The sequence below is a fragment of the Carlito syrichta genome, unplaced genomic scaffold (assembly GCF_000164805.1).
Source record: "Carlito syrichta isolate Samal-C Ts95f unplaced genomic scaffold, Tarsius_syrichta-2.0.1 Scaffold309831, whole genome shotgun sequence".
NCBI classification, from domain to species: Eukaryota; Metazoa; Chordata; class Mammalia; order Primates; family Tarsiidae; genus Carlito; species Carlito syrichta.
The window spans coordinates 1,831-73,919 of NW_007253927.1; the positions used below are offsets into that span (position 1 = coordinate 1,831).

At 43.3% G+C, this 72,089-nt stretch overlaps 5 long non-coding RNA genes across 7 annotated transcripts; all 5 read right to left on the reverse strand.

Moving 5' to 3' along the window:
• Positions 1-11,225: 11,225 nt before the first annotated feature.
• On the reverse strand, positions 11,226-15,560 carry LOC103270425. The gene is made up of 3 exons (XR_504963.1): positions 15,231-15,560; positions 13,689-13,897; positions 11,226-11,289 (listed from the first exon to the last, which is right to left on the reverse strand). It is a non-coding gene; the product is annotated as an uncharacterized LOC103270425 (long non-coding RNA).
• A 5,214-nt stretch (positions 15,561-20,774) lies between these two features.
• On the reverse strand, positions 20,775-24,250 carry LOC103270426. The gene is made up of 4 exons (XR_504964.1): positions 24,142-24,250; positions 22,162-22,293; positions 21,533-21,609; positions 20,775-21,166 (listed from the first exon to the last, which is right to left on the reverse strand). It is a non-coding gene; the product is annotated as an uncharacterized LOC103270426 (long non-coding RNA).
• Positions 24,251-28,546: 4,296 nt separating this feature from the next.
• Positions 28,547-45,361, reverse strand: LOC103270427. 2 transcript variants are annotated; one of them, XR_504965.1, is made up of 6 exons: positions 45,031-45,361; positions 42,435-42,576; positions 41,878-42,069; positions 40,380-40,586; positions 37,198-37,405; positions 28,547-29,001 (listed from the first exon to the last, which is right to left on the reverse strand). It is a non-coding gene; the product is annotated as an uncharacterized LOC103270427 (long non-coding RNA). The 2 variants fall into 2 exon arrangements; XR_504966.1 differs by lacking the exon at positions 37,198-37,405.
• A 2,352-nt stretch (positions 45,362-47,713) lies between these two features.
• On the reverse strand, positions 47,714-49,812 carry LOC103270428. The gene is made up of 3 exons (XR_504967.1): positions 49,207-49,812; positions 48,205-48,356; positions 47,714-47,877 (listed from the first exon to the last, which is right to left on the reverse strand). It is a non-coding gene; the product is annotated as an uncharacterized LOC103270428 (long non-coding RNA).
• Positions 49,813-57,270: 7,458 nt separating this feature from the next.
• On the reverse strand, positions 57,271-68,177 carry LOC103270429. 2 transcript variants are annotated; one of them, XR_504969.1, is made up of 6 exons: positions 67,474-68,177; positions 65,934-66,142; positions 63,319-63,528; positions 58,917-59,126; positions 58,086-58,200; positions 57,271-57,722 (listed from the first exon to the last, which is right to left on the reverse strand). It is a non-coding gene; the product is annotated as an uncharacterized LOC103270429 (long non-coding RNA). The 2 variants fall into 2 exon arrangements; XR_504968.2 differs by lacking the exons at positions 57,271-57,722; positions 58,086-58,200; positions 58,917-59,126 and adding an exon at positions 62,581-62,954.
• Between the last annotated feature and the right edge of the window lie 3,912 nt (positions 68,178-72,089).

The following is a 72,089-nucleotide window of genomic DNA, read 5'->3' on the forward strand; positions in this document are numbered from 1 at the left end:
GTGTATTCACCCTCCATTTGAAAATGAAACATGGACCTCCTAGAACAGCATGCCAAGAGAAACTCAAGGCACTCTTTTTTCCTTTCTCAAGCATGCGTTGAAAGAAAAACTACATGCATTGCTGAAGGTCCAGCTTGCCTCACCCACCAAGAACACCTCCTTGAATGATGACTCTCGCTGACTGGTGAACCATTGGTCATGACAACCAAACGAGGTCCTGCACTCCTTTATGACACTACATGCCATGCAGTCCTTCTCAGCAGATTTTCATCCTGAAAGACAAAAAGTGTGATGTGGTGATCAGCCAGGCATGCTGAAATGGCCAGGAACGCTGATGAGGATTAAAGTTTAAGGATAACATGGGAAAATGATGCAGTAGCATATCCACATGCTCCACATGATGGCCTCCGGTATGACAAGTCCTCCAGCAACAAACTAGATCATACCAAAGGGACCATCATCATTGCTCCCATGTTGGATTACACAAGTGGGCCTCAGCGTCATGCCATTGTACTTGATATTTGAGTCATCACCGCTCCTCAAGGCAATATAAAGTACTCATCATTGACCCAACAAAAGTATCTACCAATTCCATATATGCGGCAAGGACAGTCATATGCTCACCACAAGTGAAGCAGGAACAGCACATGGGAGAATAATTCAATTCCAGAGGATCACTGGCCATCCATCTTGTTACAACCCTTTGTTTAAGAGATAGCAGCTTATTTCCAGGCCAGTTTCTGGCAGAAGAGGAGTTAAAAACGGTGTGTCCAAATGGAAACGGAAACTTCCACTGGGAGGCCTCTTCCCACAGACCTTTCTTCCGAGTACATCCTGACGAGACAATACATATCAGTTGGACATCTTTTTTTCTGACACAGTTGGAGATCCCCATGGATCACGTGCCAAAGAACACACCACACACAGAGTTCGGTGTGGTACATATGAGATTCATGTCCTCCCATATCTCAAGAGGTCTACCGTGTAATAATTTGGTTGCCTGTGTCATATTTGGGATGTTTGTGTGTACCCTGCTGCTTTTATCCAGTGAGTATTCACCGCTTGTCCTTTCAAGTGTGTTGATGAATTGAAAAGTGGATACCAGATCTACTTTGTTTTTGTCTCCGCTCAATATGACTAGAACCCACTCTCCTTGTTTGTGTCACCGTTCCACATTACCTGATTCCTGAGAAGATGTACAACTAAGGCATCATCTGGCAGAAGTTGAGCGAAAGAATCTTTAGCATATATTCAGGGCCTGCCTCTCGACATTTGTCACACCCTCGGCAAAATCTTCTTCTCCTTCAGTGCTGAGGAGACCACGGACATCATCAAACACCAGGCTTACTGTGTCTGTGGACATTCATTGCTCTATTCTTGTATATGTCTGAAGAGAAAAGGTCCTCATATTGGTTCTGAATTCCTTTTGCCTCGAAAACTGAGAGTCCCATGTCTAAGCGGGCCCCATGACCTTTTGAAATATGGTCATTCATACCAACCCCAGTCATACGCTGACAGCATGGTGCGGGCCATCCATCCAGCGTGGGCAGAAGATTTCACTGAGAGACACAAACAGAGATTTTGTGGTAGGGAAGGTGTGCTTCATGTGCCCGGTTATTGTGGCAGGGGTGAAGACATTACAATCGAATTTGCCTATTTCATGGAGAACTGCTTCCTTGGTGTGGAGTCCCCCTGGATAGCCTATCCACCTTAGAGTGCTCCCCAACTAGAGCAATGTCAGCACCATCCTCCCTCTCGTGCCACCATGCACTCCTGTCACCTACGAAGGGCTTCAGCATAACTCTATTGTGCAAGACTTTTCAGGCAACACCTCGGTAGAGACAAGACCAAGATTTCATCAAGGACCCAGATCAGCATCCTCCTGTGCTGTCTCCTTTTGAGAGAGGCCGCTAGGCTCATCAGAAGGAACCGAATGAGACCAGATTATTGGAGAAGATTTTACCTCGTGAGGACATGAGGCCAAGCACCTGGATAATGGATTTCATCCAGAAAATAGCAGTTATTCCCAAGGACTGCCCTGAAGAAGGGATTCCCGGGAAAAAGAGGAGGACAGCTTGAGTGTACAAGCTGTCTAATATCTCCCTAATGTTGCTGACTCAAACAATCGGTTCATCCACATAATGATGAAATTAGATACCTATTCATGTGTAATCCGTCCAGTAGGCTGAGACAGAAGTTCCTCCATGAATGGAGTCAAGTGCAGACAGGGACCTTCTGATACAGCTTGGACATGCCTCCCTTGGTATCTCAGGTGGGAAAGAGTTCCACCTTCTCAAAGGTGGATTGCCGTAACAAAGCTTGCTTATGGGGCATGTTGCGAGATTTAGCCTGTGTGTTTTCATGGCTTGAGTTCTGAAGAAAGTCGGTGGTAGGAAAAATGTTGGACAGTAATTTTTGAGTGGTGTGACCCTCACATCAAAAGACAAGAGAATTCTCTGTGCTCTGTGCCACCATTCAATCCTATCGAAGTTTTCCCAAGGGACCCAGCAGAGGACATGTCCATTCACAACCTGAGCCACAAATGCATTGATCATTATTAAACAAGAATGAATCTCTCTCTCCTTAGAGCAGGACCAAAGTGTATTGACCCTCACTTTGTAAAACAAGCATGGGGCTCCTAGAAGAGCATGCCAAGAGAAACTCAAGGTGCCGCTTACTCCGGTTTCACCCATGACTTGAGAGAAAACTGCATGCATTGCTGACGGTCCACCTTGCCTCCCAGACCAAGAACACCTCCTTGCATGATTACCCTCGGTGACTGATAAACCATTTCTCATGACACCCAATGGAAGCCATGCACTCCTGTATGACGGTGCATTCCATGCAGCCGTTATGAGCAGAATTTTACTCTGAAAGCAAAATGTGTGATGTGGTGGGCCACAAGGATTGCTAAAATGGCCAGGACCTGGCATGAGGATTAAAGTATAAAGATAACATGGGGAATTTTATGGAGTAGCATATCCACATGCTCCACCAGATGGCCTCCCGTACATCAAGTCCTCCAGCACCAAACTAAATCGTACCGAAGGGACCGTCATCATTTTCCCCACGTTGGATTAATCAACTGTCTTCAAGGCTGGGCCTCAGCGTCATGCCATTGTACTTGATATTTAAGTCATCACCGCTCCTCAGGGCAATATAAAGTACTCATCATTGGCCCAATAAAAGTATCTGCCAATTCCGTATATGTAGCAAGGACAGTCATATGCTCACCACAAGTCAACCAGGAACAGCGTTTGGGAGAATGTGTCAATTCCAGAGCATCCGCGGCCATTCTCATCATTACAGACGTTTGTTTTTGGGATAGCAGCTTATTTCCAGGCCACTTTCTGGTAGAAGAGGAGTCCAAAATGCGTGTCCGAAAGGAAACTGATACTTCAACTGGGAGGCCACTTCCCACAGACCTTTATTCGAAATACATCCTGATGAGACAATACGTATCAGTTGGCACCTGTTTTCTGGCAAAGTGTGCGATCCCCATGGATCAGGACCCAAAGAACACAGCATACCCAGGGTTCAGGGTGGTCCATATTGGATGCGTGTCCTCTGAAATCTCAAGCTATCAAGCGGTCTACAGTGTAATAACTGGGTTTAATGGCCAATATTTGGAATGCTTTTGTCTAGCCTGCTGCTTTCAGTCAGTGTGTTTTCGCCGCTTGAGCTTTCTAGACTCTTGATGAATTCACAAGTGGATATCGTATCTACTTCTTATAATGTTTTCCCTGTGAATGTGACTGGAGCCCACTCTCCTTGTTTGCATCACCCTTCCACATTCCCTGATTCCTCAGAAGATGTGCCACTAAGGCGTGAGTTGTGCACAAGTTGAGCGAAAGAATGCTTTAGTATGTATTCATGGCCTGCCTCTCCAGTTTGTCACATGCTCGACAAAGTCCTCTTCTCCCTGAGTTGAGAGGAGACCATGGACATCATCAAACACCAGTCTTAGGGCATCCTTGGACCCTCATTGCTCCAGTCTCATACTGGTTTCAAAAGGAAAGGGACTCATATGGTTCAGAATTGCTTTTGCCTCCACAACTCAGGATACTATGACTAAGTGGCCCAAGGAACTTATGAATTGTGGTCATGAATCCCAATCCCAGTCATGCTCTGTCAGAGCATGGTGCGTGCCATCCATCCAGCGTGGGCAGCATATTTCACTGAGAGATACACATAGAGAATTTGTGGCATGGAATGCATGGTTAAGGTGCCCAGCTTTTGTGAAAGGTGTGAAGACGTTACAATCGAATTTGCCTATTTCATGGAGTACTGCTTCCTCTGGGTGGAGTTCCCCTGGATATCCCAAACACCTTAGGGTGCCACACAACTAAGCAATGTCAGTAGAATACTCCCTCTCACGTCACTATGCACACCTGTCCCCTAAAAACGTCCTCACCACAATTCTATTGCACAAGACTTTTAAGACAACACCTCACTTGAGTCAAGACAAAGATTTCATCATTGACCCAGCTTAACACCCTCCTTTGCTGCATCCATCTGAAAGAGGCCCATGGGCTCCTCAGAAGTAAATGAATGCCAAGAGATTACTGGAGACTATTTGACTTTGTGAGGACATGAGGCCAGGCACCTGGATGACATCCTTAGTGCAGTATCTAACAGTTATTCTTAAGGACTTCTCTGAAGAAGGGATCCCTGTGAAAAACTGGAGGACCGCTTGGGCGATGAAGCTTTTGAATATCCCCCTAATTTTGCTGTCTCATACAATCGGTTCATTCACATAATGATGATATTACATACCTACTCGTGGGGAATCCATCCAGTAGGCTGAGACAGAAGTTCTTTCATGAATGGAGTCACATCCAGACAGGATACTTATCATACAGTTTGGATATGCCTCACTTACTATCTCAGGTGATAATGAGTTCCTCCTTCTCAGAGATGGGTTTCCGTAGCAAAGCTTAGTTATGGGGCATTTTGCAAGGTATTTCACCCGTGTGTTCTCATATTATCAGTCGTGAGGAAACGTAGCGATATGAAAAATGTAGGGCAGTAATTTTTGAGTTGTTTGCCCCCTCATGTCAAGAATCCAGTGTATTCTGTTTCCTCTGTGGCACCATTGAAACCTCTCTAAGTTTCCAGAAGGCTCTCAGCAGAGGACATGGCCATTCATATCGTAAATCACAGATACACTGATTATTTTTAAAGAAGCATGAATCTCTCTTTCCTTAGAGCAGGACAAAAGTGTATTCACACTCCATTTGAATATGAAACATGGGGCTCCTAGAAGAGCATGCCAAGAGAAACTCAAGGCACTGTTTTTTCCTTTCTCAAGCATGCGTTGAGAGAAGACCTACATGCATTGCTGAATGTCCATTTTGCCTCACCCACCAAGAACACCTGGTGAATAATGACTCTCGCTGACTGTTAAACCATTGGTCATGACAACCGAACGAGATCCTGCACTCCTTTACGACGGTGCATGCCATGCAGTCCTTCTCAGCCTATTTTCCCCCTGAAAGACAAAACGTGTGATGTGGTGATCAGCCAGTGATGACAAAATAGCCAGGAACGCTGATGAGGATTAAAGTTTAAGGATAACATGGGGAATATGATGCAGTAGCATATCCTCCTGCTCCACTTGATCGCCTCCGGTCTGACAAGTCCTCCAGCACCAAACTAGATCGTACCAAAGGGACCATCATCATTTCTCCCATGTTGGATAACACAAGTGTATTCTAGGCTTTGCCTCAGCGTCATGCCATTGTACTTGATATTTGAGTCATCACCGCTCCTCAAGGCAATATAAAGTACTCATCATTGACCCAACAAAAGTATCTACCAATTCCATATATGCGGCAAGGACAGTCATATGCTCACCACAAGTGAAGCAGGAACAGCACATGGGAGAATATTTCAATTCCAGAGGATCAGTGGCCATCCATCTTGTTACAACCCTTTGTTTAAGAGATAGCAGCTTATTTCCAGGCCAGTTTCTGGCAGAAGAGGAGTTAAAAACGGTGTGTCCAAATGGAAACGGAAATTTCCACTGGGAGGCCTCTTCCCACAGACCTTTCTTCCGAGTACATCCTGACGAGATAATACATATCAGTTGGACATCTTTTTTTCTGGCACACTTGGAGATACCCATGGATCACGAGCCAAAGAACACAGCTCACCCAGGGTTCGGAGTGGTACATAAGGGATCCGTGTCCTCCTATATCTCAAGAGGTCTACCGTGTAATAATTTGGTTACCTGTGTAATATTTGGGATGTTTGTGTGTACCCTGCTGCTTTTATTCAGTGAGTATTCACCACTTGACCTTTCAAGTGTGTTGATGAATTGAAAAGTGGATATCAGATCTACTTTGTTTTTGTCTCCGCTCAATATCACTGGAGCCCACTCTCCTTGTTTGTGTCACCGTTCCACATTACCTGATTCCAGAGAAATGTGCAGCTAGGCATCATCTGGCAGAAGTTGAGCGAAAGAATCTTTTAGCAAATATTCACGGCCTTCCTCTCTACATTTGTCATACCCTCGGCAAAATCTACTTCTCCTTGAGTGCAGAGGAGACTACGGACATCATCAAACACCAGGCTTAGTGTGTCTGTGGACATTCATTGCTCTATTCTTGTATATGTCTGAAGAGAAAAGGTCCTCATATTGGTTCTGAATTCCTTTTGCCTCCAAAACCGAGAGTCCCATGTCTAAGCGGGCCCCATGACCTTTTGAAATATGGTCATTCATACCAACCCAGTCATACGCTGACAGCATGGTGCGGGCCATCCATCCAGCGTGGGCAGAAGATTTCACTGAGAGACACAAACAGAGATTTTGTGGTAGGGAAGGTGTGCTTCATGTGCCCTGCTTTTGTGGCAGGGGTGAAGACATTACAATCGAATTTGCCTATTTCATGGAGAAGTGCTTCCTTGGTGTGGAGTCCCCCTGGATAGCCTATCCACCTTAGAGTGCTCCACAACTAGAGTAATGTCAGGACCATCTTCAATCTCGTGCCAGTATGCACTCCTGTCACCTACGAAGGGCTTCAGCATAACTCTATTGTGCAACATTTTTCAGGCTACACCTCGGTAGAGACAAGACCAAGATTTCATCAAGGACCCATATAATCATCCTCCTGTGCTGCCTCCTTTTGAGAGAGGCCGCTAGGCTCATCAGAAGGAACCGAATGATACCAGATTAGTGGAGACGATTTTGCCTCGTGAGTACATGAGGCCAAGCACCTGGATAACGGATTTCATTCAGAAATAGCAGTTATTCCCAAGGACTGCCCTGAAGAAGGGATTCCCGGGAAAAAGAGGAGGACAGCTTGAGTGAACAAGCTGTCTTATATCTCCCTAATTTTGCTGACTCAAACAATCGGTTCATCCACATAATGATGAAATTAGATACCTATTCATGTGTAATCCGTCCAGTAGGCTGAGACAGAAGTTCCTCCATGAATGGAGTCAAGTGCAGACAGGGTCTCTCTGATACAGCTTGGTCCTGCCTCCCTTGGTATCTCAGGTGGGAAAGAGTTCCACCTTCTCAAAAGTGGATTGCCGTAACAAAGCTTGCTTATGGGGCATGTTGCCAGAGATTTAGCCTGTGTGTTTTCATGGCTTGAGTTCTGAAGAAAGTCGGTGGTAGGAAAAATGTTGGACAGTAATTTTTGAGTGGTGTGCCCCTCACATCAAAAGACAAGAGAATTCTCTGTGCTCTGTGCCACCATTCAATCCTATCGAAGTTTTCCCAAGGGACCCAGCAGAGGACATGTCCATTCACAACCTGAGCCACAAATGCATTGATCATTATTAAACAAGCATGAATCTCTCTCTCCTTAGAGCAGGACCAAAGTGTATTGAACCTCACTTTGAAAAACAAGCATGGGGCTCCTAGAAGAGCATGCCAAGAGAAACTCAAGGTGCCGCTTACTCCCGTTTCACCCATGACTTGAGAGAAAACTGCATGCATTGCTGACGGTCCACCTTGCCTCCCAGACCAAGACCACCTCCTTTCATGATGACCCTCGGTGACTGATAAACCATTTCTCATGACACCCAATGGAAGCCATGCACTCCTGTATGACGGTGCATTCCATGCAGCCGTTCCGAGCAGAATTTTACTCTGAAAGCAAAAAGTGTGATGTGGTGGGCCACAAGGATTGCTAAAATGGCCAGGACCTGGCATGAGGATTAAAGTACAAAGATAACATGGGGAATTTTAAGGAGTAGCATATCCACATGCTCCACCAGATGACCTCCCGTACGTCAAGTCCTCCAGCACCAAACTAAATCGTACCGAAGGGACCATCATCATTTTTCCCAAGTTGGATTACTCAACTGTCTTCAAGGCTGGGTTTCAGCGTCATGCCATTGTACTTGATATTTAAGTCATCACCGCTCCTCAGGGTAATATAAAGTACTCATCATTGGCCCAAAAAAAGTATCTGCCAATTCCGTATATGTAGCAAGGACAGTCATATGCTCACCACAAGTTAACCAGGAACAGCGTTTGGGAGAATGTTTCAATTCCAAAGGCTCCGCGGCCATTCAAGTCATTACAGCCGTTTGTTTTGGGATAGCAGCTTATTTCCAGGCCACTTTCTGGCAGAAGAGGTGTGCAAAATGCGTGTCCGAAAGGAAACTGATACTTCAACTGGGAGGCCACTTCCCACAGACCTTTATTCGAAATACATCCTGATGAGACAATACGTATCAGTTGGCACCTGTTTTCTGGCAAAGTGTGCGATCCCCGTGGATCAGGACCCAAAGAACACATCATACCCAGGGTTCAGGGTGGTCCATATTGGATGCGTGTCCTCTGAAATCTCAAGCTATCAAGCGGTGTACAGTGTAATAACTGGGTTTAATGGCCAATATTTGGAATGCTTTTGTCTAGCCTGCTGCTTTCAGTCAGTGCGTTTTCGCCGCTTGAGCTTTCTAGACTCTTGATGAATTCACAAGTGGATATCGTATCTACTTCTTATAATGTTTTCCCTGTGAATGTGACTGGAGCCCACTCTCCTTGTTTGCATCACCCTTCCACATTCCCTGATTCCTCAGAAGATGTGCCACTAAGGCGTGAGTAGTGCATAAGTTGAGCGAAAGAATGCTTTAGTATGTATTCATGGCCTGCCTCTCCAGTTTGTCACATGCTCGACAATGTACTCTTCTCCCTGAGTTGACAGGAGACCATGGACACCATCAAACACCAGTCTTAGGGCATTCTTGCACCCTCGTTGCTCCAGTCTCATACTGGTTTCAAAAGGAAAGGGACTCATACGGTTCAGAATTGCTTTCTAATCCACAACTCAGGTTACCGTGCGTAATTGTCCCAAGGACCTTATGAACTGTGGACATGAATCCCAATCCCAGTCATGCTCTGTCAGAGCATGGTCGTGCCATCCATCCAGCGTGGGCAGAATATTTCACTGAGAGATAGACATAGAGAATTTGTGGCATTGAATGCATTGTTAAAGTGCACAGCTTTTGTGAAAGGTGTGAAGACATTGCAATCAAATTTGCCTATTTCATGGAGTACTGCTTCCTCTGGGTGGAGGTTCCCTGGATAGCCCGAACGCCTTAGGGTGCCACACAACTAAGCAATGTCAGTACAATACTCCTTCTCACATCAGTATGCACACCTGTCCCCTAAGAAGGTCCTCACCATAATTCTATTGCACAAGACTTTTAAGACAACACCTCACTTGAGTCAAGACAAGGATTTCATCATTGACCCAGCTTAATACCCTCCTTTGCTTCATCCATCTGAAAGAGGCACATGGGCACCTCAGAAGTAACCGAATGCCAAGAGATTACTGGAGACTATTTGACTTTGTGAAGACATGAGGCCAGGCACCTGGATGACATCCTTAGTCCAGTATCTAACAGTTATTCTTAAGGACTTCCCTGACGAAGGGATCCCTGTGAAAATGTGGAGGACAGCTTGGTTGGCGAAGCTTTCTAATTTCCCCCTAATTTTGCTGTCTCATACAATTGGTTCATCCACATAATGATGATATTACGTACCTATTCATGGGACATCCGTCCAGTAGGTTGAGAATGAAGTTCTTCCATGAATGGAGTCACGTCCAGACAGGGTACTTATCATACAGTTTGGACATGCCTCCCTTACTATCTCAGGATATAAAGACTTCCTCCTTCTCAGAGATGGATTTGCATAGCAAAGCTTGGTTATGGAGCATTTTGACAGCGATTTCACCCGTGTGTTCTCATATCTTCAGTCGTGAAGAAACGTGGTGGTATCAAAAATGTAGGCCAGTAAATTTTGAGTTGTTTGTCCCCTCATGTCAGGAATCCAGTGGATTCTGTTTCCTCTGTGCCACCATTCAAACCCCTCTAAGTTTCCAGAAGGGGCCCAGCAGAGGACATGACCATTCAAACCGTAAAACACAGATACGCTGATTACTTTTAAAGAAGCATGAATCTCTGTTTCCTTAAGCAGGATAAAAGTGTATTCACCCTCCATTTGAAAATGAAACATGGACCTCCTGGAACAGCATGCCAAGAGAAACTCAAGGCACTCTTTTTTCCTTTCTCAAGCATGCGTTGAAAGAAAAACTACATGCATTGCTGAAGGTCCAGCTTGCCTCACCCACCAAGAACACCTCCTTGAATGATGACTCTCGCTGACTGGTGAACCATTGGTCATGACAACCAAACGAGGTCCTGCACTCCTTTATGACACTACATGCCATGCAGTCCTTCTCAGCAGATTTTCATCCTGAAAGACAAAAAGTGTGATGTGGTGATCAGCCAGGCATGCTGAAATGGCCAGGAACGCTGATGAGGATTAAAGTTTAAGGATAACATGGGGAATATGATGCAGTAGCATATCCACATGCTCCACTTGATGGCCTCCGGTAGGACAAGTCCTCCAGCACCAAACTAGATCATACCAAAGGGACCATCATCATTGCTCCCATGTTGGATTACACAAGTTTTGCTGGGCCTCAGCGTCATGCCATTGTACTTGATATTTGAGTCATCACCGCTCCTCAAGGCAATATAAAGTACTCATCATTGACCCAACAAAAGTATCTACCAATTCTATATATGCGGCAAGGACAGTCATATGCTCACCACAAGTGAAGCAGGAACAGCACATGGGAGAATATTTCAATTCCAGAGGATCAGTGGCCATCCATCTTGTTACAACCCTTTGTTTAAGAGATAGCAGCTTATTTCCAGGCCAGTTTCTGGCAGAAGAGGAGTTAAAAACGGTGTATCCAAATGGAAACGGAAATTTCCACTGGGAGGCCTCTTCCCACAGACCTTTCTTCCGAGTACATCCTGACGAGACAATACATATCAGTTGGACATCTTTTTTTCTGGCACAGTTGGAGATACCCATGGATCACGAGCCAAAGAACACAGCACATCCATTGTTCGGAGTGGTACATACGGGATCCGTGTCATCCCATATCTCAGGAGGTCTACCGTTTAATAATTTGGTTGCCTATGTAATATTTGGGATGTTTGTGTGTACCCTGCTGCTTTTATCCAGTGAGTATTCACCGCTTGACCTTTCAAGTGTGTTGATGAATTGACAAGTGGATATCAGATGTACTTTGTTTTTGTTTCCGTTCAATATGACTAGAGCCCACTCTCCTTGTTTGTGTCACAGTTCCACATTACCTGATTCCTGAGAAGATGTGCAACTAAGGCATCATCTGGCAGAAGTTGAGCGAAAGAAACTTTTAGCATATATTCACGGCCTGCCTCTCTACATTTGTCACACCCTCGGCAAAATCTTCTTCTCCTTGAGTGCAGAGGAGACCACGGACATCATCAAACACCAGGCTTAGTGTGTCTGTGGATATTCATTGCTCTATTCTTGTATATGTCTGAAGAGAAAAGGTCCTCATAATGGTTCTGAATTCCTTTTGCCTCTAAAACTGAGAGTCCCATGTCTAAGCGGGCCCAATGACCTTTTGAAATATGGTCATTCATACCAACCCCGGTCATACGCTGACAGCATGGTGCGGGCCATTCATCCAGCGTGGGCAGAATAATTCACTGAGAGACACAAACAGAGATTTTGTGGTAGGGAAGGTGTGCTTCATGTGCCCGGCTTTTGGGGCAGGGGTGAAGACATTACAATCGAATTTGCCTATTACATGGAGAACTGCTTCCTTGGTGTGGAGTCCCCCTGGATAGCCTATCCACCTTAGAGTGCTCCACAACTAGAGCAGTGTCAGCACCATCCTCCCTTTCGTGCCACCATGCACTCCTGTCACCTACGAAGGGCTTCAGCATAACTCTATTGTGCAAGACTTTTCAGGCAACACCTCGGTAGAGACAAGACCAACATTTCATCAAGGACCCAGATAAGCATCCTCCTGTGCTGCCTCCTTTTGAGAGAGGCCACTAGACTCTTCAGAAGGAACCGAATGAGACCACATTAGTGGAGACGATTTTACGTCGTGAGTACATGAGGCCAAGCACCTTGATAACGAATTTCGTCCAGAAAATAGCAGTTATTCCCAAGGACTGCCCTGAAGAAGGGATTCCCGGGAAAAAGAGGAGGACAGCTTGAGTGAACAAGCTGTCTAATATCTCCCTAATTTTGCTGACTCAAACAATCGGTTCATCCACATAATGATGAAATTAGATACCTATTCATGGGTAATCCGTCCAGTAGGCTGAGACAGAAGTTCCTCCATGAATGGATTCAAATGCAGACAGGGTCCTTCTGATACATCTTGGTCCTGCCTCCCTTGGTATCTCAGGTGGGAAAGAGTTCCACCTTCTCAAAGGTGAATTGCCGTAATAAAGCTTGCTTATGGGGCATTTTGCCAGATATTTAGCCTGTGTGCTTTCATTGCTTGAGCATGAAGAAATTCGGTGGTAAGAAAAATGTTAGGCAGTAATTTTTGAGTGGTGTGCCCCTCACATCAAAAGACAAGAGATTTATCTGTGCTCTGTGCCACCATTCAATCCTATCGATGTTTTTCCAAGGAATCCAGCAGAGGACATGTCCATTCACAACCTGAGCCACAAATGCATTGATCATTATTAAACACTATGAATCTCTCTCTCCTTAGACAATGACCAAAGTGTATTGACCCTCGCTTTGAAAAACAAGCATGGAGCTCCTAGAAGAGCATGCCAAGAGAAACTCAAGGTGTCGTTTACTCCCGTTTCACCCATGACTTGAGAAAACTGCATGCATTGCTGACGGTCCACCTTGCCTCCTAGACCAAGAACACCTCCTTGCATGATGACCCTCGGTGACTGATAAACCATTTCTCATGACACTCAATGGAAGCCATGCACTCCTGTACGACGGTGCATGCCATGCAGCCGTTCTGAGCAGAATTTTACTCTGAAAGCAAAAAGTGTGATGTGGTAGGCCACAAGGATTGCTAAAATGGCCAGGACCTGGCATGAGGATTAAAGTATAAAGATAACATGGGGAATTTTATGGAGTAGCATATCCACATGCTCCACCAGATGGCCTCCCGTACGTCAAGTCCTCCAGCACCAAACTAAATCGTACCGAAGGGACCATCATCATTTTCCTCAAGTTGGATTACTCAACTGTCTTCAAGGCTGGGCCTCAGCGTCATGCCATTGTACTTGATATTTAAGTCATCACCGCTCCTCAGGGCAATATAAAGCACTCATCATAGGCCCAACGAAAGTATCTGCCAATTCCGTATATGTAGCAATGACAGTCATATGCTCACCACAAGTCAACCAGGAACAGTGTTTGGGAGAATGTTTCAATTCCAGAGGATCCGCGGCCATTCACGTCATTACAGCCGTTTGTTTTTGGGATAGCAGCTTATTTCCAGGCCACTTTCTGGCAGAAGAGGAGTCCAAAATGCGTGTCCGAAAGGAAACTGATACTTCAACTGGGAGGCCACTTCCCACAGACCTTTATTCGAAATACATCCTGATGAGACAATACGTATCAGTTGGCACCTGTTTTCTGGCAAAGTGTGCGATCCCCATGGATCAGGCACCAAAGAACACAGCATACCCAGGGTTCAGGGTGGTCCATATTGGATGCGTGTCCTCTGAAATCTCAAGCTATCAAGCGGTCTACAGTGTAATAACTGGGTTTAATGGCCAATATTTGGAATGCTTTTGTCTAGCCTGCTGCTTTCAGTCAGTGCGTTTTCGCCGCTTGAGCTTTCTAGACTCCGGATGAATTCACAAGTGGATATCGTATCTACTTCTTATAATGTTTTCCCTGTGAATGTGACTGGAGCCCACTCTCCTTGTTTGCATCACCCTTCCACATTCCCTGATTCCTCAGAAGATGTGCCACTAAGGCGTGAGTTGTGCACAAGTTGAGCGAAAGAATGCTTTAGTATGTATTCATGGCCTGCCTCTCCAGTTTGTCACATGCTCGACAAAGTCCTCTTCTCCCTGAGTTGAGAGGAGACCATGGACATCATCAAACACCAGTCTTAGGGCATCCTTGGACCCTCATTGCTCCAGTCTCATACTGGTTTCAAAAGGAAAGGGACTCATACGGTTCAGAATTGCTTTTGCCTCCACAACTCAGGATACCATGCCTAAGTGGCCCAAGGAACTTATGAATTGTGGTCATGAATCCCAATCCCAGTCATGCTCTGTCAGAGCATGGTGCGTGCCATCCATCCAGCGTGGGCAGAATATTTCACTGAGAGATACACATAGAGAATTTGTGGCATGGAATGCATGGTTAAAGTGCCCAGCTTTTGTGAAAGGTGTGAAGACATTACAATCGAATTTGCCTATTTCATGGAGTACTGCTTCCTCTGGGTGGAGTTCCCCTGGATAGCCCGAATGCCTTAGGGTGCCACACAACTAAGCAATGTCAGTAGCATACTCCCTGTCACGTCAGTATGCACACCTGTCCCCTAAGAAGTTCCTCACCATAATTCTATTGCACAAGACTTTTAGGACAACACCTCACTTGAGTCAAGACAAAGATTTCATCATTGACCCAACTTAACACCCTCCTTTGCTGCATCCATCTGAAAGAGGCCCATGGGCTCCTCAGAAGTAAATGAATGCCAAGAGATTACTGGAGACTATTTGACTTTGTGAGGACATGAGGCCAGGCACCTGGATGACATCCTTAGTCCAGTATCTAACAGTTATTCTTAAGGACTTCTCTGAAGAAGGGAGCCCTGTGAAAAAGTGGAGGACAGCTTGGGCGATGAAGCTTTTGAATATCCCCCTAATTTTGCTGTCTCATACAATCGGTTCATTCACATAATGATGATATTACATACCTACTCGTGGTGAATCCATCCAGTAGGCTGAGACAGAAGTTCTTTCATGAATGGAGTCACATCCAGACAGGATACTTATCATACAGTTTGGATATGCCTCTCTTACTATCTCAGGTGATAAAGAGTTCCTCGTTCTCAGAGATGGATTTCCATAGCAAAGCTTAGTTATGGGGCATTTTGCAAGGGATTTCACCCGTGTGTTCTCATATTTTCAGTCGTGAAGAAACGTAGCGATATGAAAAATGTAGGGCAGTAATTTTTGAGTTGTTTGCCCCCTCATGTCAGGAATCCAGTGTATTCTGTTTCCTCTGTGCCACCATTCAAACCTCTCTAAGTTTCCAGAAGGCTCCCAGCAGAGGACATGGCCATTGATATCGTAAATCACAGATACACTGATTATTTTTAAAGAAGCATGAATCTCTCTTTCCTTAGAGCAGGACAAAAGTGTATTCACACTCCATTTGAATATGAAACATGGGTCTCCTAGAAGAGCATGCCAAGAGAAACTCAAGGCACTGTTTTTACCTTTCTCAAGCATGCGTTGAGAGTAGAACTACATGCATTGCTGAAGGTCCATTTTTCCTAACCCACCAAGAACACCTGGTGAATAATGACTCTCGTTGACTGGTAAACCATTGGTCATGACAACCGAACGAGGTCCTGCACTCCTTTACGACGGTGCATGCCATGCAGTCCTTCTCAGCAAATTCTCCCCCTGAAAGACAAAACGTGTGATGTGGTGATCAGCAAGGGATGCTAAAATGGCCAGTAACGCTGATGAGGATTAAAGTTTCAGGATAACATGGGACAAATGATGCAGTAGAATATCCTCCTGCTAAACTTGATGGCCTCCGGTATGAAAGGTCCTCCAGCACCAAACTAGATCGTACCAAAGGGACCGTCATCATTTCTCCCATGTTGGATTACACAAATGTCTTCTAGACTGGGCCTCAGCGTCATGCCATTGTACTTGATATTTGAGTCATCACCGCTCCTCAAGGCAATATAAAGTACTCATCATTGACCCAACAAAAGTATCTACTAATTCCATATATGCGGCAAGGGCAGTCATATGCTCACCACGAGGGAAGCAGGAACAGCACATGGGAGAATATTTCAATTCCAGAGGATCAGTGGCCATCCATCTTGTTACAACCCTTTGTTTAAGAGATAGCAGCTGATTTCCAGGCCAGTTTCTGACAGAAGAGGAGTTAAAAACGGTGTATCCAAATGCAAATGGAAATTTCCACTGGGAGGCCTCTTCCCACAGACCTTTCTTCCGAGTACATCCTGACGAGACAATACATATCAGTTGGACATCTTTTTTTCTGGCACAGTTGGAGATACCCATGGATCACGAGCCAAAGAACACAGCACACCCGGGGTTCGGAGTGGTACATATGTCATCCGTGTCCTCCTATATCTCAAGAGGTCTACCGTGTAATAATTTGGTTAACTGTGTAATATTAGGGATGTTTGTGTGTACCCTGCTGCTTTTATTCAGTGAGTCTTCACGGCTTGACCTTTCGGGTGTGTTGATGAATTGACAAGTGGATATCATATCTACTTTCTTTTTGTCTCTGCTAAATATGACTGGAGCCCACTCTCCTTTTTGTGTCACCATTCCACATTACCTATTCCTGAGAAGATGTGCAACTAAGACCATCGTCTGGCAGAAGTTGAGCGAAAGAATCCTTTAGCATATATTCACGGCCTGCCTCTCTATGATTGTCACACACTCGGCAAAATCTTCTTCTCCCTGAGTGCAGAGGAGACCCGGACATCATCAAACACCAGGCTTAGTGCATCTGTGGACATTCATTGCTCTACTCTTGTATATGTCTGAAGAGGAAAGGTCCTCATATTGGTTCTGAATTCCTTTTGTCTCCAAAACTGAGAGTCCCATGCCTAAGCGGCCCCAATGACCTTCTGAATTATGGTCATTCATACCAACCCCAGTCATACGCTGACAGCATGGTTCAGGCCATCCATCCAGCGTGGCCAGAATATTTCACTGAGAGACACAAACAGAGATTTTGTGGTAGGGAAGGTGTGCTTCATGTGCCCGGCTTTTGTGGCAGGTGTGAAGACATTACAATCGAATTTGCCTATTTCATGGAGAACTGCTTCCTTGGTGTGGGGTCCCCCTGGATAGCCTATCCACCTTAGAGTGCTCCACAACTAGAGCAATGTCAGGACCATCCTCCCTCTCGTGCCAGTATGCACTCCTGTCACCTATGAAGGGCTTCAGCATACCTCTATTGTGCAAGACTTTTCAGGCAACACCTCGGTAGAGACAAGACCAAGATTTCATCAAGGACCCAGATAAACATCTTCCTGTGCTGCCTCCTTTTGAGAGAAGCCGCTAGGCTCATCAGAAGGAACCGAATGAGACCAGATTAGTGGAGACTATTTTACCTCGTGAGGACATGAGGCCAAGCACCTGGATAATGCATTTCATCCAGCAAATAGCAGTTATTCCCAAGGACTTCCCTGAAGAAGGGATTCCCGGGAAAAAGAGGAGGACAGCTTGAGTGAACAAGCTGTCTAATATCTCCCTAATTTTGCTGACTCAAACTATCGGTTCATCCACATAATGATGAAATTAGGTACCTATTCAAGTGGAGTCCGTACAGTAGGCTGAGACAGAAGTTCCTCCATGAATGGAGTCAAGTGCAGACAGGGTCCTTCTGAGACAGCTTGGACATGCCTCCCTTGGTATCTCAGGTTGGAAAGAGTTCCACCTTCTCAAAGGTGGATTGCCGTAACAAAGCTTGCTTATGGGGCATTTTGCCAGAGATTTAGCCTGTGTGTTTTCATGGCTTGAGCATGAAGAAATTCGGTGGTAGGAAAAATGTTGGGCAGTAATTTTTGAGTGGTGTGCCCCTCACATCAAAGACAAGAGATTTATGTGTGCTCTGTGCCACCATTCAATCCTATTGATGTTTTTCCAAAAACCCAGCAGAGGACATGTCCATTCACAACCTGAGCCACAAATGCATTGATCATTATTAAACACTATTGAATGTGTCTCTCCTTAGAGAATGACCAACGTTTATTGACCCTCACTTTGAAAAACAAGCATGGGGCTCCTAGAAGAGCATGCCAAGAGAAACTCAAGGTGCCGCTTACTCCCGTTTCACCCATGACTTGAGAGAAAACTGCATGCATTGCTGACGGTCCATCTTGCCTCCCAGACCAAGAAAACCTCCTTGCATGATGACCCTTGGTGACTGACAAACCATTGCTCATGACACCCAATGGAATCCATGCTCTCCTGTACGACGGTGCATGCCATGCAGCCGTTCCGAGCAGAAATTTACTCTGAAAGCAAAAAGTGTGATGTGGTGGACCACAAGATTGCTAAAATGGCCAGGAACTGGCATGAGGATTAAAGTATAATGATAACATGGGGAATTTTATGGAGTAGCATATCCACATGCTCCACCAGATGGCCTCCCGTACGTCAAGTCCTCCTGCACGAAACTAAATCGTACCGAAGGGACCATCATCATTTTCCCCAAGTTGGATTGCTCAACTGTCTTCAAGGCTGTGCCTCAGCGTCATGCCATTGTACTTGATATTTAAGTCATCACCGCTCCTCAGTGCAATATAAAGTACTCATCATTGGCCCAACAAAAGTATCTGCCAATTCCGTATATGTAGCATGGACAGTCATATGCTCACCACAAGTCAACCCGGAACAGCGTTTGGAAGAATGTTTCAAATCCAGAGGATCCGTGGCCATTCATTTCATTACAGCTGTTTGTTTTTGGGATAGCAGCTTATTTCCAGGCCACTTTCTGGCAGAAGAGGAGTCCAAAATGCGTGTCCGAAAGGAAACTGATACATTAATTGGGAGAACACTTCCCACAGACCTTTATTCGAAGTACATCCTGATGAGACAATACGTATAAGTTGGGACCTGTTTTCTGGCAAAGTGTGCGATCCCCATGGATCAGGTTCCAAAGAACACAGCATACACAGGGTTCAGGGTGGTATATATTGGATGGGTGTCCTCTCATGTCTCAAGCTATCAAGCGGTCTACATAGAAATAACTGGGTTTCTTGGGCAATGTTTGGAATGCTTTTGTCTACCCTGCTACTTTCAGTCAGTGCATTTTCACCACTTGAGCTTTCTAGACTGTTGATGAATTCACAAGTGGATATCGTATCTACTTCTTATAATGTTTTCTCTGAATATTACTGGAGCCCACTCTCCTTGTTTGCATCACCCTTCCACATTCCCTTATTGCTCAGAAGATGTGTAACAAAGAAGTTAGTCTGCAACAAGTTGAGCGAAAGAATGCTTTGGTGTGTATTCATGGCCTGCCTCTCCAGTTTGTCACATGCTCGACAAAGTCCTAGTCTCACTGAGTTTTGAGGAAACGATGGACATCATCAAACACCAGTCTTAGGGCCTCCTTGGACCCTCACTGCTCCAGTCTCATACTGGTTTCAAAAGGCAGGGGACTCATATGGTTGAGAATTCCTTTTGCCTCCAGAACTCAGGTTACCATGCCTAAGTGGCACAAGGAACTTGTGAAATATAGTCTTGAATCCCAATCCCAGTCATGCTCTATCATAGCATGGTGCATGCCATCCATCCAGCGTGGGCAGAATATTTCACTGAGAGATACACAAAGAGAATTTCTGGCATGGAATGCATGGTTAAAATGCCCAATTTTTTGAAAGGTGTGAAGACATTACAATGGAATTTGCCTATTTCATGGAGTAGTGCTTCCTCTGGGTGGAGTTCCCCTGGGTAGCCTGAATGCCTTAGAGTGCCACAAAACTAAGCAATGTCAGTACAATATTCCCTCTCACATCAGTATGCACTCCTGTCCCCTAAGAAGGTCCTCACCATAATTCTATTGCACAAGACTTTTAAGACAACACCTCACTTGAGCCAAGACAAAGATTTCATCATTGACCCAGCTTAACATCCTCCTTTGCTGCATCCATTTGAAAGAGGCCTATGGGTTTCTCAGAAGGAACCCAATGCGAATAGATTACTGGAGACTATTTGACTTTGTGAAGACATGAGGTCAGGCACCTGGATGACATCCTTTGTGCAGTATCTAACAGTTATTCTTAAGGACTTCTCTGAAGAAGGGATCCCTGTGCAAATGTGGAGGACAGCTTGGGTGAACAAACTTTCTTATACCTCCCTAATTTTACTGTCTCATACAATCGGTTCATCCACATAATGATGATATTATTTACCTACTCAAGTGGAATCCATCCAGTAGGCTGACACAGAATTTCTTCCATGAATGGACTCTCGTCCAGAGAGGGTACTTACCATACAGTTTGGAAATGCCTCCTTTATTATCTCTGATATTTAAGAGTTCCTCCTTTTCAAAGATGTTTGCGTAGTAAAGCTTGGTTATGCAGCATTTTGCCAGGGATTTAACCTGTGTGTTCTCATATCTTCGGTTGTGAAGAAACGTGGTGGTATGGAAAATGTAGGCCCGTTATTTTTGAGTTGTTTGCCCCCACGTGTCAGGAACCCAGTGGATTCACTTTCCTCTGTGCCACCATTCAAACTTCTCTAAGTTTCCAGAAGGGGCCCAGCAGAGGACATGGCCATTCAAATCTTAAGTCACAGATACAGTGATATTTTTAAAGAAGCATGAATCTCTCTTACCTTAGAGCAGGACAAAAGTGTTTTCACACTCCATTTGAAAATGAAACATGGGGCTCCTAGAATAGCATGCCAAGAGAAACTCAAGGCTCTTTTTTCCTTTCTCAACATGCATTGAGAGAAGAACTACATGCATTGCTGAAGGTCCAGCTTGTCTCACACAACAAGAACACCTCCTTGAATGATGACTCTCGCTGACTGGTAAACCATTGGTCATGACAACCAAACGAGGTCCCACACTCCTTTAAAACGGTGCATGCCATGCAGTGTTTCTCAGCAGATTTAACCCCTGAAAGACAATCAGTGTGATATGGTGATCAACAAGGGATGTAAAATGGCCAGGAACCCTGATGAGGATTAAATTTTAAGGATAACATGGGGAATATTATGGAGTAGCATATCTGCATGCTTCACTTGATGGCCTCCGTTATGAAAAGTCCTGCAACACCAAAATAGATCATACCAAATGCACCATCATCATTTCTCCCATGTTGGATTACACAACTGTCTTCTAGGCTGGGCCTCAGCGTCATGCCATTGTACTTGATATTTGAGTCATCACTGCTCCTCAAGGCAATATAAAGTACTCATCATTGACCCAACAAAAGTATCTACCAATTACATATATATATGGCAAGGACAGTCATATGCTCACCACAAGACAAGCAGGAACATCACATGGGAGAATATTTCAATTCCAGAGGATCAGTGGCCATCCTTCTTGTTACAACCCTGTGTTTAAGAGATAGCAGCTTATTTCCAGGTCAGTTTCTGGCAGAAGAGGAGGTAAAAACTGTGTGTTCATATGGAAACGGAAATTTCCACTGGGAGGCCTCTTCCCACAGACCTTTCTTCTGAGTACATCCTGATGAGACAATACATATCAGTTGGGACATCTTTTTTCTGGCAAAGTAGAACCCCATGGATCACGATCCAAATAACACAGCACACCCAGAGTTCAGAGTGTTATATCCTGAATCCATGTACTCTCATATCTCAAGAGGTCTACCGTGTAATAATTTGGTTACCTGTGTAATATTTTGGATATTTGTATCTAGCCTGCTGCTTTTCATCAGCGAGTATTCACTGCTTGAACTTTCAGGCATGTTGATGAATTGACAAGTGAATATCATATCTACTTTGTTTTTGTCTGCGCTCAATATGACTGGAGCCCACTATCCTTGTTTGTGTCACCGTTCCACATTACCTGATTCCTAAGAAGATGTGCAACTAAGGCATCGTCTGGCAGAAATTGAGCGAAAGAATCATTTAGCATGTACTCACGGCCTGCCTTTCTAAGTTTGTCACACTCTCGGCAAAATCTTCTTCTCCTTGAGTGCAGAGGAGACCACGGACATCATCAAACACCAGGCTTAGTGCATCTGTGGACATTCATTGCTCTAGTCTTCTTTATGTCTGAAGAGAAAAGGTTCTCATATTGGTTCTGAATTCCTTTTGCCTCCAAAACTGAGAGTCCCATGCCCAATCGGCCCCCGTGAACTCATGAATTATGGTCATTAATACCAATCCCAGTCATACGCTGATAGTGTGATACGTGCCATAAATCCAGCATGGGCAGAATATTTTATTGAGAGACACAAATAGAGATGCTGTGGTATGGAAGATGTGGTTAATGTGCCCGGCTTTTGTTAAAGGGGTGAAGACATTACAATCGAATTTGCCAATTTCATGGAGAAGTGCTTCCTTGGTGTGGAGTCCCCCTGGATAGCGCATCCACCTTAGAGTGCTCCACAACTAGAGCAATATCAGGACAACCCTCCCTCTCCAGCCTTTATGCACTCCTGTCACATATGAAGGGATTCAGAATAACTCTATTGTGCAAGACCTTTAAGGCAACACTTCGGTAGAGACAAGACCAAGATTTCATCAAGGACCCAGAGAAGCATCCTCCTTTGCCGCCTCATTTGAGAGAGGTCCGAAGGTTCATCAGAAGGAAACTGAATGAGACCAGAATAGTGGAGCCTATTTTACCTCATGAGGACATGAAAGCAAGCACCTGGATAAGGTATTTCATCCAGAAAATAGCAGTTATTCCCAAGGACTTCCCTGAAGAAGGGATCCCCGGGAAAAAGAGGAGGATAGCTTGAGTGAACAAGCTGTCCAATATCTCCCTAATTTTACTGTCTCAAACAATCGGTTCATCCACACAATGATGAAATTAGATACCTATTCATGTGGAATCCGTCCAGTAAGCTAAGACAAAAGATCCAACATGAATGGAGTCAAGTGCAGACAGGGTACTTCTGATACAGCTTGGACATGCCTCCTTTGGTATCTCAGGTGAGAAAGAGTTCCTCCTTCTTAAAGGTGGATTGCTGTAACAAAGCTTGGTCATGGGGCATTTTGCCAGAGATATAGCCTGTGTGTTTTCATGGCCTGAGTTCTGAAGAAAGTCAGTGGTATGATAAATGTTGGACAGGAATTTTTGAGTTGTGAGCCCAAAACATCAAAACACCAGAAAATTCTCCGTGCTCTGTGTCACCATTCAAACCTATGGAAGCTTTTACAAGGGAACCAGCAGAGGACATGTCCATTCACAACCTGAGCCACAAATGCATTGATCATTTTTAAACAATCATGAATCTCTCTCTCCTTAGAGCAAGACAAAAGTGTATTGACCCTAACTTTAAAACCCAAGCATGGGGCTCCTAGAGCAGCACGCCAAGAGAAAGTCAAGGTGCCGCATTCTTCCGTTTCACCCATGACTTGAGAGAAAACTGCATGCATTGGAGACGGTCCATCTTGCTCCCAGACCAAGAAAACATCCTTGCATGATGACCCTCGGTGACTGATAAACCATTACTCATGACACCGAATGGAAGCCATGCACTCCTGTACAACGGTGTATGCCATGCAGCTGTTCTGAGGAGAATTTTACCCTGAAAGCAAAAAGTGTGGTGTGGTGGGCCACAAGGATTGCTAAAATGGCCAGGGCCTGCCATGAAGATTAAAGTATAAGGATAACATGGGGAATTTTATAGAGTAGCATATCCACACGCTCCACAAGATAGCCTCCCGTATGTCAAGTCCTCCAGCACCAAACTAAATTGTACCGAAAGGACCATAATCATTATCCCCAAGTTGGATTACTCAACAGTCTTCAAGGCTGGGCCTCGGCATCATGCCATTGTACTTCATATTTTAGTCATCACCGCTCCTAATGGCAATATAAAGTACTCTTCATTGGCCCAACAAAAGTATCTGCCAATACCGTATATGTAGCAAGGACAGTCGTATGCTCACCAGTAGTCAACCAGGAACAGCGTTTGGGAGAATGTTTCAATTCCAAAGGATCCGTGGTCATTCACATCATTATAACCATTTTTTTTGGTATAGCAGCTTATTTCCAGGCCACTTTCTGGAAGAAGAGGAGTCCAATACATGTCCAAAAGGAAACCAATACTTCAACTGGGAAGCCACTTCCCACAGACCTTTATTCGAAATACACCCTGATGAGACAATATGTATCAGATGGGACCTGTTTTCTGGCAAAGTGTGCGATCCCCATGGATCAGGATCCAAAGAACACAGCATAACAAGGGTTCAGAGTGGTACATATTGGATGCGTGTCCTCTCAAATTTCATGCCATTAAGCGGTCTGCAGTGTCATAACTGGGTTTCCTGGGCAATATTTGGAATGCTTTTGTGTCATCTGCTGCTTTCAGTCAGTGCGTTTTCACCGCTTGTGCTTTCCAGACTGCTGATGCATTCACAAGTGGATATCGTATCTACTTCTGATAATGTTTTCCCTCTGAATATGACTGGAGCCCACTCTCCTTGTTTGCATCACCCTTCCACATTCCCTGATTACTCACAAGATGTGCAACTAAGGCATTTGTCTGGCACTAGTTGATCGAAAGAACGCTTTAGTATGTATTCATGGCCTGCCTTTCCAGTTTGTCACATGCTTGACAAAGTCCTCTTTCCCTGAGTTGAGAGGAGACAATGCAAATCATCAAACACCAGTCTTAGGGCATCCTTCTACCCTCATTGCTCCAGATCAAACTGGTTTCAAAAGGAAAGGGACCTATATGTTTCTGAATTCCTTTGCCTCCAGAACTGAGGGTACCATGCCTTAGTGGCCCAAGGAACTTATGAATTATGGTCTTGAATCCCAATCCCCGTCATGCTCTGTCATAGCATGGTGCATGCCATCCAACCAGCATGGGCAGAATATTTCAGTGAGAGATATACATAGAGAATTTGTGGCAAGGTATGCATGGTTAAAGTGGTCAGCTTTCGTGAAAGGTGTGAAGACATTACTATCGAATTTGCCTATTTCATGGAGTACTGCTTCCTCTGGGTGGAGTTCCCTGGATAGCCTGAATGCCTTAGAGTGCCACAAACTAAGCAATGTCAGTACAATACTCCCTCTTACGTCAGTATGCACACCTGTCACCTAAGAAGGTCCTCAACATAACTCTATTGTACAAGACTTTTAAGACAACACCTCACTTGAGTCAAGACAATGATTTCATCATTGACCCAGCTTAACATCCTCCTTTGCTGCATCCATTTGAAAGAGACCCATAGGCTCCTCAGAAATAACTGAATGCCAAGAGATTACGGGAGACTATTTGACTTTGTGAGGACATGAGGCCAGGCACCTGGATGAAATCCTTAGTCCACTATCTAACAGTCATGCTTAAGGACTTCTCTGAAGAAAGGATCCCTGTGCAAAAGTGGAGGACAGCTTGGGTGAACAAGCTTTCTAATATCTCCCTAATTTTGCTGTCTCATACAATCGGTTCATCCATATAATGATGATATTACATACCTACTCATGGGGAATCCGTCCAGTAGGCTGAGACAGAAGTTCTTCCATGAATGAAGTCACGTCCAGACAGGGTACTTATCATACAGTTTGGACATGCCTCCCTTACTATCTCAAGCGATAAAGGGTTCCGCCTTCTCAAATATAGATTTGCGTAGCAAACCTTGGTTATGGGGCATTTTGCCAGAGATATAGCCTCTGTGTTTTCATGGCTTGAGTTCTGAAGAAAGTCGGTGGTATGAAAAATGTTGGACAGGAATTTTTGAGTTGCATGCCTGAAACATCAAAAGACCAGAAAATTCTCTGTGCTATGTGCCACCATTCAAACCTATCGATGTTTTCACAAGGGAACCAGCAGAGGACATGTCCATTCACAACCTGAGCCACAAATGCATTGATTATTTTTAAACAAGCATGAAACCCTCTCTCCTTCGAGCAAGACAAAAGTGTATTGACCCTCGCTTTAAAACTAAGCATGGGGCTCCTAGAGCAGCACGCCAAGAGAAACTCAAGGTGCCGCATACTTCCATTTCACCCATGACTTGAGAGAAAATGGTATGCATTGGAGATGATCCATCTTGCTCCCAGACCAAGAACACTTCCTTGCTTGATGACCCTCGGTGACTGATAAACCATTACTCATGACACAGAATGGAAGCCATGCACTCCTGTACGACGGTGCATGCCATGCAACTATTCTGAGCAGAATTTTACTCTGAAAGCAAAAAGTGTGACGTGGTAGCCCACAAGGATTGCTAAAATGGCCAGAACCTGCCATGAGGATTAAAGTATAAGGATAACATGGTGAATTTTATAGAGTAGCATATCCACACGATCCACAAAATGGCCTCCCGTATGTCAAGTCCTCCAGCACCAAACTAAATTGTACCGAAAGGACCATAATCATTATCCCCAAGTTGGATTACTCAACAGTCTTCAAGGTTGGGCCTCAGCGTCATGCCATTGTACTTGATATTTAAGTCATCACCGCTCTTCATGGCAATATAAAGTACTCATCATTGGCCCAACAAAAGTATCTGCCAATTCCATATATGTAACAAGGACAGTCGTATGCTCACCACAAATCAACCAGGAGCAGTGTTTGGGAGAATGTTTCAATTCCAAAGGATCCGTGGCCATTCATGTCATTACAACCACTTTTTTTTTTGGTATAGCAGCTTATTTCCAGGCCTCTTTCTGGAAGAAGAGGAGTCCAATGCATGTCCAAAAGGAAACTAATACTTCAACTGGGAAGCCACTTCCCACAGACCTTTATTCAAAATATACCCTGATGAGACCATACGTATCAGTTGGGACCTATTTTCTGGCAAAGTGTGCGATCCCCATGGATTAGGATCCAAGGAGCACAGCATACCCAGGGTTCAGGGTGGTACATATTGGATGCGTGTCCTCTCAAATCTCAAGCAATTAAGCGGTATGCAGTGTCATAACTGGGTTTCCTGGGCAATATTTGGAATGCTTTTGTCTCGCCTGCTGCTTTCAGTCAGTGCGTTTTCACCACTTGAGCTTTCTAGACTGCTGATGAGTTTACAAGTGGATATTGTATCTACTTCTTATAATGTTTTCCCTCTGAATATCACTGGAGGCCACTCTCCTTGTTTGCATCACCCTTCCATATTCCCTGATTACTCAGAAGATGTGCAACTAAGGCATTTGTCTGGCACTAGTTGAGCGAAAGAATGCTTTAGTATGTATTCATGTCCTGCCTCCCCACTTTGTCACATGCTCAACAAAGTCCTCTTTTCCTGAGTTGAGAGGAGACCGTGGAAATCATCAAACACCAGTCTTAGGGCATCCTTTGACCCTCATTGCTCCAGTGTCAAACTGGTTTCAAAAGGAAAGGGACTCAAATGTTTTCGAATACCTTTCCTCCAGAACTCAGGGTACCATGCCTTAGTGGCCCAAGGAACTTATGAATTATGGTCATGAATCCCAATCCCAGTCATGCTCTGTCATAGCATGGTGCATGCCATCCAACCAGTGTGGGCAGGATATTTCAATGAGAGATATACATAGAGAATTTGTGGCAAGGAGTGCATGGCTAAAGTGCCCAGCTTTCGTTAAAGGTGTGAAGACATTACTATCGAATTTGACTATTTCATGGAGCATTGCTTCCTCAGAGTGGAGTTCCCCTGGATAGCCTGAATGCCTTAGAGTGCCACAAACTAAGCAATGTCAGTACAATACTCCCTCTTACGTCAGTATGCACACCTGTCACCTAAGAAGGTCCTCACCATAACTCTATTGTACAAGACTTTTAAGACAACACCTCACTTGAGTCAAGACAATGATTTCATCATTGACCCAGCTTAACATCCTCCTTTGCTGCATCCATTTGAAAGAGACCCATAGGCTCCTCAGAAATAACTGAATGCCAAGAGATTACGGGAGACTATTTGACTTTGTGAGGACATGAGGCCAGGCACCTGGATGAAATCCTTAGTCCACTATCTAACAGTCATGCTTAAGGACTTCTCTGAAGAAAGGATCCCTGTGCAAAAGTGGAGGACAGCTTGGGTGAACAAGCTTTCTAATATCTCCCTAATTTTGCTGTCTCATACAATCGGTTCATCCATATAATGATGATATTACATACCTACTCATGGGGAATCCGTCCAGTAGGCTAAGACAGAAGTTCTTCCATGAATGGAGTCACGTCCAGACAGGGTACTTATCATACAGTTTGGATATGCCTCCCTTACGATCTCAGGTCATAAAGAGTTCCTCCTTCTCAAATATAGATTTGCATAGCAAAGCTTGGTTATGGGGCATTTTGCCATGGATTTACATGTATGTTTTCATATCTTGAATTGTGAAGAAACGTGATGGTATGAAAAATGTAGGCCCGTAATTTTTGAGTTGTTTGCCCTCTCATGTCAGGAATCCAGTGGATTCTCTTTCCTCTGGGCCACGATTCAAACCTCTCTAAGTTTCCAGAAGGGGCCCAGCAGAGGAAATGGCCATTCAAACCGTAAGTCACAGATACACAGATTATTTTTAAAGAAGCATGAATCTCTTTTTCCTTAGAGCAGGACAAAAGTGTATTCACATTCCATTTGAAAATGAAACACGGGGCTCCTAGAATAGCATGCCAAGAGAAACCCAAGGCACTTTATTCTTTTCTCAAACATCCATTGAGAGAAAAACTACATGCTTTGCTGAAGGTCCAGCTTGCCTCACCGACCAAGAACACATCCTTGAATGATGACACTCGCTGACTGGTAAACCATTGTTCATGACAACTAAACGAGGTCCTGCATCCTTTACGATGGTGCATGCCATGCAGTCATTATCAGCAGATTTTCCCCCTGAAAGACAGAACGTGTGATGTGGTAATCAGCAAGGGATGCTAAAATGGCCAGGAACGCTGATGAGGATTAAAGTTTAAAGATCACGTGGGGAATATTATGGAGTAGCATATCCACATGCTCCACTTGATGGCCTCCGGTATGACAAGTCCTCCACCACCAAACTAGATCCTACCAAAGGGACCATCATCTCTTTTCCCATGTTAGATTACACAACTATCTTCTAGACTGGGCTTCAGCGTCATGTCACTGTACTTGATATTTGAGTCATCACCACTCCTCAAGTCAATATAAAGTACTCATTTTTGCCCTAACTATAGTATCTACCAATTCCATATATGTGGCAAGGACAGTCATATGCTTGCCACAATTCAAGCAGGAACAGCACATGGGAGAATATTTCAATTCCAGAGGATCAGTTTCCATCCATCTTGTTACAACCCTTTGTTTAAGAGATAGCAGCTTATTTCCAGGCCAGTTTCTGGCAGAAGAGGAGTGAAAAACGGTGTGTCCAAATGGAAATGGAAACTTCCACTGGGAGACCTCTTCCCACAGACCTTTCTTCCGAGTACATCCTGACGAGACATTACTTATCAGTTGGGACATCATTTATTCTGGCAAAGAAGGAGATCCCCATGGATCACGAGCCAAAGTACACAGCACACCCAGAGTTCAGAGTGGTACATACTGGATCCGTGTCCTCTCATATCTCAAGAGGTCTACCGTGTAATCATTTGGTTACTTGTGTAATATTTGGGATGTTTGTGTCTACCCTGCTGCTTTTAATCAGTGAGTATTCACCGCTTGACCTTTCAAGTGTGTTGATGAATTGACAAGTGGATATCATATCTACTTTGTTTTCGTCTCCACTCAGTATGACTGGAGCCCACTCTCCTTGTTTGTGTCACCGTTCCACATTACCTGATCCCTAAGAAGATGTGCAACTAAGGCCATCGTCTGGCAGAAGTTGAGCGAAAGAATCCTTTAGCATGTATTCATGGCCTGCCTCTCTAATTTTGTCACATCCTTGGCAAAATCATCTTCTATTTGAGTGCAGAGGAGACCACAGACATCATCAAACACCAGGTTTAGTGAGTTGTGGACATTCACTGCTCTACTCTTGTATATGTCTGAAGAGCAAACGTCCTCACATTGGTTCCGAATTCCTTTTGCCACCAAAAATGAGAGTCCTATGCCTAAGCGGCCCACAAGAACTTATGAATTATTGTCATTCATACCAATCCCAGTCATACGCAGATAGCATGATGCATGCCATCCATCCAACGCGGGCAGAATATTTCATTGAGAGACACAAATAGAGATTCTGTGGTATGGAATATGTGGTTAATGTGCCCAGCTTTTGTGGAAGGGGTGAAGACATTACAATCTAATTCGACTATTTCATAGAGAACTGCTTCCTTTGTGTGGAGTCCCCCTAGATAGCCTATCCACCTTAGAGTGCTCCACAACTAGAGCAATGTCAGGACAATCCTCCCTCTCATGCCAGTATGCACTCCTGTCACCTACGAAGGGCTTCAGCATAACTCTATTGTGCAAGACTTTTAAGGCAACACCTCAGTAGACACAAGACCAAGATTTCATCAAGGAACCAGAGAAGCATCCTCCTATGCTGCCTCCTTTTTAGAGAGGCCACTAGGCTCATCAGAAGGAACCGAATGAGACAAGATTAGTGGAGACTATTTTACCTCATGAGGACATGAGGCCAAGCACCTGGATAACGGATTTCATCCAGAAAATAGCAGTTATTCCCAAGGACTTCCCTAAAGAAGGATTCCCTGGGATAAAGAGGAGGACAGCTTGAGTGAACAAGCTGTCTAATATCTCCCTAATTTTGCTGTCTCAAACAAAGGGTTCGTCCACACATTGATGAAATCAGATACCTATTCATTGGAATCCGTCCAGTAGGCTGAGACAGAAGTTCCTCCATGAATGGAGTCAAGTGCAGACAGGGTACTTCTGATACAGCTTGGACATGCCTCACTTGGTATCTCAGGTGGGAAAGAGTTTCTCCTTCTCAAAAGTGGATTGCCATAACAAAGATTGGTTATGAAGAATTTTGCCAGTGATTAACTTGTGTGTTTTCATGGCCTCAATTCTGAAGAAAGTCGGTGATATGAAAAAGGTTGGACAGGAATTTTTCAATGGTATGCCCATCACATCAAAAACCAGAGAATTCTCTGTGCTCTGTGCCACCATTCAAACCTATTGAAGTTTTCCCAAGGTACCCAGTAGAGGACATGTCCATTCACAACCTGAGCCACAAATGCATTGATCATTATTGCACAAGCATGAATCTCTCTCTCCTTAGAGCAGGACAAAAGTGTATTGACCCTCACTTTGAAAGACAAGCATGGGGCTCCAAGAATAGCATACCAAGAGAAACTCAAGGTGCCGCATACTCCCGTTTCACCCATGACTTGAGAGAAAACTGCATGCATTGCTGACGGTCCATCTTGACTCCCAGACCAAGAACACCTCCTTGCTTGATGACCCTCGGTGACTGATAAACCATTGCTCATGACACCCAATGGAAGCCATGCACTCCTGTACGATGGTGCATGCCATGCAGCCGTTCTGAGCAGAATTTTACTTGAAAGCAAAAAGTGTGATGTGGTGGGACACAAGGTTTGCTAAAATGGCCAGGACCTGGCATGAGTATTAAAGTATAAAGATAACATGGGGAATTTTATGGAGTAGCATATCCACACGCACCACAAGATGGCCTCCCATATGTCAATTCCTCCAGCACCAAACTAAATAGTACGGAAGGACCTTCATCATTTTCCCCAAGTTGGATTACTGAACAGTATTCAAGGCTGGGCCTCAGCGTCATGCCATTGTACTTGATATTTAAGTCATCACCGCTCCTCAGGGCAATATAAAGTATTCATCATTGGCCCAACAAAAGTATCTGCCAATTCCGTATATGTAGCAAGGACAGTCATATGCTCACCAGAAGTAAATCAGGAACAGTGTTTGGGAGAATGTTTCAATTCCAGAGGATCCGTGGCCATTCACGTCATTACAGCCATTTGTTTTTAGGATAGCAGCTTATTTCCAGGCCAATTTCTTTAAGAAGAGGTGTCCAAAAGGCATGTTCAAAAGGAAACAGATACTTCAACTGGGAGGCCACTTCCCACAGACCTTTATTCGAAATACATCCTGATGAGACAATACGTATCAGTTGGGACCTATTTTCTGGCAAAGTGTGCGATCCCCATGGATCAGAATTCAAAGAACACAGCATACACAGGGCTCAGGGTGGTGGTACATATTGGAGGCGTGTCTCTCAAATCTCAAGATATCTAGCAGTCTACAGTGTAATAACTGGGGTTCTTGGGCAATATTTGAAATGCTTTTGTCTAGCCTGCTACTTTCAGTCAGTGCGTTTTCGCCGCTTGAGGTTTCTAGACTGTTGATGAATTCACAGGTGGATAGTATGTACTTCTTATAATGTTTTCCCTCTGAATATGACTGGAGCCCACTCTCCTTGTTTGCATCACCCTTCCACATTCTCTTATTTTCAGAAGATGTGCAACAATGGCATTAGTCTGGGATAAGTTGAGCGAAAGAATGCTTCAGTGTTTATTCATGGCCTGCTTCTTCAGTTTGTCACATGCTAGACGACGTCCTCTTCTCCTTGAGTTGAGAGGAGGCCATGGACATCATCAAACACCAGTCATAGGCCATCCTTGGACCCTCATTGCTCCAGTCTCATACTGGTTTCAAAATGAAGGAGACTCAAATGGTTCAGAATTCCTTTTGTCTATAGAACTCAGGGTACCATACCTAAGTGGCACAAGGAACTTATGAATTATGGTCATGAATCCCAATCCCAGTCATGCTCTGTTATAGCATGTTGCATGCCATCCATCCAGCATGGGCAGAATATTTCACTGAGAGATGCACAAAGAGAATTTGTGGCATGGAATGCATGGTTAAATGGCCCAATTTTGTGAAGGGAGTGAGGACATTACAATGGAATTTGCCTATTTCATGGAGTACTGCTTCCTCTGGGTGGAGTTCCCCTCGATAGCTTGAATGCCACACAACTAAGCAATGTCAGTACAATACTCCCTCTCACGTCAGTATGCACACTTGTCACCTAAGAAGTTCCTCACCATAACTCTATTGCACATGACTTTTAAGACAACACCGCACTTGACAAGACAAAGATTTCATCATTGACCCAGCTTAACATCCTCCTTTGCTGCTTCCATCTGAAAGAGTCCCATGGGCTCCTCAGAAGTAACCAAATGCCAAGACATTGCTGGAGACTATTTGTCTTTGTGAGGACATGAGGCTAGGCACCTCGATGACATCCTTTGTCCAGTATCTAACAGTTATTCTTAAGGACTTCTCTGAAGAAGGGATCCCTGTAGAAATATGGAGCACAGCTTGGGTGAACAAGCTTTCTAATATCTCCCTAATTTTGCTGACTCATATAATCGGTTCATCCACATAATGATGATATTAGATACCTACTCCTGGTGAATCCCTCCAGTAGGCTGAGACAGAAGTTCTTCCATGAATGGAGTCTCATCCAGAGAGGGTACTTAACATATACTTTGGAAATGCCTCCCTTACTATATCAGGTATTAAAGAGTTCCTCCTTCTGAAAGATGGATTTGTATAGCAAATCTTGGTTATGAGGCATTTTGGCCGGTATTTAACCTGTGTGTTCTCATATCTTCAGCTGTGAAGAAACATGGTAGTATAAAAAATATAGGCCAGTAATTTTTGAGTTGTTTGCCCCCACATGTCAGGAAGCCAGTGAATTGTCTTTCATCTCTGCCACCATTCAAACCTCTCTAAGTTTCCAGAAGGGTCCCAGCAGAGGACATGGCCAATCAAATCATACGTCACAGATACACTGATCATTTTTAAAGAAGTATGAATCTCTCTTTCCTTAGAGCAGGACAAAAGTGTTTTCACACTCTATTTGAAAATGAAACATGGGGATCCTAGAACAGCATGCCAAGAGAAACTCAAGGCACCTTTTTCTTTTCTCAAGCATGCATTGAGAGAAAAACTACATGCATTGCTGAAGGTCCAGCATGGCTCACACAACAAGAACACCTCCTTGAATGATGACTCTCGCTGCCTTGTAAACCATTGCTCATCACAACCAAATGAGGTCGTGCACTCCTTTATGACGGTACATGCCATGCAGTCATTCTCAGCAGATTTTCCCCCTGAGAGACAAAAAGTGTGATGTGGTGATCAGCAAGGGATTCTAAAATGGTTAGGAATGCTGATGAGGATAAAAGTTTAAGGATAACATGGGGAATATTATGGAGTAGCATATCCACATGCTCTTCTTGATGGCCTCCGGTATGTCAAGTCCTCCAGCACCAAAGTAGATCGGACCATAGGAACCATCATCATTTTTTCCATGTTTTATTACACAACTGTCTTCTAGGCTGGGCCTCAGCGTCATGCCATTGTACTTGATATTTGAGTCATCACCGCTCATCAAGGCAATATAAAGTACTCATCATTGACACAACAAAAGTATCTACCAATTCCATACATGCAACAAGAACAGTCATATGCTTACCACAAGTCAAGCAGAAACAGCACATGGGGGAATATTTCAATTCCAGGGTATCACTGGCTATCCATCTTGTTACAACCCTTTGTTTAAGAGATAGCAGCTTATTTCCAGGCCAGTTTCTGGCAGAAGAGGAGAAAAAAATGGTGTGTCCAAATGGAAACGGAAACTACCACTGGGCGGCCTCTTTCCACAGACCTTTCTTCCAAGTACATCCTGATGAGACAATACACATCAGTTGGGAAATCTTTATTTCTGGCAAAGTTGGAGATCCCCATGGATCACGAGCCAAAGAACACAGCACACCCAGATTTCAGAGTGGTACATACTGGATCCGTGTCCTCTCATATCTCAAGAGGTCTACCGTGTAATCATTTGGTTACTTGTGTAATATTTGGGATGTTTGTGTCTAGCCTGCTGCTTTTAAACAGTGAGTATTCAGCGCTTGACCTTTCAAGTGTGTTGATGAATTGGCAAGTGGATATCATATCTACTTTGTTTTTGTCTCTACTCAATATGACTGGAGCCCACTCTCCTTGTTTGTGTCACCGTTCCACATTACCTGATTCCTAAGAAGATGTGCAACTAAGGCCATCGTCTGACAGAAGTTCAGCGAAAGAATCCTTTAGCATGTATTCACGGTCTGCCTCTCTAAGTTTTTCACACCCTCGGCACAATCTTCTTCTCCTTGAGTGCAGAGGAGACCACGGACATCATCAAACAGCAGACTTAGTGCGTCTGTGGACATTCATTACTCTACTCTTGTACATGTCTGAAGAGAAAATATCCTCATATTGGTTCTGAATTCCTTTTGCCTCCAAAACTGAGAGTCCCATGCCTAAGCAACCCCCATGAACTTATGAATTATGGTCATTCATACCAATTCCAGTCATATGCTGATAGCATGGTGTGTGCCATCTCTCCAGCGTGGGCAGAATATTTCATTGAGAAGCACAAATAGAGATTTTGTGGTATGGAAGATGTGATTAATGTGCTCGGCTTTTGTGGATGGGATGAAGACATTACAATCGAACTTGCTGATTTCATGAAGAACTGCTTCCTTGGTGTGCGGTCCCCCTGGATAGCCTTTCCACCTTAGAGTGCTCCACAACTAGAGCAATATCAGGACAATCCTCCCTCTCATGACAGTATGCACTCCTGTCACCTACGAAGGGCTTCAGCATAACTCTATTTGCAAGACTTTTAAGGCAACACCTCGGTAGAGACAAGACCACGATTTCATCAAAGACCCAGATAAGCATCCTCCTTTACTGCCTCCTTTTGAGAGAGGCCCCTAGGTTCATTAGAAGGAACCAAATGAGACCAGTTTAGTGGAGACTATTTTACCTCGTGAGGACATGAGGCCAAGCACCTGGATAACGTATTTCATCCAGAAAATAGCAGTTATTCCCAAGGACTTCCCTGAAGAAGGGATCCCTGGGAAAAAGAGGAGGACAGCTTGAGTGAACAAGATGTCTAATATCTCCCTAATTTTGGTGTCTCAAACAATCGGTTCATCCACACAATGATGAAATTAGATACCTATTCATGTGAAATTCGTCCGCTAGCCTAAGATAGAAGTTCCTCCATGAATAGATTCAGGTGCAGACAGGGTACTTCTGAAACAACTTCGACATGCCTCCATTGGTATCTCAGGAGGGAAAGTGTTCCACATTCTCAAAAGTGGATTGCCGTAAAAAAAGCTTGCTTATGGGGCATTTTGCCAGAGATTTAGCCTGTGTGTTTTCATGGCTTGAGTTCTGAAGAGAATCGGTGGTATGAAAAATGTTGGACAGTAATTTTTGAGTTGTGTGCCCCTCATATCTAAAGACCAGAGAATTGTCTGTGCTCTGTGCCACCTTTCAATCCTATCAAAATTTTCCCAAGGGATCCAGCAGAGGACATATCCATTCACAACCTGAGCCACAAATGCATTGATCATTATTAAACAAGCATGAATCTCTCTCTCCTTAGATCAGGACAAAGGTGTATTGACCCACGCTTTGAAAAACAAGCATGGGGCTCCTAGAACAGCATGCTTAGAGAAACTCAAGGTGCCGCTTACTCCCGTTTCACCCATGACTTGAGAGAAAACTGCATGCATTTCTGACGGCCCATCTTGCCTCCCAGACCAAGAACACCTCCTTGCATTATGACACTCAGTGACTGATAAACCATTGCTCATTGACACCCCATGGAAGCCATGCATTCCTGTACGATGGTGCATGCCATGCAGCTCTTCTGAGCAGAATTTTACCCTGAAAGCAAAAAGTGTGTTGTGGTGTGCCACAAAGATTGCTAAAATGGCCAGGACCTGGCATGAGGATTAAAGTATAAGGGTAACATGGGGAATTTTATGGAGTAACATATCCACATGCTCTGCAAGATGGTCTCCCATACATCAAGTTCTCCAGCACCAAACTAAATTGTGCCAAAGGGACCATCATATTTTCCCCAAGTTGCATTATCCAACTGTCTTCAAAGCTGGGCTTCAGCGTCATGCCATTGTACTTGATATTTAAGTCATCACCGCTCCTCAGGGCAATATAAAGTACTCATCATTGACCCAACAAAAGTATCTGCCAATTCCGTATATGTAGCAAGGACACTCATATGCTCACCACAAGTCATCCAGGAAGAGCGTTTGGGAGAATGTTTCAAATCCAGAGGATCCGTGGCCATTCACGTCATTACAGCCATTTGTTTTTGGGATAGCAGCTTATTTCCAGGCCACTTTGGGCAGAAGAGGAGTCCAAAATGTGTGTCCAAAAGGAAATTGATACTTCAACTGGGAGGCCACTTCCCACAGACCTTTATTCGAAATACATCCTGATGAGACAATATGTATCAGTTGGGACCTGTTTTCTGGCAAAGTGTGCGATCCCCATGGATCAGGATCCAAAGAACACAGTATACCCAGGGTTAAGTGTGGTACATATTGGATGCGTGTCCTCTCAAATCTCAAGTTATCAAGCATTCTACGGTGTAATAAGTGGGTTTCCTAGGCAATATTTGGAATGTTTTTTTCTAGCCTGCTGATTTTAGTCAGTGTGTTTTCACCGCTTGAGCTTCCTAGAGTATTGATGAATTCACACGTTGATATCATATCTACTTCTTAGTTTTTCTTCCCTCTGAATATGACTGGAGCCCATTCTCCTTATTTGCATCACCATTCCACATTCCTTGATTCCTAAGAAGATGTGCAACTAAAACCTTCGTATGACAGAAGTTGAGCAAAAGAATGCTTTAGGATGTATTCATGACCTTCCTCTCCATTTTATCACATGCTCTTCAATGTCCTCTTCTCCCTGAGTTGAGAGGAGACCATGGATATCATCAATCATTAGGCGTTGGGCATATTTGGACCCTCATTGTTCCAGTTTCATACCGGATTCAAGAGAAAATGGACTCATTTTTGTTCAGAATTCTTTTTGCTACCAGAACTGAGGGTACCACGCCTAAGTGGCCCAAGGAACTTATGAATTATGGTAATGAATCCCAATCCCAGTCATGCTCTGTCATAGCATGGTGCATGCCATCCATCGAGCGTGGGCAGAATATTTCATTGAGAGACACACATAGATAATTTGTGGTATGGGATGCGTGGGTAAGGTGCTCGGGTTTTGTGAAAGAGATGAAAACATTTCAACTGAATTTGCCTATTTCATGGAGTACTGCTTCCTCTGGGTGATGTTCCCCTGGATTGCCTACGCCTTAGAGTGCTACACAACTAAGCAATGTCAGTACAACTCTCCCTCTCATTTCATTATACACACCTGTCACCTATGAAAGTCCTCACCATACCTGTATTGCACAAGACTTTTAAGGAAACACCTCACTAGAGTCAAGACAAAGCTTTCATCCTTGACCCAGCTTAGCATCCTCCTATGCTGCATACTTTTGAAAGAGGCCCATGGGCACATCAGAAGTAAGTGAATGCCAAGAGATTACTGGAGACTATTTGACTTTGTGAGGACATGAGGCCAGACACCGGGATGACATCTTTAGTCCAGAATTTAACAGTTATTCTTAAGGACTTCCCTGAAGAAGGGATCCCTGTGAAAAAGTGGAGCACAGCTTGGGTGAACAAGCTTTCTAATATCTCCCTAATTTTGTTGTCTCATGCAGTTGGTTCATCCACATAATGATGATATTAGATACCTACTCATGTGGAATCCGTCTAGTAGGCTGAGAAAGAATTTCTTCCATGAATTGAGTCACGACCAGGCAGGATACTTTTCACATAGTTTGGACATGTCTCCCTTACTATTTCAGGTGATAAAGAGTTCCTCCTCTCAAAGATGGATTTTCTTAGCAAAGCTTGGTTTTGGGGCATTTTGCCAGGGATTTAAACTGTGTGTTCTCATATCTTGAGCTCTGAAAAAAGGTGTTAGTAGGAAAAATGTTGGACAGTAATTTTTGAGTTGTGTGCCCCTCACATCATAAGACCAGTGAATTCTCTGTGCTCTCTGCCACCATTAAAACCTATCAAAGTTTTCTGAAGGGACCCAGCAGAGGATATATCCATTCACATCGTGACTCACAAATACATTGATCCTTATTAAACAAGCATAAATCTCTCTCTCCTTAGAGCAGGACAAAAGTGTATTCAACCTCTCTTTGAAAAAGAAGCATGGGACTCCTAGAACAACATGCCAAGAGAAACTCAAGTTGCCATTTACTCCCGTTTAACCCATGACTTGAGAGAAAGCTGCATGCATTGCTGATGGTCCATCTTGCCTCCCAGACCAAGAACACCTCCTTGAATGATGACCCTCGGTGACTGATAAACCATTGGTCATGACAACTAATGGATGCCTGCACTCCTGTACGATGGTGCATGACATGCAGCCATTCTGACTAGAATTTTACCTTGAAAGCAATAAGTGTGTTGTGGTGATCCCCAAGGGATGCTAAAATAGACAGGTCCTGGGATGAGGATTAAAGTTTAAGGAAAACATGGGGAATTTTATGGTGTAGCATGTCTACATGCTCCAAACGATGGGCTCCTGTACATCATGTTCTCCAGCACCAAACTAGATCGTACCGAAAGGACCATCATCATTTTCCCAAAGTTGGTTTACTCAACTGTCTTCTATGCTAGGCCTCAGCTTCATGCCATTGAACTTGATATTCACGTTATCATGGCTCCTAGATGCAATATAAAGTACTCATCATTGACCCACCAAAGCCGTCTTCCAAATCCATATATACAGCAAGGACAGTCATATGCTCACCACAAGTCAAGCAGGAGCAGCACTTGGGAAAATATTTCAATTCCACTGAATCCGTGGTCATCCATCTTCTTACAGCCCTGTTTTTGGGTATGGCAGCTTATTTTCAGGCCAGTTTCTCACACAAGAGGACACAAAAATGGTCTGTCCAAATGAAAATGAATACTTTCACTGGGAGTCCTCTTCCCATGGACCTTTCTTCCAAACACATCCTGATGAGATAATACTTATCACTTGGGACATCTTTTTTTCTGGTCAAGTGTGTGAACCCCATGGATCACGAGTCGAAGAACACAGGTCACCCAGGTTTCAGAGTGGTACATATTGGATCCGTGTCCTCTCATAATTCAAGTTATCAAGAGGTCTACTGTGTAATAATTGAGTTTCTTGTGCAATATTTGCAATGTTTGTGTCTAGCCTGCTGCTTTTAATCAGTGAGCATTCACCACTTGAACTTTCAAGAGTGTTGATGAATTGACCAGTGGATAGCATATCTACTTCTTTGTTTTTGTCCCCATTCAATATGACTCGAACCCACTCTGCTTGTTTGTGTCACCACTCCACATTACCTGATTCCTAAGAAGATGTGCAACTGAGGTCATCGTTTGGCAGAAGTTGAGCGAAAGAATCCTTTAGCATTTAATTCATGGCCTGCCTCTGTAGATTTTCTCATGCTTGGCAAACTCTTCTCCTTCAGTTTAGAGGAGACCACGGACATTATCAAACACCAGGTTTCATGTGTCTGTGGACATTCATTGTTGTAGTCTCATATGGGTCTGAAAAGAAAAGGTTCTCATATTGGTTCAGAATTCATTTTACCTCCAAAACTGAGAGTCCCATGCCTAAGTGGCCCCCATGAACTTATGAATTATGGTCATTAAAACCAATTCCAGTCACACCCTCATAGCATGGTGCATGCCATCCATCCAGCGTGGGCAGAATATTTCATTGAGAGACACAAACATGATTTTGTGGTATGGAAGATGTGGTTAATGTGCCTGGCTTTTGTCAATGGGGTGAAGTCATTACAATCGAATTTGCCTATTTCATGGAGAACTGCTTCCTCAGGGTGGAGTCCCCCTGGATAGCCTATCCACCTTTTAGTGCTCCACAACTAGAGTAATGTCAGGACAATATTCCCTCTCATGCTAGTATGCACTCCTTTCACCTAAGAAGGTCCTCAGCATAACTCTATTGTGCAAGACTATTAAGACAATACCTCTGTAGAGACATGGCAAAGTTATTATCAGTGACCCAGCTAAGCATCCTACTTTGTTGCCTCCTTTTGAAAGAGGTGCCAAGACTCATCAGGAGTAACCAAATGAGACCAGATTAGTGGAGATTATTTCACTTTGTGAGGACCTGAGGCCTAGCACCTGGATAACTTATTTCATCCAGAAACTTGCAGTTATTCCCAAGGACATTCCTGTAGAAGGGATCCCTGTGAAAAAGAGGAGGACAGCTTGAGTGAACAAGCTGTCTAATATCTCCCTAATTTTGCTGTCTCAAACAATCGGTTCATCCACACAATGATGAAATTAGATACCTATTCATGAGGAATCCATCGAGTAGGCTGAGACAAAAGTTCCTGCATTAATAGACTCAAGTGCACACAGGGTTCTTTGATACAGCTTGGACATATGTCCCTTGGTATCTTAGGTGGAACAGAGTTCCTCCTTCTCAAAGGCGGATTGCCATAACAAAGCTTGGTTATGGGGCATTTTGCCAGAGATTTAGCCTGTGTGTTTTCCTGGCTTGAGTTCTGTAGAAAGGCGGTGGCATGAAAAATGTTGGACAGCAATTTTTGAGTTGTGTGCCCCTCACATCAAAAGACCAGTGAATTCTCTGTGTTCTGTGCCACCGTTCAAACCTATTGAAGTTTTCTGAAGGGACCCAGCAGAGGACATGTTCATTCACAACCTGAGCCACAAATACATTGATCATTATTAAACAGACATGAATCTCTCTCTCCTTAGAGCAGGACAAACGTGTATTCTCCCTCTCTTTGAAAAACAAGCATGGGACTCCTAGAACAGCATGCCAAGAGAAACTCAAAGTGCCACTTACTCCCGTTTCACCCATGACTTGAGAGAAAACTGCATGCATTGCTGACGGTCCATCTTGCCTCCAAGACCAAGAACACCTCCTTGAATGATGCCCCTCGATGACTGATAAACCATAGTTCATGACAACCAATGGAAGCCATGCACTCCTGTACGATGGTGCATGCCATCTAGCCATTATGGCCAGACTTTTACCCTGAAAGTAATAAGGGTGTTGTGGTTATCACCAAGGGATGTTAAAATAGACAGGTTCTGGGATGAGGATTATAGTATAAGGAATACATGGGGAATTTTATGGTGTAGCATGTCCACATGCTACACACGATGGCCTCCCATACGTCAAGTCCTCCAGCAGCAAACTAGATCGTACTGAAGGGACCATCATCATTTTCCCAAAGTTAGAATACTCAACTGTCTTCTACACTAGGCCTCAGCATCATGCCATTGAATTTGATATTTATGTCATCACCCGCTCCTCAAGGCAATATAAAGTACTCATCATTGACCCAACAAATGTGTCTGTCAATTTTATATATGTGGCAAGGACAGTCATATGCTCACCACAAGTCAAGCAGCGACAGCTCTTGTGAAAATATTTCCATTCCACAGGATCCGTGGTCATCCATCTTCTTACAGCCCTTTGTTTTAGGGATAGCAGCTTATCTCCAGGCCAGTTTCTTGCAGAAGAGGAGTAAAAAATGGTCTGTCCAAATGAAAATGGATACTTTCACTGGGAGGCCTCTTCCCACAGACATTTCTTCCAAACACATCCTGACGAGACAATACATATCTTTGGGACCTCTTTTTTTCTGGCAAAGTGTGTGATCCCCATGGATCATGAGCCAAAGAACACAGAACACCCAGGTTTCAGAGTGGTACATATTGGATCCGTGTCCTCTTATATGTCAAGTTATCAAGAGGTCTACCCTGTAATTACTGGGATTCTTGTGCAATATTTGCAATGTTTGTGTCTAGCTTGCTGCTTTTAATCAGTGAGTATTCACCGCTTGAGCTTTCAAGAGTGTTGATGAACTGACAAGTGGATATCATATCTACTTCTTTGTTTTTGTCCCCATTCAATAGGACTTGAGCACACTCTACTTGTTTGTGTCACCATTCCTCATTACCTGATTCCTAAGAAGATGTGCAACTCAGGCCATCGTTTCCCAGAAGTTGAGTGAAACAATCCTCTAGCATGAATTCATGGCCTGCCTCTCTAGTTTGTCTCATGCTAGGCAAAATCTTCTCCTTGAGTTTAGAGGAGACTACGGACATCATCAAACACCAGGTTTAGTGTGTCTGTGGACATTCATTGATCTAGTCCATGTAAGTCTGAAGAGATAATGTCTTCAAATTGGTTCAGAATTCATTATCCTAAAAAACTGAGAGTCCCATGCCTAAGTGGCCCCCAAAATTTATAAATTACAGTCATTTATCCCAATCCCAGTCATGCCCTCATAGCATGGTGCGTGATATTCATCCAGCATGGGCAGAATACTTCATTGAGAGACACAAATGGAGATTTTGTGAAATGGAAGGTGTGGTTAATGTGCCCGGCTTTTGTGAAAGTGATGAAGACATTATAATCAAATTTGCCTATTTTGTGGAGAACTGCTTTCTCAGGGTGGAGTCCCCCAGGATAGCCTATCCACCTTATTGTTCTCCACAACTAGAGCAATGTCAGGACAATCCTCCTTGTCACTCCAGTATGCACTCCTGTCACCTAAGAAGGTCCTCAGCATAAATCTATTGCACAAGATTTTTAAGACAACACCTCTGTAGAGACAAGACAAAGATTTCATCACTGAGCCAGCTAAGCATCCTCCTTTGTTGCCTGCATTGGAAGTAGGCCGCTAGGGTCATCAGAAGTAAAGAAATGCATCCACATTAGTGGAGATTATTTCACTTTGTGAGGACGTGAGGCCAAGCACCTGGATAATGTACTTTGTCCAGAAACTAGCAGTTATTCCCAAGGACATCCCTGAATAAGGGATCCCTGTGAAAAAGAGGAGGACATCTTGAGTGAACAAGCTGTCTATTAGCTCCCTAATTTTGCTGCCTAAAACTATCGGTTCATCCACACAATGGTGAAATTAGATACCTATTCATGTGGAATCCATCCAGTAGGCTGAGACAGAAGTTCCTATATGAATGGAGTCAAGCCAGACAGGGTACTTTTGATACAGCTTGGACATGCCTCCATTGGTACCTTCTCACAGGTGGATTGCCATAACAAAGCTTGGTTATGGGGCATTTTGCCAGAGATATAGCCTGTGCGTTTTCAAGGTTTGAGCTCTGAAGAAAGGCAATGGCATGAAAAATATTGGACAGTAATTTTTGAGTTATGTGCCATCTCACATAAAAAGACCAGTGGATTATCTGTGCTCTGTGCCACCATTCAAACCTCTCAAAGTTTTCAAAAGGGACCCAGTAGAGGACATGTCCATTCACAACCTGAACCACAAATACATTGATCATTATTAAACAAGCATGAATCTCTCTCTCCTTAGAGCAGGACAAAAATATATTCACCTTCTCTTTGAAAAACAAGCATGGGGTTCCTAGAACAACAATCCAAGAGAAACTCAATGTGCTATTTACTCCCTTTTCACCCATGACTTGAGAGAAAACTGCATATATTTCTGAAGGTCTATTTTGCTTCCCTGACCAAGAACACCTCCTTGAATTATGACCCTCGGTGACTGATTAACCATTTCTCATGACACCCAATGGAAGCCATGCACTCCTGTATGATGGTGCATGCCATACAGCCATTCTGAGCAGAATTTTATTCTGAAAGCAAAAAGTGTGTTGTGGTGATCAGCAAGGGATGCTAAAAAGGCCAGGACCTGGGATGAGGATTAAAGTATAAGGATAACATGGGGAATTTTATGGAGTAGCATATTCACGTGCTAAACAAGATGGCCTCCTGTACAACAAGTCCTCCAGCACCAAACTAGATCGTAATGAAGGGACCATAATCATTTTCCCCAAGTTGAATTACTCAACTGTCTTCTAGACTGGGCCTCAGCATCATGCCATTGTACTTGATATATAGGTCATCACTGCTCCTCAGGGCAATGTAAAGTACTAATAATTAACACAACAAAAGTATCTGCCAATCCCATACATGTGGTAAGGACAGTCATATGCTCACCACAAGTCCACAGGAACAGCACGTGGGAGAATATTCCAATTCCAGAGGTTCCATGGCCATCCATCTTGTTACAGCCCTCTGTTTTTGGGATAGCAGCATATTTCCAGGCAAGTTGCTGGCAGAAGAGGAGTCAAAAAAGGTTGTCCAAATGGAAATGGATACTTCCAGTGGGAGGCCTCTTCCCACAGACCTTTCTTCCAAATACATCCTTACGAGACAATATATTTCAGTTGGGAACTCTTTTTTTCTGGCAAAGTGTGTGATCCCCATGGATCACGAGCCAAAGAAGACAGCACACCCAGGGTTCACAGTGGTACATATTGGTTCTGTGTCCTTTCATATCTCAACAGGTCTACCGTGTAATAATTGACTCTCTAGTGCAATATTTGGAATGTTTCTGTCTAGCCTGCTGCTTTTAATCAGTGAGGATTCACCACTTGAGCTTTCAAGAGTGTTGATGAATCGACAAATAGAAATCATATCTACTTCATTCTTTTTGTCCCCGCTCAATATGACTGGAGCCCACTCTACATCTTTGTGTTACCATTCCACATTACCTGATTCCTTAGAAGATGTGCAACTAAGGCCATCGTCTGGCACAGGTTGAGCGAAAGTATCCTTTAGCATGGATTCATGGCCTGCCTCTCTAGTTTCTCAAATGCCTGGCAAAATCTTCTACTCCTTGAGTTTAGAGGAAACCATGGGTATCATCAAACACCAGGCTTAGTGCGTCTGTGGACACTCATTGCTCTAGTCTCATATAGGTCTCATGAGAAAAGGTCTTCATATTGGTTCAGAATTCATTGTACCTCCAAAACTGAGAGTCCCATATCTAAGCAACTCCCATGAAATTATGAATTATGGTCATTAATACCAATCCCAGTCATGTCCTCGTAGCATGGTGTGTGCCATCCATCCAGCGTGGGCAGAATATTTCTTTGAGAGCCACAAATAGAGATTTTGTGGTATGGAATATGTGGTTAATGTGCCCGTCTTTTGTGAAAGGGTGAAGACATTACAATCGAATTTGTCTATTTCATGGAGAATTGTTTCTCCAGATGGAGTCCCCTGGATCACCTATCCACATTAGAGTGCTCCACAACTAGAGCAATTACAGTGCAGTCCTCCATCTCACAGCAGTATGCACTCATGTCACCAAGGTAGATCCTAAGAATAACTCTATTGTGCAAGAGTTTTATGACAACACCTCTGTAGAGACAAGACAAAGATTTCATCACTGACACAGCTAAGCATCCTCCTGTGCTGTCTCCTTTTGAAAGAGGCCCCTAGGCTCGTCAGAAATAACCAAATGCGACCAGATTTGTGGGGACTATTTCACTTTGTGAGGTTATGAGTCCAGGCACCTGGATAATGTTCTTCATCCAGATGCAAGCTGTTCTTCCCTGAAGAAGGGATCTCTGTGAAAAAGAGTATAGTTTGAGGGAATAAGCTCTAATATCTCCCTAATTTTGCTGTCTCAAACAATCGGTTCATCCACACAATTATGACATTAGATACCTACTCATGTGGAATCCATCAAGTAGGCTGAGACAGAAGTTCCTCCATGAATGGAGTCAAGTCCAGACAGGGTACATTTGATATAGTTTTAACATGCCTCCCTTGGGATCTTAGGTGGGAAAGAGTTCCTCCTTCTCAAAGGTGAATTTCCATTAAAAAGCTTGATTATGGGGAATTTTGCTAGAGTTTTAGTCAGTGTGTATTCATGGCTTGAGTTCTGAAGAAACGCGGTGGTATGAAAAATATTGGACAGTAATTTTTGAGTTGTGTTCCCCCTCACATCAAAAGAACAGTGGATTCTCTTTGCTCTGTGCCACCATTCAAACCTATCGAAGTTTTCCGAAGGGACCCAGCAGAGCACATGTCCATTCACAACCTGAGCCACAAATACATCAATCATTATAAAACAAGCATGAATCTCTCTCTCCTTAGAGCAGGAGAAAAGTGTATTCACTCTCCCTTTTAAATTGAAGCATTGGGCTCCTAGAACAAACTGCCAAGAGAAACTCAAGGTGCCATTTACTCCCATCTCACCCATAACTTGAGAGAAAACTGCATGCATTGCTGACGGTCCATCTTGCCTCCCAGACCAAAAACACCTCCTTGAATGATGACCCGTGGTAACTGATAAACCATTGGTCATGAGAACCAATGGAAGCCATGCACTCTTGTATGACGGTATATGCCATGCACTCATACTGAGAAGAATTTTACCCTGAGAAGAATTTTACGGTATATGCCATGCACTCATACTGAGAAGAAAGCAAAAAGTGTGTTGTGGTGATCAGCAATTGATGCTAAAATAACCAGGATTTGAGATGAGGATTAAAGTATAAGGATAACATGGGGAATTTTATGAAGTAGCATATCCACATGCCCCACAAGATAACCTTTGTACGTCAAATCCTCCAGCACCAAACTAGATGGTAATGAAGGGACCATCATCATTTTCCCCAAGTTGGAATACACAACTCTCTTCTAGTGTGGGCCTCAGCATCATGCCACTGTACTTGATATTTTAGTCATCACCAATCCTCAAGGCAATATAAAGTACTCATCGTTGACCCAACACAAGTATCTGCCAATTCCATATATGTAGCAAGGACAGTCATATGCTCACCACAAGTCAACCAGGAAGAGAGTTTGAGAGAATATTTCAATTCCAGTGTATCCATTGCCATCCACGTCTTTACAGCCATTTGTTTTTGACATAGCTGCTTATTTCCAGGCCAGTTTCTGGCAGCAGAGGAGTCCAAAATGCATTTCAAAAAGGAAACTGATTCTCCAACTGGGAAGCCACTTCCCACAGACCTTTCTTCCAAATACATGCTGATGAGACAATACATAGCAGTTGGATCCTATTTTCTGGCAAAGTGTGCGATTCCCATATTTCAGGATCCAAAGAACACAGCATAACAAGGGTTCAGTGTGTTACATATTGAATGCGTGTCATCTCAAATCTCTAGTTATCAAGTAGTCTACAGTGTAATAATAGGGATTCTTGGACAATATTTGAAATGTTTGTGTCTAGCCTGCTGCTTTTAGTCAGTGAATTTTCACCGCTTGAGCTTTTTAGAGTGTTAATGAATCCACAGGAGGGTATCATATCTACTTCTTAGTTTTTGTCCCCTCTGAATATGACTGGAACCCACTCACCATGTTTGCATCACCATTCCAAAATCTCCGATCCCTAAGAAGGTGTGCAAGTAATGCCTTCATGTGGCACAAGTTGAGCAACAGAATGCTTTAGCATGTATTCATGACCTGCTTCTCCAGTTTGTCACATGCTCAACAAAATCCTCTTCTCCCTGAGTTGAGAGGAGACCATGGACATCATCAAACACCAGTCTTAGGGCATCCTTGGACCCCCAATGTTCCAGTCACATACTGGTTTCAAGAGCAAAGGGACTCATATTGGTTCAGAATTCCTTTTGCATCCAGAACTGAAGGTACCATAACTAAGTGGCCCAAGGACATATGAATGATGGTCATGAATCCCAATCTCAGTCATACTCTGTCATAAAATGATGGGTGTCATCCACCCAGCGTGGGTAGAATATTTCATTGAGAGACACAGATAATTTGTGGTATGGAATGAGTGGTTAAATTGCCCAGCTTTGTGAAAGGGGTAAAGACATTACAATCGAATTTGCCTATTTCAAGGAGAACTGCTTCCTCAGGGTGGAGTTCCCCTGGATAGCCTATCCACTTTAGAGTGCTACACAACTAAACAATGTAAAGACAATACTCCCTCTCACGTCAGTATGCACACCTGTCACCTAAGAAGGTCCTCACCATAACTCTATTGCACAAGACTTTTAAGACAAGACCTCACTAGAGTCAAGACAAAGATTTCATCATTGACCCAGCTTAGCATCCTTTGCTGCCTCCTTTTGAAAGAGGCCTATAGGCTCATCAGAACAAACCAAATGTCAAGAGATTACTGGAGACTATTTAACATTGTGAGGACATGAGGCCAGGCACCTAGTTGACATCCTTCGTTCAGAATCTAACAGTTATTCCTGAGGACTTCTCTGAAGAAGGGATCCCTGTGAAAAAGTGGAGGACAGCTTTGGTGAACAAGCTTTCTAATATCTCCCCAATTTTGCTGTCTCATACAATCGGTTCATCCACATAATGATGATATTAGATACCTACTCATGTGGAATTCATCCAGTAGGCTGAGACAGAAGTTCTTCCATGAATGAAGTCATGTCCAGACAGGGTACTTTTGATACAGCTTGGACATGCCTCCCTTAGTATCTCAGGTGATAAAGAGTTCTTCCTATTCAAAGGTGGATTTTCATAGCAAAGCTTGGTTATGGGGCATTTTGCAAGGGATTTAAACTGTTTGTTCTCATAGGTTGAGTTCTGAAGAAAGGTGGTGGTACAAAAAATGTAGGCCAGTAATTTTTGAGTTGTATGCCCCCTCACGTCAGGAGACCAGTGGATTCTTTTGCTCTGTGCCACCATTCAAACCTCTCTAAGTTTCCAAATGACCCAGCAGAGGACATGGCCATACACATCGTGAGTCACAAATACACTGATTATTTTTAAAGAAACATGAATCTCTTTTTCCTTAGAGCAGGACAAAAGTGTATTCACACTCCATTTCAAAATGAAACATGGGGCTCCTAGAGCAGCATGCCGAGAGATCCTCTAGGCGCTTTTTTCATTTTTCAAGCATGCATTGAGAGAAAGACTGCATGTATTGCTGAAGGTCCAGGTTGCCTCACAGACCAAGAACACCTCCTTGAATAATGAATCTTGGTGATGGGTAAACCATTGATCATGAAAACCAAATGAGGCCATGCACTGTTTTAAAACAGTGCGTGCCATGCAGTCTTTCTGAGCAGATTTCCCCTGTAAAAGACAAAAAGTGTGATGTGGTGATTAGCAAGGGATGCTAAAATGGACAGGAACTCTGATGAGGATTAAAGTTTAAGGATAACATAGGGAATATTATGAAGTAGCATATCCACATGCTCCCCTTGATGACCTACCTTATGACAAGTCCTCCAGCACCAAACTAGATCGTACCAAAGGGACTATCTTTATTTTTCCCATGTTGGATTACACAACTGTCTTCTAGGCTGGGCCTCAACGTCATGCCATTGTACTTGATATTTAAGTCATCACTACTCCTCAAGGCAATATAAAATACTCATCATTGACACAACAAAAGTATCTGCCAATTCCCTATATGTGGCAAGGACAGTCATATGCTCACCACAAGTCAAGCAGGCACAGCACTTGGGGGAATATATGAATTCCAGAGGATCCGTGGCCATCCATCTCATTAGAGCCCTTTGTTTTTGGGATAGCAGCTTATTTCCAGGCAAGTTTCTGGTGGAAGAGATGTCAAAAATGGTGTGTCCAAATGGAAATGGATACTTCCACTGGGAGGTCTCTTCCCACAGACCTTTCTTCGAAATATATCCTGATGAGACAGTGCATTTCAGTTGGTACCTCTTTTTATCTGGCAAAGTGTGAGATTCCCATGGATCACTAGCCAAAGACAGCACACCCAGGGTTCATAGTGGTACATATTGGATCCGTGTCCTCTCATATCAAGTTATCAAGAGGTATACCGTGTAATAATTGGGTGTCTTGTGCAATATTTGGAATGTTTGTGTCTAGCGAACTGCTTTTAATCAGTGAGTATTCACCGCTTGAGCTTTCAAGAGTGTTAATGAAATGCCAAGTGGATATCATATCTACTTCTTTGTTTTTGTCCCTGCTCTAAATGACTGGAGCCCACTCTCCTTGTTTTTGTCACCATTCCTCATTACCTGATTCCTAAGAAGATGTGCAACTAAGGTCATCGTCTGTCACAAGTGGAGTGAAAAAATACTTTAGCATGCATTCATGGCCTGTCTCTCAGGTTTTTTCATGTTTGGCAAAATCTTCTTCTCCTTGAGTTCTGAGGAGACCACGGACATCATCAAACACCACGCTTAGTGCATCTGTGGATATTCATTGCTCTAGTCTCATATAAGTCTGAAGAGAAAAGGTACTCATATTGGTTCAGAAATCATTTTGCCTCCAAAACTGAGAGGCCCATGCCTAAGCAGCCCCCATGAACTTATGAATTACGATGAGTAATCCCAATCCCAGTCATGCCCTTGTAGCATGGTGCATGCCATCCATGCTGCGTGACCAGAATATTTCATTGAGACACACAAATAGAGGTTTTGTGGTATGGAAGATGTAGTTAACGTGCCCAGCTTTTGTGAAAGGGGTGAAGACATTACAATCGAATGCTTACTTCATGGAGTATTGCTTCATCAGGGTGGAGTCCCCCTGTAGTCTATCCACCTTAGAGTGCTCCACAACTAGAGCAATGTCAGGACAATTCTCCCTCTCATGCCTGTATGCACTCCTGTTACCTAAGAAGGACCTTAGTATAACTCTATTGTGCAAGACTTTTAAGACAACACCTCTGTAGAGACAAAACAAAGATTTCATCACTGACACAGCTAAACATCCTCCTTTGGTGCCCCCTTTTGAAAGAGACCCCTAGGCTCATCATAAGTAACCAAATGCAATGAGGTTAGTGGAGACTATTTCACTTTGTGAGGACCTGAGGCCAAGCACCTGGATAACGTACTTCATCCAGAAACTAGCAGTTATTCCCAGAGACTTCCTTGAAGAAGGGATCCCTGTGAAAAAGAAGAGGACAGCTTGAATGAACAAACTGTCTAATGTCTCACTAATGTTGCTGTCTCAAACAATCGGTTCTTCCACACAATGATGAAATTAGATACCTACTCATGTGGAATCCGTCAAGTAGGCTGAGACAGAAGTTCCTCCATGAATGGAGTCAAGTCCAGACAGGGTACTTTTGATACAACTTGGACATGCCACCCTTGTTATCTCAGGTGGGAATGAGTTGCTCCTTCTGAAAGGTGGATTTTGGTAACAAAACTTGGTTATGGAGCACTTGGCCAGAGATTTAGCCTGTGTGTTTTCATGGCTTGAGATCTGAAGAAAGGCGGTGGTATGAAAAATGTTGGACACTAATTTTTGAGTTGTGTGCCCACTCACATCAAAAGATCAATGGATTTTCTGTGCCACCATTCAAACCTCTCAAAGTGTTCCGAAGGTACCCAGCAGAGGACATGTCCATTCACATCATGATCCACAAATACATTGATCATTATTAAAGAAGCATGAATCTCTCTCTCCTTAGAGCAGGAGAAAAGTGCAATCACCCTCATTTTAAATTAAAGAATTGGGCTCCTAGAACAGCCTGCCAAGAGAAACTCAAGGTGTCGTTTACTCCCGTTTCACCCATGCCTTGAGAGAAAACTGCATGTATTGCTGAAGGTCCATCTTGCCTCCCATACCAAGAACACATCCTTGAATGATGACCCTCAGTGACTGATAATCCATTGGTCATGAGAACCAATGGAAGCCATGCACTCTTTAACAACAGTAAATGCCATGCAGCCATACTGAGCAGAATTTTGCCCTGAAAGAAAAAAAATGTATTGTGGTGATCAGCAATTGATGCTAAAATAGTCAGTATCTGAGATGAGGATTAAAGTATAAGTATAGCATGGAGAATTTTATGGAGTAGCATATCCCCATGTTCCACACGATAAACTCCCGTACTTCAAGTCCTCCAGCACCAAATTAGATCATACCAAAGGCACCATCATCATTTTCCCCAAGTTGGATTGCACAAATGTCTTCTATTGTGGGCCTCAGCGTCATGCCATTGTACTTGATATTTAACTCATTACCGCTCCTCAAGGCAATATAAAGTACTCATTGCTGACCCAACACAAGTATCTACCAATTCCATATATGTAGCAAGGACAGTCATAGGCTCACCATAAGTCAACCAGGAACAGCATTTGAGAGAAAATTTCAATTCCAGTCAATCCATGGCCATCCACGTCATTACAGCCATTTGCTTTTGAATTAGCAGCTTATTTCCAGGCCAGTTTCTGGTTGAAGAGGAGTCCAAAATACGTTTCAAAAAGGAAACTGACTTCCCACAGACCTTTCTTCCAAATACATGCTGATGAGACAATACATAGCAGTTGAATCCTATTTTCTGGCAGTGTGCGATCCTCCATGTTTCAGGATCCAAAGAACACAGCATAACAAGGGTTCAGTGTGGTACATATTGGATGCATATCTTCTCAAATCTCAAGTTATCAAGCAGTCTACAGTGTAATAATTGTGATTCTTAGGCAATATTTGAAATGTTTGTGACTAGCCTGCTGCTTTTAGACAGTGAATTTTCACCACTTGAGCTTCTTAGAGTGTTGATAAATCCACAAGTGGATATCATATCTACTTCATAGTTTTTGTCCCTCTGAATATGAGTGGAGCCTACTCTCCTTGTTTGCATCACCAATTCACATTCCCTGATGCCTAAGATGTGCAAGTAAGGCCTCCATATGGCACAAGTTGAGCGAAAGAATGCTTTAGCATGTATTCATGACCTGCCTCTCCACTTTGTCACATGCTGGACAAAATCCTCTGCTCCCTGAGTTGAGAGGAGACCATGGACATCATCAAACACCAGGCTTAGGATACCTTTGGACCCTCACTGCTCCAGTCACATACTGGTTTCAAGAGAAAAGGGACTCATATTGTTTCAGAATTCCTTTTGCCTCCAGAACTGAGGGTACCATTCTGAAGTGGCCCAAGGAACTTATGACTGATGGTCATGAATCCAAATCCCAGACATGCTCTCTTGCAGCATGGTGCATGCCATCCATCCAGCATGGGCAGAATAATTCATTGAGAGACAGAAATAGAGAATTTGTGGTATGGAATGCGTGGTTAAAGTGCCCAGCTTTTCTGAAAGGCATGAAGACATTACAGTTGAATTTGCCTATTTCATGGAGAACTGCTTCCTTAGGGTGGAGTTCCCCTGGATAGCATATCAGGCTTAGAGTGCTACACAACTAAGCAAAGTCAGAACATTGCTCCTTCTGACATCAGTATGCACACCTGTCACATAAGAAGGTCCTCAGCATAACACTATTTCACAAGACTTTTAAGAAAACACCTCAGTAGAGTCAAGATGATGATTTCATCATTGACCCAGCATAGCATCCTCATTTGCTACCTTCTTTTGAAAGAGGCCCATAGGCTCATCAGAATTAACTGAATGCAAAGAGATTACTGGAGACTATTTGACTTGAGGAGCACATGAGGCCAGGCACCTTGATGACGTCCTTCGTCCAGAATATAACAGTTATTCTTAAGGATTTCTCTGAAGAAGGGATCCCTGTGAAAAAGTGGAGGACAGCTTGGGTGAACAAGCTTTCTAATATCTCCCTAATTTTGCTGTCTCATACAAACGGTTCATCCACATAATGATGATAGTAGACACCCACTCATATGGAATCCGCCCAGTAGGCTAAGACAGATGTTCTTCCATGAATGGAGTAACGTCCAGACGGGGTACTTATCATACGGTTTGGACATGCCTCCCTTACTATCTCAGGTGATAAAGAGTTTCTCCTTCTCAAAGATGGATTTTCATAGCAAAGCTTGGTTATGGGGCATTTTGCCAGGGATTTAACCTGTGTGTTCTCATATCTCGAGTTCTGAAGAAAGGTGGTGGTATGAAAAATGTAGGCCAGTAGTTATTGAGTTGTGTGCCCCCTCATGTCAGGAGATCAGTGGATTCTCATTGTTCTGTGCCACCATTCAAACCTCTTAAGTTTCCAGATGGGGCCCAGCAGAGAACATGGCCATTCGCATCGTTAGTCACAGATACACTGATTAATTTCAAAGAAGCATGAATCACTCTTTCCTTAGAGCAGGACAAAAGTGTATTCACACTCCATTTGAAAATGAAAGAGGGGGCTCAGGAAACACCACTCTGAGGGAACCACAAGGCAGCTTTTTTCCATTTTCAAGCATGCGTTGAGAGAAAACTGCATGCATTGCTGAAGGTCCAGCTTGCCTCTGAGACCAAGAACATCTCCTTGAATGATGACCCTCGGTGACTGGTAAACCATTGGTCATGACAACCAAACGAGGTCATGCACTCCTTTACGAAGGTGCATGCCATGCAGTCATTCTGAGCAGATTTTCCCCCTGAAAGACACAAAGTGTCTTGTGGTGATCACCAATGAATGGTAAAATCGCCAGGAACTCTGATGAGGATTAAAGTTTAAGAATAGCATGGGGAATTTTATGGAGTAGCATATACACATGCTCCTTGTGACCTCCCATACAACAAGTCCTGCAGCACCAAACTAGATCATACAAAAGGGACCATCATCAAGTTTCCCATGTTGGATTACACAACTGTCCTCTAGGCTGGGCCTAAGCGTCATGTTATTGTACTTGATGTTTAAGTCATCACTGCTCCTCAAGGCAATATAAAGTACTCATCATTGACCCAAGGAAAGTATCTGCCAATTCTATAAATGCGGCAAGGATAGTCATATGCTCACCACAAGTCAAGCAGGAACAGCACTTGGGAGAATATTTCAATTCCAGAGGATCCATGGCCATCCTTCTTGTTACAGCCCTTTTTTTGTGGGGATAGCAGCTTATTTCCAGGCCAGTTTCTGGCAGAAGAGGAGTCAAAAACGATCTGTCCAATGGAAACGGATAAATCAACTGGGAGGCCTCTTCTCAGAGACCCTTCTTTCAAATACATCCTGACGGGACAACACATATCAGTCGGTACTTCTTTTTTTCTGGCAAAGTGTGCAATCCCAATTGATCACAAGCCAAAGAACATAGCACACCTAGGTTTCAGAGTGGTACATGCTGGATCTGTGTCCTCTCATATCTCAAGTTATCAAGAGGTCTAACATGTAATAATTGGGTTTCTTGTGCAATATTTGGTAACTTTGTGTCTAGCCTGCTCCTTTTAATCAGTGAGTATTCACAGCTTCAACGTTCAAGAGTGTTGATGAATTGACAAGTGGAAATCAAATCTACTTCTTTGTTTTTGTCCCCACTCAATATGACTTGAGCCAACTCTCCTTTTTATGTCACTATTTCACATTACCTGATTCCTAAGAAGATGTGCAACTAAGCCCATCGTCTGGCACAAGTTGAGCAAAAGAATCTTTTAGCATGCATTCATGGCCTGCCTCTCTAGTTTGTCTCATGATTGGTAAAATCTTCTTCTCCTTGAGTTTAGAAGAGACCATGGACATAATCAAACACCAGACTTATTACGTCTGTGGACACTCATTGCTCTAGTCACATATAGGTCTCAAGAAAAAAGGTCCTCATATTGGTTCAGAATTCATTTTGCCTCCAAAATTGAGAGCCCCATGCCTAAGTGGCCCCCATGAACTTATGAATTATGGTCATTAATCCCAATCCCAGTCATGCCCTCATAGCATGCTATGTGCCATCCCTCCAGCGTGGGCAGAATATTTCATTGAGATACAGAAATACAGATTTTGTGGTGTGGGAGATGTGGTTAATGTGCCTGGCCTTTGTGAAAGGGGTGAAGGCATTACAATCGAATTTGTCTATTTTATGGGGAACTGCTTCTTCAGGGTGGAGTCCCCCTGGGTAGCCTATCAACCTTAGAGTGCTCCACAACTAGAGAAATGTCAGGGCTATTCTCCCTCTTGCACCAGTATGCACTCCTGTCATCTAAGAAGGTCCTTAGAATTACCCTATTGTGCAAGACTTTTAAGACAACACCTGTAGAGACAACACAAAGATTTCATCACTGATCCAGTTAAGCATCCTCCTTTGAAAGTGGCCCCTAGGCTCACCATAAGTAACCAAATATGATCAGATTAGTGGAGACTATTTCACTTTGTGAGGACATGAGGCCAAGCACCTGGATAACGTGCTTCGTCCAGAAACTAGCAGTTATTCCCAAGGACTTCCCTGAAGAAGGGATCCCTGTGAAAAAGAGGAGGACAACTTGATTGAACAAGCTGTCTAATATCTCCCTAATTTTGCTGTCTCAAACAATCGGTTCATCCACACAATGATGTAATTAGATACATACTCATGTGGAATCCGTCAAGTAGGCTGAGACAGAAGTTTCTTCATGAATGGAGCCAAGTCCAGACAGGTTATTTTTGATACAGCTTGTTCATGCCACCCTTGGTATCTCAGGTGGAAAGAGTTCCTCCTTCTCAAATGTGGATTTCCATAACAAAACTTGGTTATGGGGATTTTGCCATAGATTTAGCCTGTGTTTTCATAGCTTGAGTTCTGAAGAAAGACGATTGTATAAAAAATGTTGGACTGTAATTTTTGAGTTGTGTGCCCCCTCACATCAAAAGACCAGTGGATTCTCTTTATTCTATGCCACCATTCAAACCTCTCAAAGGTTTCCGAAGGGACCCAGCAGAGGACATGTCCATTCACATCATGATCCACAAATACATTGATCATTATTAAACAAGCATGAATCTCTATCTTCTTAGAGCAGGACAAAATTGTATTAACCCTCTCTTTGAAAAAAAAGCATGGGGCTCCTAGAACAGTATGCCAAGAGAAACTAAAGTTGCTTTTACTCCCACTTCACCCATGACTTGAGAGAAAACTGCATGTGTTGCTGAAGGTCCATCATGCGTCCCAAACCAAGAACACCTCTTTGAATGATGACCCTCAGTGACTGATAAGCCATTGGTGATGACAACCAGTGGAAGCCATGCACTCTTGTACAATGGTGAATGCGATGCAGCCGTTCTGAGCAGAATTTTACCCTGAAAGAAAAAAGTGTGTTGTGGTGATTGGCAAGGGATGCTACAATGGTCAGCACCTGGGGTGAGGATTAAAGTATAAGGATAACATGGGGAATTTTATGGAGTAGCATATCCACATGCTCCACAAGATGGCCTCCCGTACATCAAGTCCTCCAGCATCCAATTAGATCATACCAAAGGGACCATCATCATTTTCCCCAAGTTGAATTACTCAACTTCTTCTAGGCTGGGCCTCAGCGTGATGCCATTGTACTTGATATTTAAGTCATCACCTCTCCTCAAGGCAATATGAAGTACTCATCATTGACCCAACAAAAGTATTTGTCTATTCCATATATGTAGCAAGGACAGTCAAATGCTCACCACAGGTCAACCAGGAACAGCGTTTGGGAGAATATTTCAATTCCAGAGTATCCGTGGCCATTTACATCATTACAGCCATTTGTTTTTGGATAGCAGCTAATTTCCAGGACAGTTTCTGTCAGAAGAGGAGTCCAAAATACGTGTCAAAAAGGAAACTGAACTTCAACTACCCACAGACCTTTTTTACAAATACATCCTGATGAGATAATGCATATCAGTTGGGACCGATTTTCTGGGAAAGTGTGCGATCCCCATGGGTCAATATCCAAAGAACACAGCATACCCAGGGTTCAGGATGGTACATATTGGATGCGTGTCCTCTCAAATCTCAAGTTATCAAGCTGTCTACAGTGTAATAATTGGGTTTCTGGCACAATACTTGGAATGTTTTTGTCTTGCCTGCTGCTTTTTGTCAGTGAGTTTTCACCACTTGAACTTTCTACAGTGTTGATGAATTCACAAGTGGATATCATATCTACTTCTTAGCTTTTGTCCATTCTGAATATGACTGGAGCTCACTCTCTTTGTTTGCATCACCATTCCCCATTTCCTGATTCTTAAGAAGACTGCAACTAAGGCCTTCGTCTGGCACAATTTGAGCCAGGAACTCTTGAGGATTAAAGTTTAAGTATAACTTGGGGAATTTTATGGAGTAGCATGTTTCTCATGTTGGATTACACAACTGTCTTCTAGGCTGGGCCTCAGCGTCATGCCATTGTACTTGATATTTAAGTCATCATCCCTCCTCTAGGCAATATAAAGTACTCATCATTGACCCAACAAAAGTATCTGCCAATTCCATATATGTAGCAAGGACAGTCATATGCTCACCACAAGTCAAGCAGGAATAGTACTTGGGAGATTATTTCAATTCCAGAGTATTCATGGCCATCCATCTTGTTACAACCCTTTGTTTTTGGGATAGCAGCTTATTTCCAGGCCAGTTTCTGACAAAAGAGGAGTCAAAAATGGTGTGTCCAAATGGAAACTGGTACTTCCACTGGGAGGCCTCTTCCCACAGACCTTTCTTCCAAATACATCCTGATGAGAAAATACATATCAGTCGGGGCCTCTTTTTTCTGGCAAAGTGTCGCTCCCCATGGATCACAAGCCAAAGAACACAGCACAACCAGGGTTCATGGGAATGGAATGCAAAGGAATGAACTGGAATAGAATGGAATGGAATGGAATCTAATAGAATGGAATTAAATGGAATGGAATGGAGCGGGATGCAATGGAATGGAATGAAATGGAGTGGATTGGAGAAGATAGGAGACGAATGGAATTGAATTGATAGGAATGGAATGGATTGGAAAGGTTTGGAATGGATTAGAAAGGAATGGAATGGAATTGAAGGGAATGGAAGGGAATGGAGAGTAATGGAAGGGAATGGAGAATAATTGAATGGAATGGATTGGAATGGAATGAGGAGGAATCGAATGGATTGGAATGGAATGGAGAGAAATGGAATTGAATGGAATGGAGATGACTGGAATGGAGCGGAATGGAATGGAAAGGAAAAGATAGGGATGGAATGCAGCAGAATAGAGACAATTGTAGAGCAAAGGAAGGAATGTTATGGAATGGAATGGAATGGGAAAGAATTGAATGGAATGGAATGGAGAGTAATGTAAAGGAATGGAATGGAATGGATGGAATGAAATGGATGGAATGGAATGGATGGAATTGAATGGAATGGACTGGAATGATATGGAAAGGAAAGTTACAGAATGAAATGGAATAGGTTGGAATGGAATAGAAAGGAATGGAATGGAGAGGAACGGAATGGAATAGAAAGGAAGAGAATGGAATGAAGAAGAAGGGAATGGAATGGAATGGAAAGGAATGGAATGGAGAGGGATGGAATGGGTTGAAATAGAGAGGAATGAAATGGAATGGATTGGAGAGGAATGGAATAGAATGGAATGGAGAGGAGAGGAATGGAATGGAATGGAATGCAATGGAATGGAGAGAAATGGAAGGAATGGAATGGAACGGAGTGGAATGAAGATGAAGGGAATGGAATCGAATATAATGGAACAGAGAGGAATGGAATGGAGAGGAATGGAAGGGAATGGAGTGGAATGGAGAGGAATGGACTGGAATGTAATTTAATGGAAAGGAATAGAATGGAAAAGAATGGAATAAAATGGAATGGAATGGAGAGGAATGGCATATAATGGAATGTAATGGAGAGGAATGCAATAGAATGGAAAGGAACGGAATGGAATGGAGAGGAATGGAAGGGAACGGAATGGAATGGACTGGTTTGGAATAGATGGAATGGTATGGAAAATAATGGAATGGAATCTAATAGAATGGAATGGAATGAATGAAGTGTAAAGGAAAGCATGGAATGGAATGGAATGGAGAGGAAGGGAAGGGAATGGAACAGAATGGAGAGGGGAGGAATGGTGTGGAATGGAGTAGAGAGAAATGGAATATAATGGAATGTAATGGAGAGGAACTGAATAGAATGGAATGGAATGATGTGGAAAGGAATGGAGAGGATTGGAATGGAATGGAGAGGAATGGAATTGAATGGAATGGAGATGAATGGAAGGAGTGGAATGGAATGGAAGGGAAAAGATAGGAATGGAATGGAGCGCAATGGAAACAAATGGAGAGGAAAGAAAGGAATGATCAGGAATGTTATGGAATGGAATTGAATGGAATGGAAAGAATGGAATGGAATGGAGAGGAATGGAAAAGAATGGAATGGAATGGAATGGATGGAATGGAATGGACTGGAATGTAATAGACTGGAATGGTATGGAAAGGAAAGGAATAGAATAAAATGAAATACATTGGAATGGAATAGAAAGGAATGGAATGGAATGGAATGGAATGGAGAGGAAAGAAATGGAATGGAGAGAATTGGAATGAAATGGAAAGGAATGGAGTGGAATGGAAAGGAATGGAATAGAATGGAATCTAATAGAATGGAATGATATGGAAAGGAATGGAATAGAGAGGAATGGAATGGAATGGAATGGAATGGAGAATGGAAAGTTGCGTGAAATAATGCTTTAGCAATTATTCATGGCCTGCTTCTCCAGTTTGTCACATGCTAGACAAAATTCACTTCTCCCTGAGTTGAGAGGAGACCATGGACATCTTCAAACACCAGGCTTAGGGCATCTTTGGACACTCATTGCTTCAGTCTCATACTGGTTTCAACAGAAAAGGTCCTCATATTGGTTCAGAATTCCGTTTGCCTCCAGAACTGAGAGTACCATGCCTAAGTGGCCCAAGGAACTTATGAATGATGGTCATGAATCCCAATCCCAGTCATGCTCTCTCGTAGCATGGTGTGACCCATCCATCCAGCTTAGGCAGAATATATCATTGAGAGACACAAATAGAGAATTTGTGGCATGGAATGAGTGGTTAAAGTACCAAGGTTTGTGAAAGGGGTGAAAACATTACAATCAAATTTGTCTATTTCCTCAGGGTGGAGTACCCCTGGAGAGCCTATCTGACTTAGAGTGCTACACAACTAAGCAATGTCAGGACAATACTCCCTCTCATGTCAGTATGCACACCTGTTACCTAAGAAAGTCTTCAGCAGAACTTATTGCACAAGAATTTTAAGAAACATCTCCCTAGAGTCAAGACGAAGATTTCATCATTGACCAAGCTTAGCATCCTCCTTTGCTGCCTCCTTTTGAAAGAGACCCATAGGCTCATCAGAAGTAACAGAAAGCAAAGAGATTACTGGAGAATATTCGACTTTGTGAGGACATGAAGCCAGGCACCTGGATGACGTTATTCGTCCAGAATCTAACAGTTATTCTTAAGGACTTCTCTGAAGAAGGGATCCCTGTGAAAAAGAGGAGGACTGCTTAAGTAAACAAGCTTTCTAATATCTCCCTAATTTTGCTGCCTCATACAATCAGTTCATCCACATAATGATGATATTAGATACCTACTAATGTGGAATCTGTCCACTGGCTGAGACAGAAGTTCTTCCATGAATGGAGTCACATCCAGAAAGGTTACTTTTGATACAGCTTGGACATGATCCCTTAGTATCTTGAGTGATAAAGATTTCCTTCTTCTCAAAGATGGATTTTCATAGCAAAGCTTGGTTATGGGGCATTTTGCCAGGGATTTAACATGTGTGTTCTCATATCTTGAGTTCTGAAGCAAGGTGGTGGTACGAAAAATGTAGGCCAGTAATTTTTGAGGTGTGCCCCCTCATGTACGGAGACCAGTGGATTCTGTTTGCTCTGTGCCATCATTCAAACCTCTCTAAGTTTCCAGAAGGGGCCCAGTAGAGGACATGGAAATTCACAATGTGAGTCACAGATACTGATTATTATTATTGTTTTCTTTTTTTGGGTGGGGGATAGGGAAGGAGACAGAGAAGGAGAGAGAGAGAAAGAGATGGGGAGAGAGAGTGAGAGAGAGGGGGGAGAGAGCAAGAGAAAGAGAGGGAAAGAGAGGGCGAGAGAGAGAGGGCAAGAGAGAGAGTGCGAGAGAAAGAGTGCGAGAGAGAGCTGCAGAGAGGGAGACAGCAACAGAGAGAAAGAGAGATCGAGAGAGCAATTATTTTTAAAGAAGCATGAGTCTCTCTTTCCTTAGAGCAGGAAAAATGTGTATTCACACTCCATTTGAAAATGAAAATGGGGCTCCTGGAACAACATGCCAAAAGAAGCTCAAGGCGCCTTTTTTCCTTTTTTCAGCATGCGTTGAGAGAAAAACCGCATGCATTGCTGAAGGTCCAGCTTGCCTCACAGACCAAGAACACCTCCTTGAATTATGACTCTTGGTGACTGGTAAGCCATTGGTCATGACAACCAAATGAGGTCATGCACTCCTTTATGATGGTGCATGCCGTGCAGTCATTTTGAACAGATTTTCCCCCTGAAAGACACAAAGTGTGATGTGGTGATCACCAATGGATGCTAAAATGGCCAGGAACCCTGATGAGGATTAAAGATAAGGATAACATGGGGAATTTTATGGAGTAGCATATCCACATGCTCCACTAGATGGCCTCCCGTATAACAAGTCCTCCAGCACCAGACTATTTCGTACCAAAGGGACCATCATCATTTTTCCCATGTTGGATTACACAAGTGTCTTCTAGGCTGGGCCTCAGCGTCATGCCATTGTACTTGATATTTGAGTCATCACTGCTCCTCAAGGCAATATAAAGTACTCATCACTGACCCAACAAAAGTATCTGCCAATTTCATATATGCGGCAAGGATAGTCATATGCTCACCACAAGTCAAGCAGGATCAGCACTTGGTAGAATATTTCAATTCCAGAAGATCCATGTGAATTCATCTTATTACAGCCCTTTGTTTTTGGGATAGCTGCTTATTTCCAGGCCAGTTTCTGGCAGAAGAGGAGTCAAAAATGGTGTGTCCAAATGAAAACTGATACTTCCACTGGGAGACCACTTGCCACAGACCGTTCTTCCAAATACATCCTGACAAGACAATACATATCAATTGAGACCTCTTATTTTCTGGCAAAGTGTGTGATCCCCATGAATCATGAGCCAAAGAACAAAGCACACCCAGGGTTCAGAGTGGTATATATTGGATCTGTGTCCTCTCATATCTCAAGTTATCATGATGTCTACCATGTAATAATTGGGTTTCTTTTGCAATATTTGGAATGTTTGTGTCTAACCTGCTGCTTTTAATCAGTGAGTATTCACCGCTTGAGCTTTCAAGAGTGTTGATGAATTGACAAGTGGAAATCATATCTACTTCTTTGTTCTTGTCCCCGCTAAATATGACTGGAGCCCACTCAACTTATTTGTGTCACCATTCCACAGTACCTCATACCTAAAAAGATGTGCAACTAAGGCCATCATCTGGCACAAGTTGAGCAAAAGAATACTTTAGCATGTATTCATGGCCTGCCTCTCCAGTTTCTCTCATGCTCGGCAAAATATTCTTTTCCTTAAGTTTAGAGGACACTATGGGCACCATCCAATATCAGGCTTAGTGCATCTGTGGACACTCATTGCTCTAGTCTCATAGGTCTCAAGAGAAAAAGTCCTCATATGGGTTCAGAATTCATTTTGCATCCAAAAATGAGAGTCCCATGCCTGAGTGGCCCCCATGAACTTATGAATTATGGTCATTAATCCCAATCCCAGTCATGCCCTCGTAGCATGGTGCGTGTCATCCATCCAGCGTGGGCAGAATATTTCATTGAGCGACACAAATAGAGATTTTGTGGTTGGAAGATGTGGTTAATGTGCCCAGCTTTCGTGAAAGGGGTGAAGACATGACAATTGAATTTGCCTATTTCTTGGAGAACTGCTTCCTCAGGGTGGAGTCCCCTTGGACACACTATCTACCTCAGAGTGCTCCATAACTACAGCAATATCAGGACAATCCTCCCTCTCAAGTCAGTATGCACACCTGTCACCTAGGAACGTCACAGCGTAACTCTATTGAGCAAGATTTTTAAGACAACACCTTGTAGAGACAAGACAAAGATTTCATTACTGACCCATCTAAGCATCCTCCTTTGCTGCCTCCTTTTGAAAGAGACCTCTCGGCTTATCAGAAGTAACAAAATGCGACAAGATTTGTCAGGACTATTTCACTTTGTGAGGACATGAGGTCAGGCACCTGGATAACGTACTTCTTCCAGAAAGTAGCAGTTACACCCAAGGACTTCCCTAAAGAAGGGATCCCTGTGAAAAAGAGGAGGACAGCTTGAGTGAACAAGCTCTCTAATATATCCCTAATTTTGCTGTCTCAAACAATCGGTTCATCCACACAATGATAAAATTAGATAGCTACTCATGTGGAATCCGTCAAGTAGGCTGAGACAGAATTTCCTCCATGAATGGAGTCAAGTGCAGACAGGGTAATTTTGATAGAGTTTAGACATCCCTTCCTTGGTATCTCAGGTGGAAGAGTTACTTCTTCTCAAAGGTGAATTTCCATAACAAAGTTTGGTTATGGGGAATTTAGCCAGAGATTTAGCCTGTGTGTTTTCATGGCTTGAGTTCTGAAGAAAGGCGGTGGCATGAAAAATGTTGACCAGTAATTTTTTAGTTGTATGTCCCCTCAATCAAAAGATCAGTGGATTCTCTTTCCTCTGTGCCACCATTCAAATCTCTCAAAGTTTTCCGAAAGGATCCAGCAAAGGACATGTCCATACACATCCTGATCCACGAATACACTGATCATTATTAAACAAGCATGAATCCCTCTCTCCTTGGAGCAGGACCAAAGAGTATTCGCCCTCTCTTTGAAAAACAAGCATGGGGCTCATAGAACAGCATGCCAAGAGAAACTCAAGGTGCTGTTTACTCCCGTTTCACCCATGACTTGAGAGAAAACTGCCTGCATTGCTGAAGGTCCATCTTGCCTCCCAGATCAAGAACACCTCCTTTAATGATGACACTCGATGACTGATAACCATTGGTCATGGCAGCCAATGGAAGCCATGCGCTCTTGTATGACGGTGCATGCCAGGCAGCCATTCTGAGCAGAATTTTACCCTGAATGCAAAACGTGTGTTGTGGTGATCAGCAAGGGATGCTAAAATGGCCAGGACGTGGGATGAGGATTAAAGTATAAGGGTAAGGGAGGAATTTTATGGAGTAGCATATCCACATGTTCCGAAAGATGGCCTCCTGTACTTCAAGTCCTCCAACACCAAACTAGGTAGTACTGAAGGGACCATCATCATTTTCCACAAGTTGGATTACACAACAGTCTTCTAGACTGGCCTCAGCGTCATGCCATTGTACTTGATATTTAAGTCATCACCTCTCCTCAAGGCAATATAAAGTACTCATCATTGACCCAACAAAAGTATCTGCCAATTCTATATATGTGGCAACAACAGTCATATGCTCACCACAGGTCAACCAGGAACAGCATTTGGGAGAATATTTCAATTCCAGAGTATCCCTGGCCATCCACATTATTACAGCCATTTGTTTTTCAGATAGCAACTTATTTCCAAGCCAATTTCTGGCAGAAGAGGGGTCCAAAATACGTGTCAAAAAGGAAACTGATACTTCAACTGGGAGGTCATTTCCCACAGACCTTTCTTCCAAATACATCCTGAGAAGAGAATACATTTCAGTTGGGACCCTTATTCTGACAAAGTTTGCTATACCCATTGATCAGGAACAAAAGAACACAGCACACCCAGATTTCAGGATGATACATATTGGATGCATGTCCTCTCAAATCTCAAGTTATCAAGCGGTCTTCAGTGTAATAATTGGGTTCCTTGGGCAATATTTGTAATGTTTGGGTCTAACCTGCTGCTTTTATTCAGTGAGTTTTCAACACTTGAGATTTCTAGTGTGTTGATGAATTCACAAAGTGGATATCATATGTACTTCTTAGTTTTTGTCGCCTATGAATATGACTGGAGTCCACTCTCCTTGTTTGCATCACCATTGCACATTCCCTGATTCCTAAGAAGATGTGCAACTAAGTCCATAATCTGGCACAAGTTGAGTGAAAGAATGCATTAGCATGTATTCGTGGCCTGCCTCTCCAGTTTGTCACATGCTTGACAAAATCCTCTTCTCCTGAATTGAGAGGAGACCATGGACATCATGAAACACCAGGTTTAGGGCATCTTTGAACCTTCATTGCTCCAGTCTCTTACTGGTTTCAAGAGAAAAGGGACTCATATTGGTTCAGAATTTCTTTTGCCTCCAGAACTGAGGGTACCATGTCTAAGTGGCCCAAGGAACTTATGAATGATGGTCATGAATCCCAATCCCAGTCATGCTTTCTCATAGCATGGTGCATGCCATCCATCCAGCATGGGGAGAATATTTCATTGAGAGACACAAATAGAGAATTTGTGGTATGGAATGCGTGGTTGAAGTGCTCAGGATTGTGAAAGGGGTCAAGACATTACAATTGAATTTTCCTATTTCATGGAGAACTGCTTCCTCAGTGTGGAGTTCCCCTGGATAGCCTATCCACCTTAGAGTGCTACACAACTAAGCAATGTCAGGGCAATACTCCCTCTCATGTCAGTATGCACAACTGCCATCTAAGAAAGTCTTCAGCAGAACTTATTGCACAAGACTTTTAAGACAACATCTCACTAGAGTCATACAAAGATTTCATCAATGACCCAGCTAAACATCCTCCCTTGTTGCCTCCTTTTCAAGGAGGACCACAGGCTCATCAGAAGTAACCAAATGCAAAGAAATTACTGGAGACTATTTGACTTTGGGAGGACATGAGGCCAGGCAACTGTTTGACGTCTTTTGTCCAGAATCTAACAGTTATTCTTAAGGACTTCTCTGAAGAAGGCATCCCTGTGAAAAAGTGGAGGACAGCTTGGGTGAACAAGCTTTCTAATATCTCCCTAATTTTGCTGTCTCATACAATCAGTTCATCCACATAATGATGATATTACATACCTACTCATGGGGAATTCATCCAGTAGGCTGAGACAGAAGTTCTTCCATGAATGGAGTCACGTCCAGACAGGGTACTTTTGATTCAACTTGGACATGCCTCCCTTAGTATCTCAGGTGATAAAGAGTTCCTCCTTCTCAAAGATGGATTTGCGTGGCAAAGCTTGGCTATGGGGCATTTTGCCAGGGATTTAAACTGTGTGTTCTCATATCTTGAGTTCTGAATGAGGTGGTGGTACTAAAAAAGTAGGCCAGTAATTTTTGAGTTGTGTGCCTCCTCACCTCAGTAGACCAGTAGATTTTCTTCACTCTGTGCCACTATTCAAACCTCTCGATGTTTCAAGAAGAAACCCAGCAGAGGACATGGCCTTCACATCATAAGTCACAGATACACTGATTATTTTTTAAAGCAGTATGATTATCTCTTTCCTGAGAGCAGGCCAAGTGAATATTCATTCTCCATTTGAAAATGAAACATGGGGCTCCTAGAACAGCATGCCAAGAGAAACTCAAGGAGCCTTCTTTTCTTTTTCAAGCATGCATGTGAGAATAACTGCACTCATTGCTGAAGGTCCAGCTTGCCTCACAGACCAAGAACACCTCCTTGAATGATGACTCTCGGTGACTGGTAAACCATTGGTCATGACAACCAAATGAGGTCATGCACTCCTTTATGACGATGCAAGCCATGCAGTCATTCTGAGCAGATTTTCCCCCTGAAAGACAAAAAATGTGATGTGGTGATCACCAATGGATGCTAAAATGGCCAGGAAATCTGATGAGGATTAAAGTTTAAGGATAAAATGGGGAATTTTATGGAGTAGCATATACCAATGTTCCGCTTTATGGCCTCCTGTACGACAAGTCCTCCAGCACCAAACTAAATCATACTAAGGGACCATCATCATTTTTTCCATGTTGGATTACATAACTGTCTTCTAGGCTGGGCTTCAGCGTCATGCCATTGTACTTGATATTTAAGTCATCACCACTCCTCAAGGCAATATAAAGTACTCATCATTGATCCAACAAAATTATCTTCCAATTCTATATAAGCAGCAAGGACAGTCATATGCTCACCACAAGTCAAGCAGGAACAACAATTGGGAGAATATTTCAATTCCAGAGTATTCGTGGCCATCCATCTTGTTACAGCCCTTTGTTTTTGGGATAGCAGCTTATTTCCAGGCCAGTTTCTGGCAGAAGAGGATTCAAAAATGGTGTTTTCAGATGGAAACTTATACTTCCACTGGGAGGCCTCTTCCCACAGACCTTTCTTCCAAATACATCCTGATGAGACAATACATATCAATCGGGACCTCTTTTTTTCTGGCAAAGTGTCCGATCCCCATGGATCATGAGCCAAAAAGCACAGCACACCCAGGGTTCAGAGTGGTACATATTGGGTCTGTGTCCTCTCATATCTCAAGTTATCATGAGGTCTACCGTGTAATAATTGGGTTTCCTTTACAATAAGTGGAATGTTTGTGTTTAGCCTGCAGCTTTTCATTAGTGAGTGTTCACCACTTGAGCTTTCAAGAGTGTTGATGAATTGACAAGTGGAAGTCATATCTACTTCTTTGCTTTTTCCCCACTCAATATAACTGGAGCCCAGTCTACTTGTTTGTGTCTCCAATCCACATTACCTGATTCCTAAGAAGATGTGCAACTAAGGCCATCATCTGGCACAAGTTGAGTGAAAGAATCCTTTAGCATGCATTCAAGGCCTGCTTCTCTATTTTCTCTCATGCTTGGCAAAACGTTCTGCTTGAGCTTAGAAGAGACCATGGGCATCATCCAACACCAGGCTTAGTGTGTCTGTGAACACTCACTGCTCTAGTCTCATATAGGTCTCAAGAGAAAAGGTCCTCATATTGGTTCAGAATTCATTTTGCCTCCAAAACTGAAAGTTCCATGCCTAAGAGGCCCCCATGACTTATGAATTATGGGCATTAATCCCAATCCGAGTCATGCCCTCATAGCATGGTACATGCCATCCATCCAGCGTGGGTAGAATATTTCATTGAGAGACACAAATAGAGATTTTGTGATATGGAAGTTGTTGTTAACGTGCCCGGCTTTTGCAAAAAGGGTGAAGACATTACAATCAAATTTGCCTATTTCATAGAGAACTGCTTCCTTGGGATGGAGTCCCCCTGGGTAGCCTATCAACCTTAGAGTGCTCCACAACTAGAGAAATGTCAGGACAATCCTCTCTCTCATGCCAGTAGGCACTCTCGTCACCTAGGAAGGTCACAACATAACTCTATTGTGCAAGACTTTTAAGACAACACCTCTATAGAGACAAGACAAAGATTTCGTTACAGACCCAGCTAAGCATCCTCCTTTTCTACCTCCTTTTGAAAGAGACCCCTAGGCTCATCAGAAGTAATAAAATGCGACCAGATTATTTGGGACTATTTAACCTTGTGAGGAAATGAGGCCAGGCACCTTTATAATGTATTTGAGCACAAAGTTGCAGTTATTCCCAAGGACTTCCCTGTGAAAAAGAGGAGGACAACTTGAGTGAAAAAGATCTCTAATGTCTCTCTAATTTTACTGTCTCAAACAATGGTTTCATCCACACAATGATGAAATTAGATAGCTACTCATGTGGAATTCGTCAAGTAGGCTGAGACAGAAGTTCCTCCATGAATGGAGTCAAGTCCAGACAGGGTACTTTTGATACAGCTTGGACATGCCTCCCTTAGTATCTCAGGTGGGAAAGAGTTCCTTCTTCTCAAAGGTGGATTTCCGTAACAAAGATTGATTATGGGGAATTTTGCCAGAGATTTAGCCTGTGTGTTTTCATGGCTTGAGTTCTGAAGAAAGTCGGTGGTAGGAAAAATGTTGGACGGTAATTTTTGAGTTGTGTGCCTCCTCACATCAAAATACCGGTGGATTCTCTTTGCTCTGTGCCACCATTCAAACCTCTCAAAGTTTTCCAAAGGGACCCAGCAGAGGACATATCCATTCACATCCTGATCCACAAATGCACTGATCTTTATTAAACAAGCATGAATCTCTCTCTCCTTAGAGCAGGACAAAAGAGTATTCACCCTCTCTTTGAAAAACAAGCACGGGGCTCCTAGAACAGCATGCCAAGTGAAACTCAAGGCGCCGTTTACTCCTGTTTTACCCATGACATGAGAGAAAACTGCATGCATTGCTGAAGGTCCATCTTGCCTCCAAGACCAAGAATACCTCCTTGAATGATGACAATCGGTGACTGATAAACCATTGCTTATGACAACGAATGGAAGCCATGAGCTCCTGTACGACGATGCATGCCATGTAGCCATTCTGAGCAGAATTTTACCCTGAATGCAAAAAGTGTGTTGTGATCAGCAAGGGATGCTAAAATGGATTAAAGTATAAGGATGAGGATTAAAGTATAAGGTAAGGGGGGAAATTTATGGAGTAGAATATCCTCATGTTCTGAAAGATGGCCTCCATACGTCAAGTCCTACAGCACCAAACAAGATCGTACTAAAGGGACCATCATCATTTTCCACAAGTTGGATTACTCAACTGTCTTCTAGACTGGGCCTATGCGTCATGCCATTGTACTTGATATTTAAGTCATCACCACTCCTCAAGGCAATATAAAGTACTCATCACTGACCCAACAAAAGTATCTGCCAATTCCATATATGAGGCAACATCAGTCATATGCTCACCACAAGTTACCCAGGAACAGCATTTGGGAGAATATTTCAATTCCAGAGGATACCTGGCCATCCACATCATTACAGCCATTTGTTTTTTGGATAGCAGCTTATTTCCAGGCCAGTTTCTGGCAGAAGAGGGATCCAAGATACATGTCAAAAAAGAAACTGATACTTCCACTGGGAGGCCACATCCCACAGACCTTTCTTCCAAATATATCCTGATGAGAAAATACATATCAGTTGGGACCTATTTTCTGGCAATGTGTGCGATCCCCATGGATCAGGATCCAAAGAACACAGCATACCCAGGCTTCAGGATGATACATATTGGATGTGTGTCTTTTCAAATCTCAAGTAATCAAGCAGTCTACAGTTTAATAATTGGGTTTCTTGGGCAATATTTGGAATGTTTGTGTTTAGCCTTCTGCTTTTAATCAGTGAGTTTTCACCGCTTGAGCTTTCTAGTGTGTTGATGAATTCACAAATGAGAATCATATCTACTTCTTAGTTTTTGTTCCCTGTGAATATGACTGGAGCCCACTCTACTTGTTTGCATCACCATTCCACATTCCCTGATTCCTAAGAAGATGTGTAACTAAGGCCATCATCTGGCACAAGTTGAGAGAAAGAATGCTTTAGCATGTATTAATGGCCTGCCTCTCCAGTTTCTAACATGTTCTACAAAATCCTCCTCTCCCTGAGTTGAGAGGAGACCATGGATATCATCAAAAACCAGGTTTAGGGCAGCTTTGGACCCTCAATGCTCCATTCTCATGTTGGTTTCAAGAGAAAAGGGCTCATATTGGAACAGATTTCTTTTAGCCTCCAGAACTGAGGGCATAAAGCCTAAGTGGCCCAAGGAACTTATGAATGATTTTCATGAATCCCAATCCCAGTCATGCTCTCTCATGGCATGGTATGTGCTTCCATCCAGTGTGGGTAGAATAT